Source organism: Coffea arabica, chromosome 4e (genome assembly GCF_036785885.1).
Source record: "Coffea arabica cultivar ET-39 chromosome 4e, Coffea Arabica ET-39 HiFi, whole genome shotgun sequence".
Classification (NCBI taxonomy): Eukaryota; Viridiplantae; Streptophyta; class Magnoliopsida; order Gentianales; family Rubiaceae; genus Coffea; species Coffea arabica.
In genome coordinates this window covers 18,033,724-18,105,651 of record NC_092317.1, presented here as the reverse complement: position 1 = coordinate 18,105,651, position 71,928 = coordinate 18,033,724, and the positions used below count along the sequence as shown (strand labels likewise).

Genomic DNA, 71,928 nt, shown 5'->3' with positions numbered 1-71,928 from the left:
CTTCGTCAAGGAACTTTAAGTGTAGCTGAGTATGAAACACGCTTTGCGAAATTATCTACATATGCCCCAGAGTTGGTGACTATTGAACGGAAGAGAATAAGACGGTTTATCCAAAGATTAGATTTGGAAATCCAAAATGCCCTTGCCGCAGTACAGGTTGAAACATTTAGTGACGCTCTCGAAAAAGCGCAAAGGGTAGAAAGCACAAAATCTCAACTAAGAGCTTTTCAAGCAAGGAAAAGAGATGCATCTGACAGTACACTAGGAGAAAATGGACCACCACCCAAAGTTAGAAAAGAAGTGGATGGAGTAGGACTGTTACTTCCTGCACCACTCATGATAAAGGAACCAAAAGGAACTATGTCGCGAGGGACTTCATAGGGCAGACACGATCAAAGAAAACATCGCAAGCAAGTCAGGTCACAACACCTCGTCCGACTTGTGGATATTGTGGAAGGACGAATCACACTGAAGAAAACTGTTGGCTAAAGGGACGAAAGTGTATGGGGTGTGGGAGTACCAACCATAAAGTTCATGACTGTCCAAGGAGGTATCCACGAAAAACTACTGCTCAACAAGGAAATGGAACTGTCCCTCGACAAATCAATGGAAGGAGAAACCGATCAGTGGCATCTGAAAGAACGCATAACATGAACACACCACACGGTTCAGAGTTGTCTGAGATTACAGAAGGTATGAATTTCGAAAACGAAATTCTTTTAAGGAGGGGAGGTTGTGAGGACTCGCAAAATTTACTTATTTAATCTCCTATTTCTAACTTATTTAATTATTTATTTGGCCTTTTACTCCGAATATTATTTTCTAAACTCGTGAGATCAAATTATATGAAAATATAGTTTCATTATATTTTTAAAATGACTTGTTTCAAAAAATTAATTTTCTGAAACTCGTTTAGTGAAAATAGTGAATACGTCTGTGACGACCCCACCTCTCCCTAAGGCATACCAAAGGGTTCGACGGACCGCCTGTCCAACTCTCGCCAGGACTCACTCACTCGTATCACGTGTATACGTCCATGGACCATAAATAACATCTACAATTCAAGCTTATAATTTACATTGATGTACAATCAAGATACAAAGCCTCAATATACCCAAAACTGGTTCAAAGAGTATATAATCCAGATACAAAACATTCTATTCAAGTAATAGCGCGAGTACAAGTCAAAAGTCAAAACAACTAGACTACGCTAGTCTTTTCACGTCTCACGCCTCGTTCGTACCCCTGTAAGGAAAACAAGACTAACGGAGTGAGCCAAAACTCAGTGAAGTTTCAAATATCAAATTGGCCATCAAACAAAGTAAAAACAGTGTAATAGTGAAATAACGAGCAAACAAGCCCAATCAAAGAGATAATATTTCAGGTAGTCAAGAATACATGGATCATATTTACATGAAAGGATACAGTAGCTCATGTCTCGGCTCCATCCCAACTTGATCGATTGGTAGTTGACACTCCGTCAACTTTCAAGTAATAACTAGTCCAAAAGAAAACCCCATTTCACGCCAGTCTCCGTCCACCGACCAACCCCCTTTTCCGGGCCCGCACGCCACATGAAATACGAGTGGTAATACTCGAGTATACCGATCAGCCGAGGAGATAACACTCCGCTCGACATTACTAGTTACCCAGGGTTTGTTATCTAATCGACCAGGCCCTTGCCGGCTCGACTCGATTAACTAGCCACAGGGTTTCTGGAATTCCAGACAAGATAAAATTCGTATGCAAGTATAGCATTTCAAGTGAAATCATGGAACAATAGTAAATTTGATTAGGGCAAGTGCAGTAAAGTACACTCTTGCCCTAAAATTTCACGTATATAACATGTAATCACATTGGTCACGTATCGAATACAAGTATTAAGTGCAATTCGATATTTAAAAGCACTCACCAAAACAAGTATAGTGCTTTTAATGATCTCGTCCAGGTGGTACTCCTGGCTTGGAGTCCAAATCTGCGATAAAACGTTGCTTAAGAATTTGGAAAAATCAAATAAGGTTCGAAAAACCTTAGACGTTTCGTTCAATAAGAATCAAGAAATTGAAATTCACTTGGAGAATAGTCGTGAAACGGTTGCTCGCTTTTCAAACTGAAAAGTTTTGTAAGATGTATACTTGGAAATAGCTTTTGAGTCGTAAGTGCAAGGAAAATGGATTTATAGTGATTATTACCGATTTTCCTAAGGGTACAAGTTCGGTTAGGTTCTAACATATAACCCTCGATAACCAAAGTAGAAAAAGTCCTAGATGGTTCAAGTGATATTCACTTATCAACTTTACCCAAGTCGCAAGGGTATTTCTCTAGTCCTCGAGCGTAAATTTGGACAGCATGCCCTTTGTGTTTACCTAATTTTCCAGCCATTTTGGCTTCATTATTTTGCTCATTCAAACCCAAAGGTACACACAAGGTTCATTCAAACCCAATAGGCTCAAGACAATACAAGGACAAAAATTCAAGTTAATAACAAGTGCGGAAATGAGCCTTAGTAAAAGACAGATTTGATAGGGTTTTGTGGAAAGGACACATCCGAGGCTACACTTATCGGATTGGTGTGCAACTTATATTTCGAAGGTAAGACGAAATCCTACAACTTTCATGAAGATCACTTGGTCAAATTTCCAGTGTAACCCAGTCAAATTCCTAGTTCACCGAACCAGGTTCCAACAAATCGGCTAATTAACCGTACTACATTTAAATGGTCATATCTCTGGCTACCAAAGTTCGTTTAGGACGTTCTTTGGGGCGTTTAAAAGCTAAGACAGAGTACTAAAACTTTCATGTTTTGGAAAATGGCTAAATCAGCACGGATCATAGTGAACAGATGCAGTCAACTAGATGAACTGTCTAAAACAGATCACTGGAAATATCCTAGGGCAGCGAGGGTATTTTGATCTTTTCACAAGCTACGTTGCTCCGATTGAGCTGAAATTTTGTAGGCACTATAAAATATCATTCTCTACAACTTTCATGTTTTATACTAAACCTAATTAGGCCTCTAACATGATGCAATAAAATCGGACAGAACAAGGCTGGAATTTTCCAGAAATCTGGAAATTTTGGGATTCAATGAAACTTTCATCATTTCTTACCTCAATCCACCACCACAACCTCCTATATAAGCTTAGATACAACATATATCATCCATATAGCAAGTATAGGCAGAAATCATCAAACCCTAACTTACATATATCACCTTAAAAATCATCACAACAACTTGTATCACAACTAATCTAACCAAAACATGAATTATATAACATCTTAATCAAAAATAAAAGAACCAAAACTATGGGTTAGACCTTATACCTCAACAAAAGAAGCTTGCAAGAGTAATACTTCACCTCCTCTTGAAATTTTTGGTTCTCCTAGCTTCCCAAAGTCACAACTCACACTTTAATCAGTTTAGAATTTTGGTTCCTCACTTGGATGGTGCAAATCATGATGAAATGATGAAACTCTTGCTCTCTCTTTCCCTCTCTCTTGTCTCGGCCAACCAGCAGAAAAATGGAGTGAAATGAAGCCAACAAGATGATAAGAAGGTTGGACTTGGCTTGGTCAAGGAGCCATAAGGGTGTGACACTTGTCACCACCAAAGCCAACCAAAATTTCTTTTTCTTTCCTTGCATTTTTAGCCCTAAAATTCAGTCAAAGCCAGCTGGAAATTAGGAGATATTTTGCTCAAATATTAATGAGCTTGTATGGTAAGAAAGTGGTGGTCAAGTGGTGGGTTCAATCGGTAGTACACGGTACACGTCGGTTCGCACCGTTTTTCCATAAATCACCCGTACTAGGATTTTTACTTCCTATTCACTAACTTTATATCATTGCTTCTAATCACATATTATTTCTCACCTAAAAGTCACTCTTAAGCACCAAATTTTGATCCTCGCTCCGTACCAGATAATTACACTACGGATAAACGAAAAACCCTATTTTACTTCGAATTGAAATCGGAAAGGAAAACCCTAATTTCCTATGACCATTGGCACTTTTCTAGGGTGATTGAGCCGTAGGATAGTATGGAATAATAATTGCCAAATAGTTTTCAAATGAAAGGGAATTTTTGAGAAAAATATAAGGAATTTGCGAGTCCTCACACTCTCTCCCCCTTAAAAGAATTTCGACCTCGAAATTCATACCTTTCGTCATGAACAGGTCGGGATATTTCTCTTGCATGTCTTTTTCTAGCTTCCAGGTTGCTTCTTCCACTTCGTGATGCTTCCATAGAACCTTTACTAATGGAATCTGCTTGTTTCTCAGGTCTTTCACCTTCCGATCCAATATTTGAATGGGTCGTTCTTCATAGTTTAAGGACTCGTCGAGTTCAACACTTTCGAGTGGTAAAATGTGAGTCGGATCCGGATGATATTTCTTAAGCAAAAAAAACATGAAAAACGTCATGGATCCGAGACAAGCTAGCTGGTAACTCAAGTCGACAAGCCACATTTCCTATTCGCTGGAGTATATTGAAAGGTCCTATGTACCGTGGTTGCAACTTTTTCCCTTTTCCTGCTCGAATCTTTCCTTTTAACGGGGTAACTCGAAGAAACACCTTATCTCCAATCTCAAACTTCAAATCCTTTCTCCGATGATTGGCATAATTTTTCTGTCGGCTTTGGGCTGTTTGAAGCCTTTGGCGGATCACCTTTACCCTCTCGTAAGCTTCTTCAACCCAAGGTATTGTAACCGGATCAATAATCCTCCTCTCTCCTACTTCATTCCAATGGATTGGAGATCGACACCTTCGTCCATACAATGCCTCATATGGGGCCATTTGAATAGAAGAATGGTAGCTATTGTTGTACGCAAATTCAACTAGGGTTAGATACTGCTTCCAACTTCCTCCAAAGTCCACAATACAGGCTCTCAGCATATCCTCAAGAATTTGAATGGTTCTCTCAGATTGTCCATCAGTTTGCGGGTGATATGCTGTACTATAATTTAACTTAGTTCCTAGAGTCTCTTGCAATTTCTGCCAGAATCGGGATACAAATCTAGGGTCTCTATCGGATACAATGCTCACTGGTACCCCATGTAGTCTCACTACTTCATCCATATAAAGTTTGGCAAGTTTCTCCAAAGAATATTTCATGTTTACTGGCAGGAAATGTGCGGTCTTAGTTAGTCGGTCCACTATTACCCAAATCGCATCATGTCCCTTTTGTGTTCGTGGCAACCCTGATACAAAATCCATCGTTATGTGCTCCCATTTCCATTCAGGGATCTCTAAAGGCTATAACAGACCTGACGGTTTTTGATGCTCAGCTTTCACTTGTTGGCACGTGAGACATTTTTGTACAAATTGGGCAATTTCCGCCTTCATATTCTCTCACCAATAGAGACTTTTGAGATCTTGGTACATCTTATTATTTTCTGGGTACACCATATACCTAGAGCAGTGAGATTCTTCCAAAATGTCCCTCTTTAACTCCTCATCCCTAGGTACAACGACACGATTTCGGAACTTCAAGATTCCATCAGGACCTAGGTTAAAGTTAGGCAACTCCCCTTTCTTCACTTTTTCTACCCACTTTTGCACCATTGGGTCCTTCACTTGGCCCTCTTTGATCTGATCCAACAGTGTCGACTTCACCTCAATATTGCCAAAAATCACCTTCTTCGGTTCCAGATGAGGTTTCCACTCACATACATCTTTTAACAAACTCCACTCGCTCACCATGGAACTTGCTAGTTGAGCCTTTCGACTTAAAGCATCTGCTACAACGTTGGCCTTTACGGGATGATAGTTAATCGTGCAATCGTAATCTTCTAAGAACTCCACCCACCGACGTTGTCTTAGATTTAGCTCCTTCTGAGAAAACAGATACTTAAGACTCTTGTGATCCGTATATACCTCGAAAGTCACACTGTATAGATAATGTCGTCATTTTTTCAAGGCAAATACAACAGCTGCAAGCTCCAAGTCATGGGTTGGATAGTTCTGCTCATGAGGTTTTAACTTTCGAGACGCATAGGCAATCACATTCCTATTTTGCATCAACACGCACCCTAGCCCCTCTTTTGAAGCATCGGTATAAACCGTGTAACTATCGTTCCCATTGGGCAAAGCTAAAACTGGAGCCATAGTCTATTGCTTCTTAAGCTCTTGAAAACTACTCTCACACTTGACATTCCAAATGTACTTTCCTTGTTTCTTGGTCAAGTTAGTTAAGGGCCCCGTAATTCTAGAGAAATTCTTTATAAATCGGTGGTAGTACCCTGCTAAACCTAGAAAACTTCGCACCTCTGTGGGATTCTCTGGTCGCTTCCATTTGGCTACAACTTCCACTTTTGCCGGGTCTACAGCAAGCCTATCTTTTGAAATTATGTGACCTAGGAATGCCACTTTTTCCAGCCAAAATTCACACTTGCTGAACTTAGCAAACAATTGGTGCTCTCTTAGGGTTTGCAGCACTATTCGCAAGTGTTGTTCATACTCCTCCCTTGATTTCGAATATACTAGGATATCATCAATAAACACCACTACAAACCTATCGAAGTAAGGTTTAAACACTCGATGCATTAAATCCATGAATGCCGCTGGAGCATTGGTTAAACCAAAAGGCATTACCGCAAACTCAAAATGCCCATATCGAGTGTTAAATGCCGTTTTTGGCACATCCTCCTTTCTGATTCTTAACTGATAGTACCCTTGTCGCAGATCCAATTTAGAAAACACCACCGCCCCTTGTAACTGATCAAACAATTCATCGATGTGGGGTAAATGATACTTATTCTTAACAGTTACTGCATTCAACCCTCGATAATCAATGCATAATCTTAAACTCTCGTCCTTCTTTTTAACAAATAGCACTGGAGCTCCCCACGGTGACTCGCTCTCATGTATAAATTCCCGTTCTAGCAAGTCCTGCAATTGCACCTTTAACTCCTCAAACTCAGCAGGTGCCATTCGATAAGGGGTTTTAGAGATGGGAGTAGTTTCGGGCAATAAATCAATCTTAAATTCAATCTCCCTTTCGGGTGGCAGTGACCCCAACTCCTCCGAAAATACGTCCGGGTATTCACTGATTACCGGCATGTCCTCCAACTTAACCTTTTCTCCCGGATTGTTAATTAGAAAAGATAGATAACCGTGCGCCCCACGACTAAGCAATTTCCTAGCCCTTATTCCCGAAATGAGCGCAGATGAGGCTAACATACCCCTTACGTCTAATTTCAAAGTTGCCTCACCAGGTATGCAAAATTCTACCACTTTCATCCTACAATCTACTCGAGCATGGTAATGAGCTAGCCAATCCATACCTAGAATGACATTGTACCCTTAATGGCTAGACTAATGAGGTCGACTACTAATTTCCGTTCGTCAACCCAAATATCACAATTTCTGTACACCTCATTTGCAAGTAAAATTTGATTACCCGTAGGTGTTCTTACTTCTAAGTCATAAGGTAGACTTTCAACTTTCATGTCTACTCCAAGCATAAATATAGGGTTAACAAAAGAATGAGTGGTACCGGGGTCTATCAAAATTTTGGCTAACCGGTGAAAAACAGGAATCGTACCTTCCACTGCCTCCGTTGGTTCAGGCACAAATTGTTGGTCCAGCGAGTACACTCTAGCCGGTACTCTCGACCTGGTCCCTCCGACATTGGTCGGCTTTCGATTTGACCTGGCAGTCGACTGAGTATCACTGATCAACGGGCAGTTGACTATTTGGTGCTCCGTACTTCCACACCTTAGGCACTTCCGAGCCTTTCTCCAGCACTCATCCTCAGTATGGTTCGATTTTTTACAATACCCGCACGTTGCTCGGGGAGTGGAGGTTTGGCCTCCCTGCGGAATGCCTCTACCTTGTCCCCTACCACTTTGGCCTCCCCTCTGGGCACATCCTCTCGAAGCACCTCCCTTAGATGTACTCGAAAATCGTCCACCTCCAGCCCCACAACCGGATTTAGCAGGTGGCGTGGTCCGATCACTTCGCACTGACCCTTGGGCTCCACTAGGTACCCCTTTCCGTTTTGCGTGAAAATTTCTCACTTGCGTCCTGGCAGTCTCTATCCGTTGGGCCTTTTCCAACACCTCCGTAAACGTATTAATTTGGGCTGCCGCCAAGGCCTCCTGTATTTCCACATTGAGTCCTTGCACAAATCTCCGTACTCTTCTTTGCTCTGTAGCGATCAGCTCAGGAGCAAATTTTGACAATTTCTTAAACTGAGTCTCATACTCAGCTACACTAGAAGTTCCCTGTCGGAGCTTAATAAAATCGTCCTCTCTCTTCTCCTGGACGATAGGAGGAAGATATTTCTCATTGAACTCCCGTACAAAGTTTAACCAGATCCACGTAGTTCCCTCTCTCTCCCATTTGGCCCTGATTACATTCCACCAAGCCCTACCTGGACCTTCGAACTGGAAAACAGCGAATTGTACTTGCCTCTCCTCCGTATAGTTTAAAGCGGCAAAGACGTTAATCATAGCCTCTAGCCATTTCTCGGCTCCTTCCGAGTCTGGTCCTCCCAAGAACTTAGGTGGAGAGAACTTCTGGAATCTCTCTAAGGCCCTATCTTGTCCCATATCGGGGTCCCTAGGTTGATTTACAGGGGCTTGACCCTGTTGTTCCACTAGACGGGCCAGAATATTGGTCATTTCTTGGATTGCAGTTGCCACATGATCTCCCCCTGCAGCCTAGGTTTCAGGTTGTGGCTCTATCGTTGCCTCTCTTTCCTCTCTCAGTTCTTGCACCGGCTCTTGTGCTTGTCTACCCCCACGGCCCCGACTAGGACCGCGTCCTCGGTTAGTTCCCCTGGTTTGACTTCTTCTACCCTCCATGTTTTGGATTTAACCAACTATGGACATATAAACAAAGTAAGGTATGACTCGTATAACACGTCACAAAAAGGATAAATAGAGGCAATAAAACACATAGTAAACAAGTACTTTATATACATAGCAAACAAGTCACATATACATGCCAACCTAGGCAAATCAAAGGCTATACTAGCCAAAGAACATAGAACAAAAGAAACCCTATCTACATCCACCGTGACACGTCAAAGTCAAAAACAAAAGAAAACGTGTCGTCCTACTATATTCCTAACTATCCCACAAAAATCTCCTCAAACCTCAATCCTAAAAAGTCGTCCGGCTAGACGCCGACCCAACCGACTCCGAGGATGCACTCAGCTCCTCCTCCGAGTCCTCCTCAGGATCCTCCTCCGGATCCTCTTCAGGAGCACCAGGAACGTCAGGGGCTACAGGCGCTTGACCCTCCTCAGCCAAGTCCTGTATCACATCCTCTATCAGTGCCTCGCACTCGGTCAGGATATGGCCGGTCCGGTCTCGGATGTCCTCTACTACTCGCATGAGGCGTCCAATAGTCGCCTGAGCCTACTCGCGGAAGGCATCAATCCGCTGCTGTTCCTCCAAAATCGAGGCCTCCAACTCTCGGATCCTAGCTCCCTGGTCTCGGAGAGTAGCCTGGAAACGCTTTATCTCCGAATGGTACCTACGATTGGCGCAACCCAATCGTCTCCGCTCGTCATCCACTGCAAGCACTACCCGATCAGGGTAGGAGTAGGTCATCCAGCAGTCGCAGCGTCGGATCTTGCGTACTGGGAACCACCACTGCACTGGCCCACCGGGGCTCTCCTGATATGTGATCACGCGACAGACGGGCCCCTCCAGATGTGGCTCGTCAGTAGGAGCGTCAGTAGGTACATCAGTAGGCACGGGCTGAGACGGCCCCGCACCCCCAGAAGCGTCAGTACCCGCCATCACCTATGTTTGCAAGTAACATTGCAAAAATAAGTATAGGAGACGTAGAAAACAAGGCTAAAGGCTAAACTCAAGGATAAAACCCTAGCCTATCATCAAGCACTCAATCTATCCAGATCAATTCACAACCTAGGCTCTGATATCACCTGTGACGACCCCACCTCCCCCCTAAGGCGTACCAAAAGGTTCGGCGGACCGCCTGCCCAACTCTCGCCAGGACTCACTCACTCGTATCACGTGTATACGTCCATGGACCATAAATAACATCTACAATTCAAGCTTATAATTTACATTGATGTACAATCAAGATACAAAGCCTCAATATACCCAAAACTGGTTCAAAGAGTATATAATCCAGATACAAAACATTCTATTCAAGCAATAGCGCGAGTACAAGTCAAAAGTCAAAAGTCAAAACAACTAGACTACGCTAGTCTTTTCACGTCTCACGCCTCGCTCGTACCCCTGTAAAGAAAACAAGACTAACGGAGTGAGCCAAAACTCAGTGAAGTTCCAAATATCAAATTGGCCATCAAACAAAGTAACAACAGTGTAATAGTGAAATAGCGAGCAAACAAGCCCAATCAAAGAGATAATATTTCAGGTAGTCAAGAATACATGGATCATATTCACATGAAAGGATACAGTAGCTCATGTCTCGGCTCCATCCCAGCTTGATCGATTGGTAGTTGACACTCCGTCAACTTTCAAGTAATAACTAGTCCAAAAGAAAACCTCACTTCACGCCAGTCTCCGTCCACCGACCAACCCCCTTTTTCGGGCCCGCACGCTACATGAAACACGGGTGATAATACTCGAGTATACCGATCAGCCGAGGAGATAACATTCCGCTCGACATTACTAGTTACCCAGGGTTTGTTATCTAATCGACCAGGCCCTTGTCAGCTCGACTCGATTAACTAGCCACAGGGTTTCTGGAATTTCAGACAAGATAAAATTCGTATGCAAGTATAGCATTTCAAGTGAAATCATGGAACAATAGCAAATTTGATTAGGGCAAGTGCGATAAAGTACACTCTTGCCCTAAAATTTCACATATATAACATGTAATCACATTGGTCACGTATCGAATACAAGTATTAAGTGCAATTCGATATTTGAAAGCACTCACCAAAACAAGTATAGTGCTTTTAATGATCTCGTCCAGGTGGTACTCCTGGCTTGGAGTCCAAATCTGCGATAACACGTTGCTTAAGAATTTGGAAAAATCAAATAAGGTTCGAAACTTAGACGTTTCGTTCAATAAGAATCAAGAAATTGAAATTCACTTGGAGAATAGTCGTGAAACGGTTGCTCGCTTTTCAAACTGAAAAGTTTTGTAAGATGTATACATGGAAATAGCTTTTGAGTCGTAAGTGCAAGGAAAATGGATTTATAGTGATTATTACCACTTTTCCTGAGGGTACAAGTTCGGCTAGATTCTAACGTATAACCCTCGATAACCAAAGTAGCAAAAGTCCTAGATGGTTCAAGTGATATTCACTTATCAACTTTACCCAAGTCGCAAGGGTATTTCTCTAGTTCTCAAGCGTAAATTTGGGCAGCATGCCCTTTGTGTTTACCTAATTTTCCAGCCATTTTGGCTTCATTATTTTTCTCATTCAAACCCAAAGGTACACACACAACAATCTAACTTCAATAGCCGTCCAATAGGCTCAAGACAATACAAGGACAAAAATTCAAGTTAATAACAAGTGCGGAAATGAGCCTTAGTAAAAGACAGATTTGATAGGATTTTGTGGAAAGGACACATCCGAGGCTACACTTATCGGATTGGTGTGTAACTTATATTTCGAAGCTAAGACGAAGTCCTACAACTTTCACGAAGATCACTTGGTCAAATTTTCTGTGTAACCCAGTCAAATTCCTAGTTCACCGAACCAGGTTCCAACAAATCGGCTAATTAACCGTTCTACATTTAAATGATCATATCTCAGGCTACCAAAGTTTGTTTAGGGCGTTCTTTGAGGCGTTTAAAAGCTAAGACAGAGTACTAAAACTTTCATGTTTTGGAAAATGGCTAAATCAGCACGGATCATAGTGAACAGATGCAGTCAACTAGATGAACTGTCTAAAACAGATCACTGGAAATATCCTAGGGCAGCGAGGGTATTTTGATCTTTTCACAAGCTACATTGCTCCGATTGAGCTGAAATTTTGTAGGCACTATAAAATATCATTCTCTACAACTTTCATGTTTATGCTAAACCTAATTCGGCCTCTAACATGATGCAATAAAATCGGACAGAACAAGGCTGAAATTTTCCAGAAATCTGGAAATTTTGGGATTCAATGAAACTTTCTTCATTTCTTACCTCAATCCACCACCACAACCTCCTATATAAGCTTAGATACAACATATATCATCCATATAGCAAGTATAGGCAGAAATCATCAAACCCTAACTTACATATATCACCTTAAAAATCATCACAACAACTTGTATCACAACTAATCTAACCAAAACATGAATTATATAACATCTTAATCAAAAATAAAAGAACCAAAGCTATGGGTTAGACCTTATACCTCAACAAAAGAAGCTTGCAAGAGTAATACTTCACCTCCTCTTGAAATCTTTGGTTCTCCTAGCTTCCCAAAGTCACAACTCACACTTTAATCGGTTTAGAATTTTGGTTCCTCACTTGGATGGTGCAAATCAAGATGAAATGATGAAACTCTTGCTCTCTCTTTCCCTCTCTCTTGTCTCGGCCAACCAGCAGAAAAATGGAGTGAAATGAAGCCAACAAAATGATAAGAAGGTTGGACTTGGCTTGGTCAATGAGCCATAAGGGTGTGACACTTGTCACCACCAAAGCCAACCAAAATTTCTTTTTCTTTCCTTGTATTTTTATCCCTAAAATTTGGTCAAAGCCAGCTGGAAATTAGGAGCTATTTTGCTCAAATATTAATGAGCTTGTATGGTAAGAAAGTGGTGGTCAAGTGGTGGGTTCAATCGGTAGTACACGGTACACGTCGGTTCGCACCGTTTTTCCATAAATCACCCGTACTAGGGTTTTTACTTCCTATTCACTAATTTTATATCATTGCTTCTAATCACATATTATTTCTCACCTAAAATTCACTCTTAAGCACCAAATTTTGATCCTCGCTCCGTACCGGATAATTACACTACGGATACACGAAAAATCCTATTTCACTTCGAATTGAAATCGGAAAGAAAATTCCTAATTTTCTATGACCATTGGCACTTTTCTAGGGTGATTGAGCCGTAGGATAGTATGGAATAATAATTGTCAAATAGTTTTCAAATAAAAGGGAATTTTTGAGAAAAATATAAGGAATTTGCGAGTCCTCACAACGTCTTCAGGAATCTTGACCGATTGAGAGTACAATAAGTTTGGAATATTGGAGACATGTACAATGGACCTAAATTAGGTATTGTAATATTTAAATACTCAAGTGATAGTTATTAGTATTGTCGTTATAAGAATTTCTCGGAAGTTTCGCGTTGTCGCGCTTAAATTGGAGATACGCGTTTTCACATGCGCGACTTAAATTTAGGAATTTTAGACCCTTATTTTGGGACAATTAAGAGTGAATAATATTTATATGAATATAAGTGTATTAGAGGTTTAGTGCACTAGTGAAACAAACTCGAGTAGAATCGAGCATGAAACGCGCGCGAGTGCGCGCGGTAGTAGAGTTGACTTTTGCACAAATGGGCCACACACTTGAAGCTTCTCTTGGAAGCTAAAATCTGATCACTCTCTTCTCTCTCCTCTCACCATTACAGCCGGCCATCAAGATAGAAAACGACCAAGTTTACTTCATCAAATTCCTTTATCAAATCTGCATCAAACCTCTTCCAATTCACTCCAAATTCGAACTACACTTAACTAAACATTTAGAGATCCCATTGAGCTAAGAAAAGGAGCTGCTATTCACGGTTTTTCTTGTGCTAAGGAAGGCCAAAAATTCTGACTTTGTTCACCACACAAGTAGGTAACGATCAACTACCGAAATCTTGTTTTATGGAGGTTCAATTGCGCGTATAAACTCTTGCATGCATGTGGGTAGTCTTGTTTATGGTGTAAAATGAAATGGGTAGGCTCTATGAACTCCCACCTTTGTCTTGGGGACTGATCTCATGCTTTATGATGGATTTAATGTTGGTTTAGTGCTCAAAATGGTATATTAATGGTGTATAACTAGTAGAAACTTCAAGAAGTGCATGAAGTAAAAAGTTCCGATTTTGCCCCTGCTTTGATCGTACCCTTTTCTGCAGAATTTTGAGGGTTTAATGGCTGTTATATAATTTTTATATGTTTTATAGATGGTGTATAAAATTTCATTGAAAAATATTGAGGTTTGGTTGGTCAAATGAATTAATTTCATGAAGCTAGTAAATCTGGAAAACTGTTCCCGTAATGCTCAGACAGCTTGCTTGTTTCGTTCATAACTCTGTACTCCGGTGTCGAAATTGAGTGCCGTTAGTGGCATTTGAAACTAGACATTCCCAGATTTCCATTGGTACCAAATGCACGTTCTGGTTCCACTTGAGTGAGCCACACCATTCGTTTGAAAATCACTGCCCTGTTTCGTTGCTCTCCAGGAGACAGGACAGAAATTACTTCTTGATGCTCAAAAACGAGCTGTTTGTGGATAGAATTTGAAAATGGTTTCTTCTGAGAAAATTCAGATTTCTGAGAGGAATTTCTAACGCCATCAACCACGCCCAATTCCAAGTTGAATTGAGTGAGTTGTGGCCAAAGTTTGAAACTGCTACAATGATAGAATTTTCCACTTGGACATATTTGTAACTAACAATGATTTGGGACTTGTTTTTCAAAGCTTCTTGGTATAAATCACCTATCAAATGCACCTTGGACATATTTTAGACATTTCTTACTAGAATGGACCATGTTTGAAATGTGCCCTAGCCAAACGTTTGAAAAACGGCAAAACGGAAGTTCAAAGGCAACTTAGCTTTAGAATTTCTTGTGGTTTCATTAACCGACTTCCCGTGCATATTTTTCTATGAAATTTGGTAGAGGAATAACCCTTATATTGTCATATGTACATACCAAATTTGGTGCTATTTCGAGGTCGTTTTGATGCTCAATCAAACTTCCAAGGTTCATGATTTAAGTTTGAAAACCCTTGTTTAACAAGGAAATTTTGGTAATTTTGGGTCACCATATCTTGGTGCTCGAAACTCCGTTTCTTGTTCCGTTTGTTTTGTTATACTTTTAGATTCCAACACTAATTGATTTCCAGATTTCAAAGGTTAGTTCAAAACAAGTGAATTTGACAGGATTTCCAAAGTTGCCCAAAATCCAACCTTGAAACTGTCTTAGTATTCTACAGCAGTAACTTTGAGTCAATTTTTGAATATCATCCACTTACATTCGTGGAAAAGTATTTTCTAAGAACTTTTAGTACTTTCAAAGAGGTTTCCAATGATACCAAGTTTTTCAATTTTGGACATTCAGGGAGTGAGTTATGATTTTTCAAAGAATACCCCAAACTTGACAAATTTTGGCCTTTTTAAAAGAATCTGCGGGGGAAAATCATTCCACAGAATCCGGCCGTGTATCCGGCCAGTTCTTGGCCGGATTGTTGGTGAGTTTTGAAAAAAAATTGGGTTTCTTCTCTGCCTTGAATCCGGCCAGAAATCCGGCCGGATATCCTGCCAGTTCTTGGCCGGATTGTGACGTGGCACTTCCACGTCCGACTTCGATCGTTCGTCTGAAAATTTATTTATATGATTTTATACCTACTAGCTTCCATCCAATGATTTTAAGGGTGAAACTCAACCTTTTTCTTCCATTTTTTGAACACCACTCCTGAGCCTCGATTATGAATAATTAAGACTCAATTCATGAATTCTCCTTAGAGTGAACACTAGTACAATCTTCCTCAATAATTAGAGATTTGTAGTGCTATTGAGTGGTAGTTGATTATTGTTTGTTCAGGCACTCGAGTGGACCTTCAAGAGGATCTCGGAGCGGACACGTAAAACGCTTGTTTGAGAACTACTCGCTTGTTTTGACTAGGTGAGTGTTCCATATAGGAATACGTAATGGAATAAGTCTAGGACATGCTTATTTCATGATTATTAAGTGTTAAGTATTATGTGTTAAGTATTTACCATACTCATGCCTATATAAATAATGCATACTTGTATTGCATATCTACATGAATTGGTTAAATGGTTAACCATATCAAATGACCATATGAACTCGATACATGCTTAACTTGCTAGATTGCTCGCTTAGTCTACTCGATTTTGAAAAAAAATGGAGTCGAATGTGTACTTTATCGCACTCGTTCTCTTTTGAGATGAATAACTCATGCTTGGAAATGCTCGAATAACATGACTTGGTATGCTATGGTTACCTATGTCGTTGGAGTGAATCTCCTCGACTCTCACATGGTAAAATGGGTTAATGGCCAATAGTGGCCTATTCATATAACAAATACTTGTCAATTAACCGAGACTACTCAACCGTTAACCGTTAACCATTAACCGTGAACCGTTTATCAAATCACATGACTATCTGATTACTTGATTATCTGTTTACCCGATTTCCAATTTACATGAATATGTGATATCCGTGAATTACATACTCCCATGAAATCAACTTGTATTACTTACGTGCTACGTGCTAAGTATCTATTTGATTACTTGATGATCATGAATCACATGTTATATGAAATTGTCGATCATTTTAAGGCGAGTGTGTACTTTATCTCACTCGACCTACTAATATGATAAATTTTACCGTTCATCAAGTTACTTGATTACTTGTGCATGTTGTAAGCTCTAAGCTGAACAGGGCCCTGCTCATGGTTACTAACCTACTCGAGCCAAGACTGGGCTCGGTCGGGTAGGTCGGAACCTTGGGACACCGTTTCAGTATACTCGAGTATTACCACTGGAGGGATAAGGTAATGGCCAGTCAAATCGAGGGGATCCGGAAGTCATAAGGTGCAGATGACTGACAGAGTTCCACTGGAACATCGTATCCTTCAATGTGTGTTTATTTTACATAATGATAACCATTTCATGCAAATGTACCATACCTGTGATATGCTCCATACCTGTTACCTGTCCAATGTACTCATATCATGATACCTGTTTCATGTTAATGCTCCATACCTGTAACATGCTTAATTACTCGCACCTGTAATAAGCTCCAATCACTCGTGAACTATACATGCCAATGTCTTGAACCATGATAACTGTCTCATAGATGAATGTCTCAAATTAACCGTATAATGATTATCCCCTCATGATAACATGCCATTGTGTAACCTTGAACCATGCATATGATATGCCCAACTTACTTGATTTATTTGAACTGTTAGAGTGTCTTGGAACCTCACTGGGCTGTGTAGCTCATCCCACGTTGTGATTTTCTTTTACAGGGTTCGAGACCAAGGGTGCTCGTGAGTAGTACTAGATTGTTTTCTTTTGAAGACTTTAAGTTATATTATAACGGATGGCTATTGTACCCTTTTCTGTTGGGTTGTATTTAAGCTTGAAAGCTACATAATTGTAAGTGTGAGATATTTGAAGTACTTTAATTATGTATTGAAGTTACTTAAAGTATTTCGAGCTTTTGAATGATGGATTGTAGTGAGTCCTGGCGAGAGTTGGGCAGGCGTCCCGCGGATACCCTTTGATTCACCTTAGGGAGAAATGGGGGTGTCACAAAAATTGCAGAAATTAGAAATTTCTGTAGCAACTCTGGCCATAAATCCGGCCAATATTCGGCCGGATTCACGACCGGATATACAGGGGAGGATAAAAAAAATGCTCTCTAGCCAGAATTCGGCTGACAATCCGATCAAAAATTCGACCAGAATCCGGCCGGCGTGTTTTAGCTTCAAGAAGAATCCGTTCAAATTCCTCGCAATTTCCCTTCCTTTTTTCTTCAACTTACACACACTCACATCTAAAACACACACTACTCACCAAAATCTCTCTTTTTACTATCCAATCTTCAAACTAACTTCACCAAAACACTCCCCTTTACCTTTAGAGATGATTTCATAGCTTAAATTTCTTCAAAAAATAAGCTTTAATTCGGATTTGAGCTTGGCGAGAACAAAGGTTTCAAATTTTTAAACTCTCCATTTGAGGCCGAATTAAGAGTTTAGGGGGTTTCTTCACCATTTGCATCCATAATCATCCACCAACAAGTTTGAGGTAACACATTTTTACCAAATTTTACCTTTTGAATTTTGCCATTTTTCACTTTTTTCTAATTTTTGTGCAATTTTGACTTTCTTCATTTTGGGAAGTTTGGTGCTTTCCATTGTACTTATTGAGGTTATTGACAATTATTGGTGATGGTTAACTCATGAGCTTGTGATTATTTAGTGAATTTAACAATTTTGAGCTAATTTTGAGGATTAATAGGACTAGATAATTATTAGCTAATTTCTTGATCTAATTGGATTGGAGAAAATTTTGTGAGATAAGTGATTTGCTCTAGGATATTTACATGCTAAATTTATGCTTAATTAGCTTACCTCTTGATTTTTGACATGTTTATTCTAGAATTTTTGGTAAATAGCAAATTAATGAATTTTTTAAGTCTAAAACTCATGGTGATGGTGCTATTTAACATTTAATTATACTTATTTATGTCATTAAGATGTGAGTGAGTTGTATGTTTGCTTAGTTGTTTCCTTTAATTATTTGGACATTATTGCTTAATACACTCATATGTTTTATTTGAGAAATTATAAGAGCACTTGTTGTTGATAATAAATCTTAGTACTTACTTATGGTGTTGATTGATACTTATTATGTAAGTAAGTTAATGAGTTTGTCTCTTTAAAGATAAGGGTAAATGCAAACAGGTGTTCGTTAACCTTTATTTAACAATGTACCTATTAAATGAAATTCATATTTAATAATTTTATTTAGATACAATGGCTTGCACTAAGAAAGCTGGAGTGAAATCTCCACCTCCCAAGAGAAAAGGAGAAACTTCTACGTCTACTTATAGACCACAATGTACAAAAAGAAAAGCAAGTAGACGACTTGTACTTGAAGATGAACCATCCGAAGAGGAGACTCAACAACAAGTAGAAGAAGAAGAAGAAGAAAAAAAGGAACAAGAGGAGCAAATCCCATATGATAGGTTGCGTTTCACCTCCGTCGAAAATGAAGTTTGGTATAATTCTCGAAGGGGAGCTAAGGTGTTAGTAGAGAAGGATGTCACTACTGATGTTGAGAAGGTGTATCATCTCAAGGCCTACTTTGCTAAATTGGGATGGGAGAATTTCTTCAATCTCCCAAACATTTTATTATGAAGAGTTTGTCCGTGAATTTTATGCAAATGTAGAGGGAAAGCAATCTTTTCACTTTGACACGGAACAAATTACAAGTATAGTACGAGGAACCAGCGTCTGAATCCATAGAGCTCATTTGCAAAGTCTTTTTCAAATTCTTGACGTTGGATATAAGGTTGATTTGAAGAAAGCATTTAAACCTAGCAATTTGCATTCATGGAACATGCTAGTGGCACTTGTACCCTTGAGAGTTAAGTACAAGGCCACTCGTAAAACTGGGCGATATTCCATGTTAACTTCCTCATTTCCAGAGTCTCATCGTCTTCTCATCTACTTGTTTGCCTCCAATATAATTCCAAAAGCAAGTAGTATCAATAAAGCGAGCACAAGTGACATCTATTTCTTGAACAAAATGGAGCATGGTCTAGGCAACATCCAAGGTATTCCATTGGGAAGCATTCTCACCAACCACATGTGGTTTGTGCTTCATAGTAATGATGTCAAGCATGCCTTCCCTTATGCATGCTTTTTAACCTTGGTGTTTCAAAGGGTTGGAGTCGATTTCTCTAATGCTATCTCTACATGCCTCAATAAAAAAGACATTTTTACATTAGATTTTTGCAAGTTTCTTTTGAAGAACAAAGACACGGGTGGTCTTTCAACTCAAGGAGATGCTCAAGGAGACATTCGGCAAGAGGAAGAAGTTGAAATTGCATGTATTGAAGAAGTTCAAGGTCTTGAGACAACTACCCAACCGGTTTCAACCGATCCCTCCGCTTCACATCCTTCACCATCACCTCAAAACACTCACTCTTTTCTCAAAAAGATGATGGATAAGCTGCTTTGTGTCGAGGCCGAAGCGAAGAAGAGTTGAAAGAGCACAAACGGAATTCCAAACACCTTCGCCGCATTGAGGCTAAACTTGGCATTGATGCTCCACCGACTCAACTTTCTTCACTTGACCAAGTGACTACTTGAGGCAATGCTCATCACCATTAACCCCGTCCATTTTCCCAACTTTGCATGTTTTCTTTATCATTGCCTTTAGTTTTCACTTTTGGTAGTTTTTAGTGTTTTATTAATCCTTTTTGTATGAACTCATTCAAGTGGTTTTTACTTTTGTTGTGGTTTTAGTGTTTCAAGACTTCTTAAGGTTGAAAATTCATCACTTGGCCATGGTTTTGGATAACGCAAGTTCATTAGGGAAGTACTACTTTCTCTTACTTTCATTATTTTTCCTTTCTCACATTGAGGACAATGTGAAGTTTAAGTGTGGGGAGGGGGGAAATATTTGAACCTACATTCTAGTGCCATGTGATGATATTTTGTGGATTTAAATGTATTAGAAATGTTGGAATTGTGTTTGAATACTTGCCATGTGGATAATTTTCTTGAAATTGGGTTTGTTGGTAGGGAGTTTCGTCCATTTATAAGGGGAAATTCTGTCAAAATTTTTCTAAAATCTTTTCCAATATTTCACTATGGCCCAAAATTTTTTGCAATTTTTGTCTTTGTTTTAAAAAAGAGCCAATTTGTTCCAACTTTAACTGCTTTAATTCCTCCACTTGTTGAAACTTTATATGTATTTTGGAAGATTTATTTCTCATTTGACTTGGAAATGGTTATTATGTAGGATTTTTACATTTTAGAAAGTATATCTAGTAAAGTAAGGAGAATTATCCCTATAATTTTACATGTTTAATGAGATTTCTCCTCTTTATTTAATTTTGTAAGCAAGTGATTGATATAGTCAATAAAAGCTACACTCTTCTTTTGATTATTATTATATTTTTTCTATGAGGAAATGTCTATTTATTGTTTTATACTTTAAAAGAAAAAAAAGAGGAAAAAAAGAAAGAAGAAAAAGAAAAGAGAAAAAGAAAAAAATAAAAAAGAAAGAGAATAAGAGGTGTTCTACTTCAATGATTCTTGTACTGAATAGCTAGAGGTTGGCATCTACAAATGTCGACACTCATGTAAAAAGGTGCTTAAACTAAGAATATGCATAGCAACTTGAATAAATGGAATGTTGAGTAATCGGAACTCTTCACCTAAAAGTGTCGATCTTCGTATCAAAAGGCATTTTCATTATTTGAGTAAAAATTAGTATGAATAAATCCCTCTTAGTTGTGAAATTTGAGAAAAAAATGATTGAAGGAAAGAGGATAGCTATAAATTAACTATGTGATTTGCTTGCTTGTGAAATTAAGTTAGGGTAAGAGATTAAATTTAACTTGTTAAAATTAGGGTATAATTATCTTTCCTTTACTTGATATTATGAGTATTTAATATAAATTGAACAATTGTATAATAAGTGTTTGCCAAGTCATGAGGAATTAAATTTGAAAAAAAGTGCATATAGTATTTCACCTCTTGAATCATTGTAGTTGATCATGTGTGAATTGCTTGAGGACAAGCAATGATTCAAGTGTGGGGAAATTGATAAGTGACTAATTTGAGTTATATTTGAATGACATTTTATGTTATTTTTAGTCACTTTGGAAATATCATAGGAAGAAAATGGATTATTTTGGTTATAATTAGTTTAAAATACTCTTAAGTGTTTAAATGAGGTTGTTGTCACTTTTCACTTGCATTTTGTCCATAATTTGTATAGGAATTAGAAATAGACTTCATTTGGATGAAAAAGGAAAGTTGACAGTTTTAACACATCTTCGTATTTCGGCTATAAATTGAGCTACAATGATCGGATTGAGATAATTCTTGTGAGGACTCGCAAAAATTTACTTATTTAAATTCCAATTTCTAGCTTATTTAAATATTTAATTGCCCGTTTGCTCCAAATATTTTATTTCAATCTTTTTACATCCAATTGCATGGAACTATGACTTGCTTATACTTTTAAAATGACTTGTTTAAAAATTTAATTTTGAAAGACTCGTTAAGTGAGAATAGTGAATACGCGTTTGGAGTCAATAATCGATTCGAGAATACAATAAGCTTGAAAAATTGGAGACTTGTACATTAGTCTTCAAATAGGTATTTTTATGTTTAAGTGTTCAATTATTAGTTAGTAATATTATCGTTATAAGGTTTTCTTGGAAATTTCACTTTATCACGCACAAATCGGAAATACGTGTTTTTACGTGCGCGATTTAATTGAGGGACTTTCGACATTTATTTTTAGACTATTAAGAGTGAATAATAATAATAATATGATTGGAAGTGCATTAGAGGTTTAGTGCACAAGTAAAACAAACTCGAGAGAAATCGAGCACGAAACGCACGCGCACATGCATTATTTTAGTGGACAACATTAAGCAATTTTGGGCCACAAGTTTTAAGCTTACTTTAGAAGCTAACAACATCAGAATTCCCTCCCTCACATACACTCAAACAGCCGAGCAACACAAAGGAAGAACAAGACCAGAATTTTCTCCACACTCTCTCCTCAATTCCTTGTTCAAATTACCTCCAAATTTTACACACAACACTCGAATCACTTGGTGATCAAGATAAGCTAGGAAAGGAGCTGCCTCTCACGGTTTTTCTTCAGCTCAAAGTGACCGAAATTTCTGTCTTAACCATCTAAGAAAGTAAGTGATGATCAACTACTTAATTCTTGATTTATGGAAGATAGATTACACTCATAAGCTCTTGGATTCTCATGGGTAGCTTTAAATTGTTAGAAATTTGGTGAGTGGGCTCTATAAAATTCCACAATGACTTTGATGATCTGATTTGATGAGATTGGATGTTAATTGTGTTGATTAAGTGTTAATTTAGTAGAGTTAAGTGATAAAAGTGAAAAGGAAAACAAATGAGGGGTTGCATGTGAAGGTGCCGATTCTGCCCTGCCATTTTTGTGCATTTTGGTGTCCTTTCTTGAGGTCCAATTGACTTGTTTCTGATGCAAATGTGTAACATAGGTTGTGTATAAAGTTTCTTCAAAAATTTACGTGATTTGAATGAGTGCATGTTGAGATTTAGAAAATTTGCCAAAACTGAAATTGTGTCCCGTATTACTCTGGCAGTGATTTGGTTTCGACTATAACTCTTTGTTCCGATATCGAAATCAAGTGTCATTTGCGACACTGGAAACTAGATATTCCCAGCTTTCCAACTGTATAAAAATTCACATCTTGATTCCACCTGAGTAATCCATACCAATCATTTGAACGTGACTGTCCTGTTTCGCTAATTCACTGGAAGCTCTGTTTTGAGCAGCGAATTGATGCTCAAATGTGAGCTAGTTGTGGACAGATTTTGAAAATGATTTCTTCTAAGAAATTGTAGCTTTATGAATCTAGTTTCCAATGCCACTAACCACGCTCAATTGAAAGTTGAATTGAGTGATTTGTAGCCAAAATTCAAAACTGACTCAGTGATGAAAAACCCTCTTTTGGCTAGTTGGATGCCTAAATTTTGATTGGGACTTGATGTTTCGAAATTCTTGGTGATTAACCACCTACCAAATGTATCTTGGATGTTTCTTAGACAATGTCTATACAAATTAACCATATTTAAGATGTCTTCGTTGGCCAAACGTTTGCAAAAAGGAAAACTCAAGTGCAAGGCAGATTTGCCTTAGAAATTTGAAAATTTTAGTGATTTGGTTAACCAACTTTCCGTACGTATTTTTCCATGAAATTTGATAGAGGAATAACCCTTATATGGTAGTATAATACTGCTAACTTCGGTGCCATTCTGAGTCCATTTCGATGTTCAATCAAAGTCCCAATGTTCGTGAATTAGATCTGGAATTTGGCCTAACGGTCTCATTTTTCAGCAATTTTGAGCCGCCATATCTTGGTGCTCAAGATTCCAATTTTTGTTCCGCTTGTTTTTTTTTAACTTTGATTGTAAGTCTAATTAAGTTTCAAATTTGGGAGACTAATTCAAATTCTGTGAATTTTGCCAAATTTTCAAAATTGGCCAAAAATCAACCCCGAAACTTCCTTGATAGCCTAAAACAGTAACTTTGAGCCAAATTTTGAATGTCTTCTATTTGGAATCATGGAAAAGTGTCCTCTAGAAACTTTTAGTACTTTGGAAGAAGTTTCCAACGGTAACAAATTTTCCAATTTTGGACTTATAAAGAGCTAGATACGATTTTTCAAAGATCTTATATCAAAATTGAAATTTTTGAAACTTAAGGAAATGGAGTTTTTCGAATTCTCTTTTTTCCTTCAATATCACATGATCATTTTACACTTGAATTTAGAAATGAAAATCAGATTTCTCTTGTGCTTTAAAACCCCGCCTTTGAGCCTCGATTTACGAGTAAATAGAGCTCATTTTCATGAGATTTTCTTAGAGAGCGTAATCTTCTTCGATAATTAGTGTTATGAGTGATAGATTATTATTAATTACTCAGGCACTCAAGAGGACCTTCAAGAGGATCTCGCAGGAGACGCCTAATTTATCGCTTGTACTTGCTACTTGAATCACTCGGTGAGTGTCAAGTGTGTGAAAACGTGTTAATTGCTTTGATAATAGAATATTTTGAAAATGTTGAGTCGAGTGTGTACTTTATCACACTCATTCTCATTTAAGTGAAGTGTACTTGAATTTCGTGACATGAAATACTTGAATTGCTTGAAGTGACTTATTAAGTGAATTTTAAGTGAAGTGTTTAAGTGATTAATTATGTTATGGATGCATAAGTCGATGGGAGTGAATCTCCTCGACTCTTAAGTGTCAAGTGGGGGACGCCCAAATCTCACTGGCTAACCCTGGACTTGAGCCGGCATGGGCTTGGTCGGGCTCCTTGGTGAACCATAAGAAAATAAAAGCTTGACCTATTAAGAAGTCTTGCTTAACATACTCGAGCAGTATCGCCTCAAACAAAAGACAGACTGACTCGATACAGGGGTATGTAAGGTGAAAGGGGATATGATAAGTGAAGTTCTATGAACTAAACCTACTCAATTAACGGAGTGTCAACTCGTGGAGGTTCGTGATCGTGCAAGTGAAAAATAGCTCTTGAGAGCTTCTATATCCTTAAATTGTTTATGTTTACTTTTCTCGCTCGAATTGTTATTTATTGAAATATTATTACTCTACTTGTTAAATTGGGATTGTTACTTAAACAACGTGTCTGCATGTGTGTTCTTGGCCTCACGAGCGTTTTGCTCACCCTGTAAATTTGTTTTCCTTAACAGGAAAGGATCTGAAGTGAATCTCGAAGAAACCCCTTTTGAATGTACTTCTGTATTAGGGTTTCCAATATACTTGGCTAGACTCTTGATTATTGTATATTTTGGGATTTGATGTAACCTTTGAGAACTTGATGTAAGGATTTGATACTTGATGTATTTTGGAACTCGTGATGTAAATTTGAATGTTATTTAAGGGAGTGACCTCCCTTTCTTACTTATATCGTTGTGATGGCTAATATTTTATTAAGTGTGAACGGAAATTGTCGTGAGTCCTGGCGAGAGTTGGGTAGGCGTTCCGCGGATACCCTTTGGTTCGCCTTAGGGAGATGTGGGGGCGTCACAATTCTTGAACCATTTTGAAGATAAGAGATGGATTTACAATTCTTGTGAAAACATTGAAATCCATTTTAAAGGTTTTCTAGGTCAAAAAGCCGAATTATAGTAACCAATTTCTATTGGTCGAAACTGAAACAAGGCATTGAGCTCAAGGGTTTAGTCATTTCTCAGCCTATACAAATCCAAATGAGTTGATTCTTGATGAATTGGAAAGCTAACTCAAAGGACTACAAGTTTTATGTTTTAGTCAAGAGTTAATTCAGCTTCTATCATCGAGAAAAGTTCAGTTGAAGTTGAGGTAAAATTGGAGAAACATTAAAGACTGAACAGAAATTGCAAAGAAAGGTAGGGGAGCAATCCGGCCGTATTATGGCTAGATTTTTGGCCGAATTTTGCTCAGAAATGGATGCTCTCCACTTGCACAATTTGTTACCTCCAATAATTCACAGCTATTAATGGACGTGTGACAACTACTTTGCAGGTGTAAAAAGAATGTTTTAAGCCCCATTTCTTGACTACATTCATCTATAAATAGCCATGAACTTACAACGACAAAGAGAGTTCGGAGAGTGCAAGAAATACCACAAAAATGTAGTTCGTACATTTTCTTAGTATTAGGTTAATATAGTATAGGATAGTTTAACTAGTAGTTTATCCTTCTTGTTTATTAACTAGGCAAAGATGAAGAAGGAGATGAACTCATGTGACAAGGGTTACATTTCTTTCCAAACTCTTTATCTTTCGTACTTGATTCTAAGTTTAGTTAATATACAAGTTTTGGATTCTATGTTTATAATGTGTTTCTAAAGTTTATGCCTTGGATTTGGTTGAACTTTGTATGATTGTTAGTGTTTATTATTTGCCTATTTGGTGCTATTATTTTGAGCAAGTTATTTAGCACTTTAGCTCTTTAATCATGATTAACTAGGTACCATTAATTGTGATTATCCAAAGGTGTTGTTTCTTCAATAAAAATTGAGATTTAACACTAGTTCAAGAAGTGCTAAACCTAGGAAATACACTCACGAGAGTAGAGGTGCACCTTTGTGGCTTTAGTGATTCATTTCATGTAATTTCATAAAAGAAATGAACTTGTAGCTAATTCATAACCACGAGAGTAGGTATGGATTAGTTATTAGTATAGTTGATTCACTACGAGAGTAGATTTCACAGGCATAAAGAAATTACGCCATAGCTAGCCAAGATAGTAGTATTCAATGATCCAAAAATAGCACTTGCATGAGTAGTTTGGAATACCATAACCTAAAGAGCTTTCATTTGTTATTATCTTGCATAAGTTTAGCATAGTTTTATTTCTTTTAATTCATTGATCGTCTAAATAATAGAGAAGTTTTAGTAGTGCCGGTAATTGTCCAATCTTTTTCTTGGGATCAACCCGATATTTGCCCTAAACTACTAATTTAACCTGTATACTTGCAGTCAAAAGGGGCATATTTCGAAATTAAACTTGTATTTATATAAAAAAAAAACCTATCATAGTACATCAGAAAGTTTCAAATGGGAAAATAACCAAGTCCTTGTTAAAGAAATCATCAAATTAAATCACTTTTCTTATTTCTTAAACGCACTTTTTTCCTGGAGGGAAGAAGGGGGCTTAACTTTAAGATACATGTAAAGCAATAAATGACATCGAAACTGCAAGATGATAACTAGAGAGATATTTAGACAACTCACCACTGTGTATCTCAAGATTATAACATGCGGTGGCCAATCTTCATGAATCCAGAGAAGAAAATGAGAAAACCTCTGGTGCATCATAGAGGCTAATAAAGGAATTTAAATTGATCAGATTATCTTTTTTCGATAAGTATATAAATTTTACTCTACTAAACATTAAGAAGGAAAACTATAACTCAATAGTAGGCTAAGGTTGCAGAACAAAACCAACTTGTGAACAAACAACCTATGTCCCATTTTCTCCGCCATATAACCAAAAGGATATTTAAAGAAGCATGGAAGAATTTCAACAATTAAAACATTTAGAAAAAAAGTTCTAGACGGTAAACTGGCACATTAACACATAATGAAGACACAACTCAAGAATATACAATCATCAAACAGTGGGAATTACTCAACTAAAATAAGCCTAAGCCGATCTTTAACCATGCTTATAAAAATAGCTAATAGGGAGAAAGGGGGATGAGAGGGCATACTATTTCTAGTTGGGAGGAAATATGTTGCTTTCTTGATCATATGATACAAAGGAATTTCTGGTGCAAGTTCTGCCAGCCCAAAAAAATTCTGATATTATAATAAGAACTTCAATAATAAGAGTAGAAATGCAACAATAACAATGATGTTGATTTTTTTTCATATTTATTATGACATATATTGTGACCCTTGAGGATACCTAAGACCTTGCTATGAGTGACAATTTTAAATTGCGCCACATCTAATAACATATATTCTAAGATGCTGTTATTGCCTTCTTTGCCAAGCAAATGCAATCTTCAACCTATCCAATATACATTTAATAAAACAATCAGAAGAATAGAACAATATGAAATGTATACATGTACATCTAGAAAAGTTGCAAAATAAGGAAACTCAACTACCATCTTCGAAGGAGATCTTGAGCCAGCTCAAGGGAGTTCTCTTGTAAGGGAGATTTGATGTAGAAATGCTCTTACAAGATGGTACATATAATTAAATCAGTCTTTGCATTATAAATGAATTAAAATGAGCATGAATGATTGCAATTGTTTGTTTGCCTGCGAAAGATGGAGAGAAAACAAACCTACAACTATGCATGTGAAAGGCTACAAACCTTGTCAGGTCTTAATCCTTAATCGTAGCCAAGGAACAAAAATAGAAACAAAAATATAAGGTGAACAAATTGAAGAATCAAGATTTTAAATTCTACTAACACAACATACAGAAAGTAAATAATCCTTGTTATCCTTCCTCTATTATTGTGAATTTAGAGAATTAGAAAAACCCATCTTATTCCATTCCACCTGGCAATAAATTTAGAAATTACACAAAATAAGCCAAGGAGTAAAAAATCAAGCAAGGGAAAATAAAGGTACCAGAAACAATGAATTAAAAAAATAAAAGGTAAAGGAAGAAGAATCGTGGGATTTCGGATTGTAGAACGTGATGGTATATACGGCAAACTATTGATGGTGCCAGTAAGCTTTCACCATAGGGGTTTTTGTATTGAGACTATATTTGAGGGAAAAAATAATATATATCCATCAAAACGTAAGAGTAAAGAAAAAAAAAGGGGGTGGGGGGGAAGTCATAGAGTCACCTATTTTGCACATGGCCATCTATGGTAGTGGACGAGGAGCTTTGCTTCATTTATAGATTTTGAAGCTTCAAATGACTTTTGGAAAACAAATAGTTCAGCTCTCTTAGTAATCAAGCGATTAATTAGGCAAAAAAGGAAAGTAAAGAGGAAAATAAGAAGAAGGGAGAAAGGAATATCAAAGAATGAGAAGGAAAGGAGGAGAAGAGATGACAGCGATTTGAAGAGGAAGAGGAAAAAGGAATGAGAGATTAGAAATCTATTGAAAAGAAGAAGGCATGAGAGATTAGAAATATGAAGATGAAAGGGAAGACAAAAAAAGAAACAAAGAAGAAGGCATGAAGTGGCAGGTGAATTATGAGAGAGAGAAATGTCCTAACTCTGAAAAAGGAACCAAGAAAAGGACTCATATGCCCATATCATTCCAGGAGCATTCGACACGTGCTAGACAAGTGAGAAGAGAATGACGAAAGTTGCGGCGTTGCATCAATTATTTATCTTGGCACATGATTGGCACGAGGGCCGACGAAAAAAGCACTTTGAAACTAAATAACTCCTTGGCTCTTATACTATTTATGTTGATAAAGCAAAGTAAGTATAAATTAATGTATATAAACACATAAGAGCACATAAAACACATAACACATAAACATGACATCTAGATTCAAAAGCCCTAAAAAAGTAAATAAAAGCACATAAGTACATAAGCCATGCAAGACACACAAAAATCATATATTACATTGGAGGCACCTAATTGCAACCTAGAGGGAAAAAGATAAGAAAATAGACTATCTAACTTATCTACTACATTTGAGGAGAATTCTCAACCACCATGGCTAGATCCTTCACAAGCTACCAAAATCTAGAAAATTTTCGGCCATCATGGCTAGAACTTCACTGAAAGATTATTTTGGTGACATTTTAACTCAAATTTTTATATGAATCTATTTCTTACAACCTTGCAAGCATGCTCAAATCATCAAACATCTTTTCCTTTCCTCAAACACCTAACAAAATACAAAGAATCATGCCAAAATTTTTCACAGATCCAAAAAGCAAGAAACATGCAAAATTCTATGCCAAAATAAAAAAAAATAAGGAACTTTCCATTTTCAACTAGAAAAGAAGAAAAATACCAAAAATAATAAAATGTATTACAAAAAATTATAATCTTCAAGTTTGCCCCCTTATTTGTAGATAATTGCCCCCACAACCTTTAATATTTTCTATTTGCTGGGTTTGCCCCACAACCTAAGTCAAAAAACTTTAAAAAAATAAATAAATAAAATAAGAGAAACCAACCCAACCTCACACAAATTGAAACCAACGAAAGTCTCATTTTATCTATATTATTCTTCTTTCTATCTCTTTTTTAATTTAATTTTAAACCTCAAATAGAAAATTTCTTTTAAAAAAAAACTCCTTTAGTCCTTCTCTATACATTGAAACTTATAAAAATTACTTTTTCTTCATTCTACCTTTAAAAAAAGATTACAAAAAGGTTTATTAGAGGTTCATGAGAAGTATAAAAGCCCTTTATTTGGTATTTGAGATTTCAAATTAGTAGCAAAAATGTTTTTTTTTAAGGAGTTTGAGAGGTGGAATTCATTATTCAGATTGTTACTTTTCAAATAGCACTCCAAATAAGTATTTTTAAAATATCTTACTTGGTTATTTCTTGACTATAATTGTAAACATTTTGACAAGACTTATTCAAAATTTATTTCCTCAATATAATTGATTATGTAAAATTAAATAGTAGATTTTTCAAAATAGCATAACTGGTCTTGGTGGAAGCAAAAATCAAACTTGTGTATATTCTTACATGTATACATTTTTTAAACTAGATTTTATTATTTATGTTGCTATTGCTACCGTGAAAAGAGCGTTTTCATGATGAACACAGTGAATAGTGAATTAGGCAATCAAATTGGGGAGTCTTTGATGAATGATTATTGTTACATATATCAAAAAGTAGTTATTTCAAAAAAGCTAAAATTGGGAATAAGAAAGACATCATGAAAAAATGTAAAGTGATTATGCACATAAATTTTAGAATATATTGGTTATATTGTTATTGAATATATTTGCTTTGATACTTTTCGATTAGGGAAAATGATCGGTTTCATCCTTCACATTTCACAAAAATATTCTTTTCGTCCCTCACTTTTAAAATGAAGCAATTTCGTCCTTGACATTTAAAAACTAAAATTATTACATCCCTGAACCCAAATTTCAATCTGAATCAAACCACCAATCAACCTGATTACAAATTTTTGGGGTGTAATTGGTAGATCACTTGATTAAATCAACTTGATATTCATGTAAAAATTAATGAACCTAAAAAGAAAAAAGAAAAAATTATAATATAAAAAAGAAAAATTAATCTTTTCTACATTATCATTGTATATACTGACGGTTTTATGTACCGTCATATCATTTTAATTTAAATTTAAACACCAAATTTTATATTTATGATACACATCTAGATTCGCAAGCGGATATACTAACGGTGCATGAAAAGATTTATAAAAAAAAAAACTCTACTATTCCAAGACAAAGAATGGCCTTTTATGTTATAATTTTTATTTTTTTGGTTTAATAAATGTCATGTGAATACAATGAAGTTGACCGAATGATCTATCAATTCTATTTTCGAAATTTATTACTAGGTTATTGGATGGTTTGATTCAAATTGAAAATTAGATTCAGGGATGTAATAGTTTTAATTTTTAAATGTCAGGGACGAATTTGCTTCATTTTAAAAGTGAGGGACGAAAAGAATATTTTTGCGAAATGTGAGGGATGAAACATGTCATTTTCCCTTTCGATTAATAGATTTTTACATATTGAGTTTGCCTCTACTGAATAGCATTTCTAGTTCCACCACTGTTTTTAGGTGCTTAAAGTCATGTTAGCTCATGGTAGATTACCAGACTCGGAGATTTGTGAAGTCTCTCTCCTTTAGGATGAAGAGTTTTGGACTTATAACGGTTGAGAAATGGACAACTTTGAGGCTGAATGCTAAGAAATAAGAATACAACTGAAAACACGTAAAGGAAAACTAATTAATGATAAAAAGGCTTCCTAAGGATAGAATTCATATCTTTACTATTGAAAATTTTCGGTTAAACAAGTTTTATATCTTTGGCTCAAATATGGCATAATTTCTTAAAGTATATAATACCCACTTTTGCCGGTGTATCCACTATACTTATAATTATTCCATAACTACTTTCGTGGCAAAAAGTTAGCTGTGCTCATTAGATTTTGTAAACTTATTTGAGTTAAGTCACAAAGGTGTGCCTCAATTTTTATGAGTGTACTCTCAAGATTTAGTACTTTCATGAACTAAAATTGAACTTCCATTTTTGCAAGATCATTTAATACCTTTAGATAATCGAAATTAATAGTCAATTAATCATGATTGTGAAACCAAGAGCACTAAATAGTTTGCACTAGTTCGATTAACTATGAAAATATCATAAAACAAATATAGAAAATTCATCCATACCCTAAAAATAAAATCCAGTAAAACATAAGGAAAATGAAAGAATATAACAAATTAGCATTGTAACTAAGCACTTGAATTTGAATAAAAAACAAGTTGATGAATGAGAAACCGCTATCATGGATGAGCCTTCAACTCCTATTCTTCAATCCTTAGTCTTCATCCAAGCTCAGTTACATGAAAAATACAAACAAAACCGACTAACTAGAAGAAAACTAAATTTTGTCTTGAAGCTGCATGGTTGCTAACCCCCCTTCAAAGTTTCTAACAAGTAGTATTTATAGGGAAGCACAAGAAGCTGCACAAAGGAGGGAAAAAGTGTTGGTCCTTAGGATCCAATCAAGATCTAGCACTGGATCAATTACTTTAAGGTTTAGATCTAGTAAATTCTATTTTCAATGCTCCTTTTCTAAATTAGATCGGCTGGATTTGCTTGGCTCTAAGATGGATTTGATGCCGAATCCACTCATTACTTAACCTTGAAGTATTCCACACAAATCGATGGCTAAGTAAAGAGAGAACTACCAATCTATGGAACGATAGACTAGCCTAATTACAGATTAGATCTGTTTGTGGATCTGTGCTGGTCTCCAAGTGGATCAGCAACCAGATATAACTTTTACTACAAGTTTGGATTTACAAAAGTGGATCTAGTCCCAAATCTACTACTCTTACATATGGATCCATTGCTGAATTTTCCTTGCTCCTTTAGAACCCTTTATTTCTTCATTTTCTTCTTCAAAACGGTGTTGGTTCCTTTGAATCCAAATGTGCATTTTAGTCCTCTAACTTGTATTAACCTCAAATGCCTACTTTTCTTTACTTAAACCATTAAATCATAAAAATAACTAAAAGTAGCTTCGTTAAAAAAAAAACTACTTTAAAACCATATCAAAACATAAATGATTGATGACTCTAAAACATGAAATATAAATGCTTAACACCTTACATGACAAAATCATATTTCATTTAGTGTTTTCTGATTGATTACATTACACTTGAAAAATGTAGGATGCACATCTCTAATTGGACAATAAAGGGAGCAATGTGGAAAACTTTTATTTTTTGAAAGGATATTTTGTAATTAACCCATTTATTTGTTGAAATAAAATTTTAGAGAAAAAACCTATTATGCTATTAAACTATTTTAATCTAAAATCACCTATCCAACTTATAAATGTTGCATATTGGTGATTATTAGTTCATATTTTCCTGTTAGATCTATTGTTTTCAGTTAGTTTTAGATTTGTGTGAATTCATGAAACATTCAATACATGATTTACATATATATGAAGGAGAAAGAGGGGGAGAAGATTGGGAAACTGATTACTCTAAAAGAGAAAGAAAAACAAAAAAAAATCACGTAAATAATATAATTTTATTAATTGAATTAACATAAATTGCCATAAAACTAACTAAAAAGCATATACCAAAACTAAAATACCAATTTTGTAAGAAAAGCCATTTGAAACCAAAACTAGCCAATTAGTATTTTTTAATGATATTATCACACCTTAAATGTAGTAATATAGAAAATATTTTCTTATTCTAGTCAATAATCTAATGGCTGATTTGAAGGGTCGTATTGATAATTAGTGCCAAAATAGGTGAGTAGCTAAACATATTTTTGAAGAATATGGCCATTTAAGGTTTTTTAGCCTAAGATTTTAATGGGATAAAGAGAATAAGAATTTATAAAGAGTTAAATGCAGAAAACCCCCTTGAACTTTTGCAACAATTACACAATACATCTTAACATTTGTTAATAGGCACTTTGCACCTTAACTCTAAAGTAATAGAAAGCTAAACGCCATCTACATCATCGATAAAATCATGATTCTATCCTAATAGCTAAAGGGATAAAAATACACTTTTTTGGTGCGGGGATTCTAGCTATGTGTAGCTCAAGCAGGAAGAATAAAAAGAGGATTTTAGGGGTATCGAAGGCTAGAATTAGAAGAAAAAGAAATTGAATCTTGTCTCCTATTTTCGCAGCCTCTATTTACCGAATAAAAAAATTTTTGACTTTTTTTTTAACTGAGGAAAAAGCTAAATATAATCACTAGAGAATCACATGTCCATAAATTGAAGGGTCGTATTGATAATCAGTGCCAAAATAGGTGAGTAGCTAAACATATTTTTGAAGAATATGGCCATTTAAGGTTTTTTAGCCTAAGATTTTAATGGGATAAAGAAAATAAGAATTTATAAAGAGTTAAATGCAGAAAACCCCCTTGAACTTTTGCAACAATTACTCAATACATCTTAACAATTGTTAATAGGCACTTTGCACCTTAACTCTACTAAAAAGTAATAGAAAGCTAAACGCCATCTACATCATCGATAAAATCATGATTCTATCCTCAACTAATAGCTGAAGGGATAAAAATACACTTTTTTGGTGCGGGGATTCTAGCTATGTGTAGCTCAAGCAGGAAGAATAAAAAGAGGATTTTAGGGGTATCGAAAGCTAGAATTAGAAGAAAAAGAAATTGAATCTTGTCTCCTATTTTCGCAGCCTCTATTTACCGAATAAAAAAAATTTTGACTTTTTTTTTAACTGAGGAAAAAGCTAAATATAATCAATAGAGAATCACAGGTCCATAAATTGAAGATGTGATCAGAAGTGAGGTAACCTTTTTTTTTTACGATACGATAGATTTATAATTATTCTATGCTACGGGGAAGAGAGGACTTACCGGCTCAGACAAGTTCGTGAAATGGCTTGCCACATTTGTGGCCAATGGTGGAAGGCAGGATTTGATCCCTGACCTCACACCCTACCAACTTTAGTCATGCCCAGTGAGCTAGAGCTCAATGGTTGAAAAGTGAAGCAGTCAAATAGGTACAAATTTCAAAAGATTATACATGCCACTGGCCACAAATGCCACTGGCCATTTGGTCCAGTGGTCATCACCATTAAAGGTGATGCTGGAGGTCAGGGGTTCAATCCCTGCCTCCCACAAATTTGCCATAATTTGTGGCGGTCTTAATTGACCTTCATCGATGGAGTCTGTACTCACATCGAACCCCCTCCCCTTCCCCTTAGACTAGGCTAGATTAGGTTATAGGACATCTATCGTTTCGAAAAAAAAAAAAAAAAAAAAGGTACAAATGGATGAAATATGTACAAACACAGCCGTTTGTAGTGAGGGGCAAAAATTTTTTTTTTTTTTTTTTTCCCAACGACTGGAATGTGCCATACACGCGCTCCATGTTAAGTTAGTGGCCTATTAACAAGTTTTGGGGTGTATTCTGCAATTACAATAAAAGTTCTTGGGGCATTTTGCATATAGCCCTCGCAATCAAAGGACCTTAGATGAGATAGTGGGAGGACCAAGAGGAGCAGAAGAAGAAACGGTGAGGTTTTGGGAGAGTGAAGGAATACAACTGAAGAAGTAAACCAATTTAGGAAAAAACAAAAATAAAAAAGAGTAGTATTTATCAGAAAGAAGGGATTATCAGGAAGTCATGGCCGGAAGAGAGGTTCGAGAATACACAAATCTCACCGATCCAAAAGGTATAATCCTTGTTTCTCTTTCTCTTCTTCTATCTTTCCTCCTTTGCTTGGTTCAATGTATAACTCGTAGACAAATGGGGTGAATTGAAAATTTTGCAGACAAAAAATGGGCAGGAAAGGGGAAGGAGCGGATTGACGATGAAGAAATCACCTTCCAGCGCATGGTTGCCAAGGTTAATATATTCGCCTTTCTTTTGTCTTTTTTCTTTCTGTTATGAGTGTTATCCAATCGATCTAGAAATCATGTTTGTGGATATTAGGTTTCTTTGATGTTATTAATGTTATTTTTTGCGTTTTTTCTTAGAAATTATGTGAAGAATGCTTTTTTCAGACCCTTACTTGTTTCTGCAGAGGCTTTTATTAAATCATGAGCTAAATAAATTGCTCAACAGTCATTACTGGTTGGTTTGCCTAATTATTCTGAAATTTATTTTAAGAATCATAGTTGGACTCTTTGCCTTATCTTGGAAATGCAAATTTTCCTTCAGACCTTCACTCAAAGGATAGGGATTTAATTAGGATTAATAATGACTTAGCTGTGCTTCTTATTTATTAAAAACTATCTTTGTGTTGAATGGTTCTCTTCCTACTGGGAGTCAATAACTATTTGTATTACTGTGCAAGATTTGTCTATGGCATGGAACAAGTTTGACGTAGTTTAAGGAATGCCATTCTCATATGAGAGAGGGAGAGAGGTAGAACTTGGTTGGTAATTTGTGCTTAAACTTGAGTTTGAGAAATGAGAGGATGAAGACATACATGCTTTCATCTAAAGCAATAATGAGGCTGTTATATCTTGAATAAGATGACTAGAGGTCAGTGTCTTGAATTGGATAACAATATTGAAAGTGGCAACTTGATTCTAGGACCATGGTAAATATTGGTTTAGAAGAACTTTTGGTGCCAATAATACCATGACAACAGGTAAAGAGATTGCAGCATTCTGCCACCCCTTCCACCAAAGTAACCTGTATTTTGACGGTAAAAGGTTACTTCTTCCCACCTGCTTGATAAAAGTATTAAAAAATTAAATAAAACAAAATAGACTCAAGTATTGCTGGATGAACAAAGTCAATAGTAATTCATTCTTGATGGCTTAGAAAGAATAATCTGAGGATTTATATTGCTGTAGTTGATTTAGATAATTTTTAGACTATCTCAGTGCAATATTCAATCTCTTGAGCTTTGACAGTTATACATGCATGAAGGGACAATCTAGTTCATGTATATTTAGGAAACTCATCTATCAATGAGATGAATGAGTCAGACAGCAGACTTGAGTGTGAGAGAAATTTTGCAAGGACTGAGATATGCATCCTTACTTGAGAGAGATGAAACAGAGTGGAGAGGAGAGTAGGATTGTGATATTTTCATGGTATCACTTATCAAGTTTCACTCTTTATTGCAGACTATTTTACAAAAATGTTGTATTTGTTGTTGATCTTTCATCTTGGGTAGAGCTGTAAACGAGCTGAATCAAACCGAGTATCTCATGTTTGAGCTGTTCGTTAAGCGATTCGAACAACGTTCGTGTTCGTTCGTTAATTTTCAAACTCCAAACCTGCGTTCATGTTCGGCTCGTTAAGCAAAGTTCATGTTCGAGTTCGAGTTCGAGTTCGTGTTCGGGTCGTTTAACATAAACGAACTATTCGCAAACATGCTCGAAATGCTCGAATCCAAATTATTTTAAGCCTTAAATATGCCATACAAATCATTAATCATTCTAAAAAATAATTAAAGTATTAAGTGACTAAATTCTATTATTCATTAACTATATAACTAACATTAACATAAAAATAACAAATAAAACCCTCCAAATATAAAAGTCTAGCCATAAAATTAACGCTAAAATTTGTCAAATGATAATTATGTTCATGTTCACAAACGTTCATTAAAACTCGTGAACATGCTCGTGTTCACTCGATTATTAATCAAACAAAAAAATTCGTTTGAACTCGGTTCATTTTAAGGTTTTGAACGAGTCTTTCACGAACATGAACGTGTCGAAACGAACCGAGCTACCGAACAGTTCGGTTCGTTTTAACAGGTCTAATCTTGGGGCATATCAAGAACCATCTATTTTATCATGTTGAAATCCTCTACTTAGTTTGAATGGAGGACAGAAAGATAGTCTTCTGTCGCATGCTGTAGATATGCTTATAAGGATCCTGTAATAACCAGCTTCATTTAATTGACCATTGTGGTATTTAACTTAAAAAATTGTGATAGCACATCTGACAGATCAATAATTTCTGGTTTTTGTCAATTTATCCCTAAACGTTAGGGATTAAAAGGCTTGGACTTTGAAAGATCTTAGTCAGAATTGATAATTGATTATTTTCACTTTCAACTGGCAAGTATCCTGCTTTATTTTCTGTGGCTTACCATAAAATGATTGTGCCAATGAATTATACTCTGGAAGCATGTTATAAAGTGAAAATGAACTTTAGTAGGCAGTTTATCTCTAGCTTACTGTATACTAAGTGCTGCAATGTGAAGGACTTAATGCTCAGATTCAGTTTGCATATTTTCCTTCCAGGGAAAAATGGTGCAGGCACGACAAATCAGAAAAAACTGTAAGGGGTAAAATATTGTATAGATCTAAGAAAATTCTGCTAGTTTTGAAGACTAAGAGGGCTATTGCCTTTTGTCATTAGAACAGTATTAAGTATCCAACTATGGAAAAGAATCTTTGGCTCCTATTCTAATTGGAAATATGCTACATAAGCAGAATGGCTTTAGTTAGTTGCATTTGGGATTTGAGTTGAGTCTTTGTTGAGCATAGTGGCTTATTAGAATATTTTGCTACAACAGTCTTTTCAAATTAAGAATTCCAAAAAAAATGGTGATGCTTCTGATAGTGTATGTGGCCTCATACTGCATGAGAGAACTCTTAGGTAACTTGAATGGGCTCTGAAAAACCTCCATGGTTTCATGTTATTGCATACTTGGCAAAACAAAAAATAAAAACTAAAACAAATGCTTAATTGTTAGTGATGCTTTATACCTTTTAGAAGTTAGTAGAAGATAAAGGTATAGGAAAATGTTAAGTTGAAGCCAACTCCTGAACCTCCTCAGAAATAAAAAAAAAAAAAAAAAAAAGGGAGGAAAAGATGGGCATCTCGTTAGGAAATGTTAGGGAGGCTTGAAGTCGAACTAAATGTAACCTAAATGGGGCTTCTTGTTCTTCTTAGTACTCTCTTTGAAGAAAGTTGAATGAGGAGTATTTTGGATTAAAAAAATGAAGCAAAAGAAAATGAAGTAAATTTTGTTTTATGTTTATTTTACTAGGGAATCTAATCGATAAAAAAACAGCCCTGTGGGTGAGTGGCCACTGGAGGGTCAAGAAATCCCTCCAACTGCTAGGATGAGTTCGACTCCCCTGCCATCATTGCTTCCCAGAAGTGTGTGACTGGTATGAGTAAAGCTTGCCATTAATGAAATTTATGAAGTTAAATATTTTTAAAAGAAAATGGGTGCTTATCGAGTAGTTACTGAAGTTATGGGAAAGTATGATAACTTCAAAACATCCTGTGAAAAAAGATATTTTGTCCTCCAGTCTCCTTTTACTCCAATGCTACCTGGTGCTTATAAGGTCTAGGATCATTGTCCTCTTCTTCCAGTAACCTCCGATAGAAAAGAAGCATAGCTGCCCCCCCGTGCATTGAAACAGAATGTTTTTTCTTGGCCACCCCTGAGAAAATGAAAATTAGAAGGGAAGAATGCAGTGTTAGGGGTTGGAGATTTGTGATAAAGGTGGTAGCATATAAAAATCAGGCCCTTCTTTGCTTCTCCAAGCTAAAACCAGATACATCTTAACAATAAAAAAACAACATGGAAGGCCTAAAAGAGAGTAAAACAAGGGTTTTTTGGAGGTAAAAGATTACTTCACCAATGTATTCTTGACTACACTACCCATAATGTAAATGGTTTGTTGGCTAGAGGTTTCCTACTCTTAGGACTACTCAACCATAGGGAAAAGGTCCAGACTAAACATTGTGCTAGTTCTTATACATTGCAATATCAACTCATAGGCACACAATGGGCTCTATTACTGGCCATCAAGTTTAATTTCTCTGCTTCCAGGCACAATAGGATTAATAGATGCAAGTTTTTCTTTTTTTTTTTTACCTATAATTACTTGTTAAAGTTGTGCAATAATGATGGTAAGGCTGTATGCTAGTTTCTTAATTGTTTGCAAGGTTTTTGTTTGGTTAAATCCTATGCCAGTCTTTTGCTTCTGTTTGGCAACAATAAAAACTCATCGCCATAGTAAAGCATTTCTAGCAGTCCTCCTGTTTAATTTCTCTGCTTTCAAGCACAATAGGATTAATAGATGCAAGTTTTTCTTTTTTTATATCTATAATTACTTGTTAAAGTTGTTCAATAATGGTGGTAAGGCTGTATACTAGTTTCTTAAGTTACATTGTTTGCAAGGTTTTTGTTTGGTTAAATCCTATGCCAGTCTTTTGCTTCTGTTTAGCAACAATAAAAACTCGTTGCCATAGTGAAGCATTTCTAGCAGTCCTTGCAAACTGTTTAGGTGATTCATAATAATAGGCCATAAATCTAGAAGAAAAATTGGTTTTAACCGAGTAAGAGCCCCAAATGACTTCAGAGAATGGAGGCCGTTTGTTGCTTCGCTTTAGAAAAGAAATCCTGTCTTTACATTCTTATACTTTCTTTTGTCTTAGCACAAAAGTTGTCATGGTACTAAGATGCTGAATATGTATAGTACGGCCTAGATTGCCATGGTTCTTCGCAATGTGAAACAGTGAGGATGTTTTCTGATAACATGCCTTGGCAGGGATCATGGCTTTATACTTTATTTCGGCTTTGCACAAAAGCCGTAATGTTGCTTAGATACTAAATGTGTAGTAGGGATTACCACAATTCTTTGTAATGTGAAATGGTGGGGAAGTTTTCTGATAACATGCCCTGGCAGGGATCATGGCTTTATACTTTCTTTTGGCTTAGCGCAAAAGTTGTAATGGTGCTTAGATACAGAATATGTGTAGTAGGGCGTAGATTACCACAGTTCTTTGTAATGTGAAATGGTGGGGGAAGTTTTCTGATAACATGCCCCGGCAGGGATCATGGCATTCTCCTACCGGGTGGTTAACATACACAGATGCAAGAAGTTGCGGGAGAACGTGGTGGTTACCTTCATGGACGAGGGGGTATGGATTCTCTGTGCTACTTTTTGTCTTTTGGTTCTGTGCAATTTTAATTTACATGCCTTAGTATTTATTTAACATTTTTGAATTCATATGCAGCCTTGGATAGCGATGATTTGCTATATCTGAAGGAGCAAATGGAAGCTGAGGAGGATGCTGAACGCCTTCTTCGTCGCACTGAGAAACGTGCATTTGCTGCGTTTAAGATATCCTTTTTTATTTTTCCTTTGTTTGCAGGAAGTCAACAAGAAAGCCAAGTGGAATACCTGAAAGTATTCGGATAAACTGTGCCTGGAAAAAATTACATTTGTGTTGTTTTGGCATGTATCCACTTGTCTCCATGAAATGATAATCACCAATTTCTTTGTCAGTTCATCTACTTTTTGTTTCTCAAAAAGAGTTCTGGCATTGCATATTTGTTGGCTACAGGTTTTAGCTCAAATTATCTTGGATTCATATAGTAGTTTGTCTGACAAACATAGTTTCTAGCGTCCATGAAATACCGCCACTATTGCTTTGTTGACCTCCCTAAATCTGTATTCTAGGGTTGTCTGCATTTTTACTTTTAAATGATGGGGATGGGGATAGGGATAGGTGCAATTACATCTAATATGCTTTTGCCAGTCTAGAGTTAAAATCATAAAAGTGATATGCAACAGATGACTAGGTGCAATTATCTTTTATGTCTGGCCAATATTATCTAAAGAAAGACATGTCTTGCCTCTTAGAATGGTAGGCTACTGATTTTTTTATTTTTTGTTTTGGGGGGGGGGGGGGGTGTGGGTGTGTGTGTGTTCAAATTCCTTCTAGCTTTATGATTTCCTTTCCTTGACTGTTTGGTACAAAGCTGTTTCTGATACTACAACAGCATCTGTTCCGTTGCCTCTTCGTGTTGAACCAAAGCCAAAAAGCGGGATAAGGTATCTCTGTCCCAAGTATGCTCCTGCACACAAATACACACACCCCCCCCCCCCGGGGGCGGGGAAAAAAACCTATAATAAAAAAAGAAAAAAGAAATAGTAAAGAAAAGAAAAATCCAGGAAGCAAGCTTTCAAAGGAACTGCTGCAGCCCAACCTGAAAGAACTATTTACCTTGTCTTTTTTCTTTTTGTCCTTATTTTCAAAGTAACATGAAAAACATTTAACAGAGAGATTTCCTAATATGCAGGCAGCAAGACTTGCTGAAAAGGGTGGTGGAAGTAAAACCCAAGCGCCAAAGGCATGCCGGCTCTGCTGAAGGAAATGTATCCTCCGTAAGCTCGAGTGGTCAGGTTTCAGATGATCGTAAACCTCAAACTGATAGGGTTCAGGAGAAAGAGGTTTCTCCGACTAGATTGGCTAATGCATCTGATGAATCAAAGGATGACAACCCTGTAAAGGGTTTGCTACTACCATATGAGAGTTCTGATGATGATGACTGATAAAGTGGGTAGAGTTTGTTTGTTCACATGAAGTGCGTGCGATGTTTTTCTCTGGAAACTAACTATATATATTGAACTCCTGCATATAACCTCATGTAGGCAGAAGTAAATGGAAGTTGCGGTGTAGTATTCCAACAGCCCTTTCCCTTTCCACTAAAGGAGTAATTGTAGTTTCCACCTCAAGGTTTGAGGGAGTTCACACAACTTTGCCCTCGTTGTTTAATAGGTGAACTTTGTTTTCTTAGTCATGGACCACATGCCCGTCTACCAATTCGTTAAATAAGGTAGTATTCAGATGTAATAGGTATCAACAAGCACGACCATCCACAGATCAACAAACTAGAAAAAACTGGGGAGTTGTAGATAAGAATATGAAGATGCTTTGTTGCTTAAAAGCAAATTCTTTCAGATGGCGCTTCCACGTTCTGAACTGCTTTTGGTTTTACCTTTTTCTCGCTTTTGGTAGTCGATTCAAATATATCAAATTTAATTGATTTTACTTGATACAAAAGGAAAGAGATTATCTATGTCAAAAATGGACGATGTGCGGAGAAGCATGTTTAATAGCAAATAGATTTTGAATAATGGCCGGTCTAAATAATATATTTTCCCTTATTTTTTACTCCCAGCAGTGCATGTGTCTCACAGGTGTAATAGATTCTGGCTAGATGCCTAATTAGCATAGACCCTCTAGCTCTATTACCTGAGAGCATTTCGGATAGCAATGGGCGGGTATGTTACGCTTTCATGCTTCTGATATTTATAGGTCAGAAATTTAAAAAGTGCATTGTGTTATGAGGGGACTTGAGAGTCATAAATTCATGGGAGATCGATAGCGTACCATCTTGAGACATGGTCGAAAGTTGCGTCAGTACCCAGGTTTGCAAGCCTATACTGCCTCCGCTTCAAGCCTTCAACCAGCAAAATAAGGGTAGAAGACAAAAGCGTCATAAAAATCAAATCAAATCAAAGTCATAGTATTTGCTGTTATTCAGGAGCTTTCAACGACTGCAATGCACATTCAATGGAAATCAATTTGCGTAAATAAAATTCCGACATCGATCCGTTCCTTCAGATATCAAGCGGGAGAGACCTATTCACCAGATGCACTTTTTTTTCAGTCCACTACTATGATTTTGGAGATTTTTTTTTCTAGAAAACTTGCCATGAACAAGGCGGTTTGAAAGTTGACATAAAAAGGAGGCAGAAAATTCAAATATTGCCTTTGCCACCACTACAAATGTTTTTGACCGTCAAAAATTAGCTGCAAACCATCTCATTCTTTTCCAACAAGCAGCTTACATTCAGTGGTAACATTATGTCAGAAGTCGAAACCTAAGTACAGGGAGGCGTAAAAAAAGGAAAGAAAGATGTCTTTCTGTACATGATGTACGAAACATCAGAGTCAATCCAAAACATGCAACTCCGCTCAATCACTTTTCACACACAAAATTACAATTTTCTCCACATATTTAGAAAGCCATCAGCCAGAGACTTGAGGCTTTTCCATGTAAAAGATTCGATCGGTGAATCTGCATCATCTGTCTGCTCTTTGGACAGGTCCCTGGATAACAAATGATCACATTAATAAGACGCTAAAAATAAGAGGAAATAATGAGTCGCTGTAGCAGCCAAACCGCATGAAATAAATATCCATCAGTAGGTTGAAGCAGCTGAGTTTTGATGCGTGCTAGTTTCCAACATAAAGTTACGTATCACAATAGACAAGTTGACTTACACTAAGAAATCTGTTCAGTAGAATTCATGTTCATCTTCTCTTACTAAAGCAAACTACAAAACAATCAATCTACAATCATCAATCATCCAAGTTTGCTTCCAATACATGGTAACTTCAAGCCTCTATAGCAATTCATTGGCAAAATTGTATCACAATGTTTTGTAGAAGCCATAAAAAGTATCTGCTTATTAACTTCCATGGTATCATCTGAACTTATAAAAGCAATTAGCATAAAAATTCCAGAATGAGGTGGATTTTGGAGTTACGTGGTAAAAGAAAGTATGAAACAAGCCTCCTTGTCTAGGCACTAAATGATGGAGACATGCACACACAAACATGCACGAGGGTAAGAGAGAGTCATGATCACAAGTTGCTAAAAACTGAAACTATCATCTCATATAATCCAACTAATCAGCACATAAGGCATCAGAACATAGCAGGGGCCTGTAGTAATTTATCTGTGTTACTTTATCATCAAGACTAAGTTAAACTGAGAAAGACAGACATGCTGGGACAACTGCAGCAGACAGTCTACTGGAATATCTAGTGTGTGTTCAAGACAAGTCAACACAAATTAAGAGTTTTATGTATTTGTGTTATCAGTGATTAAAATACAAGTCAATGCAGATACTGTTGTTCTTTGGCAACAACCACTTGGTTAAAGGAACCGCAAAATTAAGGCCATGGAAAAGGCCCTTTTCAGAATCTCACTCTTACTATTCTGTAAGTCTTATAAACCAAATTTGCACATTCTCTTCTACCAGGTAACTATGAGGATACCCATTGCCAGGCAGAAGCAACTACAGGCAACCTGGCTCTAACTGTATCAACTACTGTTGAAAGCCTCAAAAATAAAATCCATGAATTATATTAGATGCAAAGAAAAGCAAATGAAATCATTAAGAGGAAAAATGAAAGAAATAAAACATTAGCCATGACAATAATCACTATACGTCAACCATGTCTAGCTCAGAAGGTTGAACATTGGCTTATTTTAGGTTGGGAAAAAATAGACTTACAGGCTACCCGAATGTGAAAGTCTGCAAAATCTAAAGATCGGGGCAAAGAAACAATCCCACAGGAGATTTGTTCTGTGAACCCTAGCCATATTCATGATGGAAAGTTTACAGGAAGCAAGGATTGTGCAGGCAGCAATATAAGATGATGTATGCTACCAATAAGGCAAATGTTATCATGATTTTCCTTTTATGTTTTCTAAGGGATGAAATCATTATGCATAAAAAGCTTCAGAATGCAAAGTCCAACAACATAGTGCCCAGCAATTTGTATCAAGAAGGACGCAGAACAAGAATATTATAAACATCTTACCTTGTAAGCTTCTCTGGTTCAGGTGATTGCTCCAGCTGATTATCTTTAAATTTGATGACATCACATTCTGGTTCTTCATTACGCGAATCACTTCCGTCGGAAAGTGCTTCAGATTTATCACTCTGACATAGACATATTCTCACACCATAAATGCAGATGTAATTAAAATCCCAGTCTGCATGAGTAATATCTCTAATAGCACCATAAAAATTATATGTCCTCTCAACAAATAGTGCACAAAAGTTCAGCAAGTTCCCTTGACTGACAGCAACTGGTAAGTAATTGAGATGCACAAATTTGATTGTCGATTGACTCATTCCAATCTTCACTTTTGGCAATAGAGAAATGGGAAATTAAAATTTCGCAGACATGCACAAGCTGAGATGATATACGCCAAGAAATGTGCTTTTCTTCATTAATGACCTCTTTAATTATCAAATGAAAGGGACGTTAATTTTCTTTATTTCATCTCAAATTCCTTTGTGAACTGTAAGGTTGAAAATTGATTCAATACTTACCCTTGCCGAAGATGTTCCAGTTTTACTGAAAGAAATCTCCTCTTCTGAAACTGAAGGTGATGAATCTTGTTTTGGATGCTCATCACTCTCAGGTAACGAGTCATTTTTGTGAACTGCTTGTTTTTCCCAAGAAGTTCTTAGTGGTGGAGATTCATTCTTAAGAGCTTCAATGTCTGATGATGTCTGCGCAACTGATGGTACTGTAGTTTCTGTCAATTCACTTTCCCCAGCTGTTTTTTTTCTTATTGGGGCTTCACTCACCTTGATAAGATAATCTGAAATCTCTAATTCACCTTTTGTGGATTCACTATCTCGCAATGGTGTTTTAACAATTTCCTGAGTGTAAGCAATAGTATCTTCTTCAGTTGCAATTTGGTTGCGCAAAACATCTCCAATAATGATTGATAGTTCAACCTTTCTCTTGGTTTCTGCTTCGATTTCAGATTCCTTCGTGTTTATAGCAGGCATTTGAGATTTATATTGCAACTCTTGTACCAGCATTCTCACAGTGTAGTATGATCCACCAACTTCTCTTTGAGCTTCTGAAACAGTTGGAAACTTCCCCAAGTTCAGGACTCTATACCTGCAATAATGATACACACTTCTGCTTCAATTTCAATGGGTAAAAAAAGTTTGTAAATATAAACACTGAAAGGGACTTCTATGTAACAATTCAGAATTCCTCAGCCCAAACTTCAGAAAATTTGTCTAAAAAAAATGAAACATCATTAGAGATCAAATTGTCATAGCAGCCCATAAATCTAGCGTACAATGTAAGCATATCTTTTTGGTAAAGATTAATTTCAGGGCACAAAGAGGATGCTCTAGATTAACAAAATAAGGTATGGCATGTAAAAATTGTACCAACCCTCTATAAGCTACAAAAACATTTCCCCACAACCACCGCTGCATTGCCACTCGTGTGAAATTGACATAGACATTGGTCTCCCCCCCCCCCCCCCCCCAAACACAAAACACAAAAAAAGGAATGCGTGCCTTACAGCCACCGTGGTGGCACTGACACTGTTGTGAGAACAAGTTGGGTACATCTAAAATGTTCTATTGGCAAAAACAAGAGGAATATTCTACGGACGTGAGAGAGTTCTTGTTCTCATTCAAGGGGAACATGCAATGTAAGGGCAACCCAAAAAGGGGGGAGTCACGGAAAAGTTGGCCCCCTTCTTTTTCAATTAAATAGAAAAGGAAATGATCACCCCACAAGCCACTATGTAATAGTGGAGGAGGCCATGGTAAATTGGACGTAACAAAACCATCCAAAAGGACTAGAAAAGGCATCTTCTTCCACATTTTTATTATTCAACAGCAGATTGCACAGCAGACAGATTCCGACCATAAACACAGCATCCTTTAGATCGGTACTAGTGACCCCCAAGAACCATCAACAAATCTCCTGATTGATTCCAATGATTCACAGAGTGGCTGCGTCCCAAAGGACGAATATTCTCTCCCCTTTTCTGAACAAACTCCAACTCAGGAAAAAAAGAAAAGGAAAAATGCTTTGGAACATTTTGGCATACATCATGACCCACTTGGAAATCACGCCTCAGCCAGAAAGCATAAGAGGGATATGGTAATCACCAATTATAGCAGTAAATGACAAGATAGGCCCTCCAACATCCAAAAACCATCTCAAAAACTGTATTTCATACTGATGCCTTCAATTCATCATGTCATCCACATAATTGAATCTCCACAACCACCAGTAGAGGCCCAGTGAAGGCTCACAGGTGCGCCTTCTAAAATCTCCACATGAGAGGGCAAAGACCAGCTCCAAACTCACAAAGTATTACTTATGCTTCATCTGTTTTTCGCTATTTTACGTTTGTCTTCATTTCAGCAACTTTATGAGCTACTGTAGTTTCTCCAAACATAGATAATACCTTTTGGTCTGGAAGCTGGATCAAAAAGCAAAAATCAAATCTATTCCATTTTTTTTCAGATATACTAATCCTTCATTTGCAGGTGCCTTGTGCACAATTAGGTTACACAGTCTGGTTCTCCTTTGGTATTTGCATCAGTTTCAAAAAGAAGATCCCACCCTACAGAAGTTAATAATTGCTAGCTAGGTTATAACTAAGTACTGCCGGTTCCATATCTATTCAACTGCTTCCATTTCACTCTTTACAAATATTTATTCACAGTAGGGATGTTCATTAAATGGTTTAGGCTACATTTGGTTCAAGATCTAATTTAATTTTTTCATAAAACTTAACTGGCCTAAGTCAAAAACACATTAAAATAATAACAATAGCAATAATAATATAATATAATCACCAGGAAACAAAATAATGAAATCTAACTTCAAAATGGTCTAATTTCACAGCACTGGCTTTGGGTCAAAACTGGGCTAATTCTAATTTTCTCTTGGAAATCAATTCCTAGTTGGACTCACAAATTTAACTTTGGGGCCATAAGTATAATGCATTGCAAAGCATTTCATTTAATTAACTCTTAAAACTTGTATCTGCAATAGGCCAAAACCTAGGCCACTATAATTTGTACCATATTTGGTCTTCAATAAAAGACAAAAGGCATGGCATCCACAAGTGAAGAATCTATTCTTAAACTAACCCCAAGATATTCAACTTTATGTTTGTATATGATCATCGAACATAACAGACTCAGCATTCATATACAAGCTATTTTCATCGGCTCTAGCTTTCATGTTATGCACAAGAATACTGCATAGCATATCCAACTATGGATGAACATGTATTCAAAAGTGGTAACCAAAGTTTCAACCAGAAATAATGCCAACACATTTAAGCTGAAAGTCAATCAAATAGATACATAGTTGTGAATGATTATTACCTGTGTACAAACGATTCCACCATAGATCTCCTTTCATCCTTTGAGACCCTTTTCCGACCCTTCCTAGCTTCTGATGAAGAGTCTGAAGCAGCAGAGACCGCAAAGGAGCTTCTGCGCCATTGGAGTTTCGATCCACCCACAAGATTTGATGTCTCAGCAAAAGCTATGTTGCACCGAAGTACAATATGATTGTCAGAATTCCAAACAGATCTTAAATAGCCTACAATGGAGAGTGCATTTCAAAATTGATCATAAGAAAAAACATTCCTAACCAATAAATCAAAAAAAAATTATGGAAAAATTTTACCAAAAAAGAGAAATAATTTTGACGAAGACCTAATTTCATACACAGCAATTCCCAGCCAAATTTAGGGAAAAAATATTCATAACACAGGAAAAACAAAATTAAATAGCCAGAGAAGCTTCTATAAATGAAATTGAAAAACGAAATAAAAAAAGCCGATTGGCAATGAGAAACAATTACCAATAAAATGGAGAAAAGAAATAGGAAAGAGGAGAGAAGAAAAAGAAAACCTCTAGCGGAATAAGAGAGCTCCGCCGGAGAAACAGACAGCCGCCTCGCAAAGTGCCGCTGCATTATCTGCGACTCCGGTTGTCTTGATACTACTATTTCTCGTAGAAATAAGATCAATGCTCCAATTACCGCTAGCGTTTTTCCACTTCACAACTAACTACACCTTCACCGGACTCAGGAGTCTCGTTGTCGTCGGAGACAGTCCTCCTTGGTCCGCCACCGATATTTGCCACCGGCCACCGGTCTTGCTCCTATTTTGGTGAGTTTAGCCTTGTCCTCTCCGCCCTGTATATAGTATATACCATTACTACTAATTAAATAATGGTATTAATACTACATCTGAGAATCAACAACAAAATCAAAATCCGAGCATGCGTTATGTTCTCTTTCGTCACCTTCATAGGCACTTTAGGGAGGACTGGAGAAAAGGGGTTTAACGTTGTAATATTCAGGGGAGGGGGAGGGAGGGTTTTGCGTTGCTCCTGGCAAATACTTGGCTGTATCTGGTCTATGACCCAACAGATAGACTCTGCGATAAATGTTTAGCCACGTCATCCCCTAGCAAGAGTTTTGCGTTTGCCTCTCATTTAACGCTCTGCCTCTCTTTCTTAGGCACTAAATGTTTGCAACAAACGGGGAGAGAGAGAGAGAGAGGTCAACTCAGACAGCTGGTTCGGAAAGCGAAAATGATCAAAAAAGAAAGGGTTGGGCGGGAAACTAAATCCTTTCTTACGTTAAAGAAGCCCATTACTACTTAAAAAACATGTACATGTTTTCTTCACTATATCAGAATGAGTTCAGGGCAAAAATGATTCTTGAATTTCAACAGTAAGTGTGGGGTTATGTTAGGAATGTACCAGTGTTTGTAACGTAATTGGAGCATTGAGTACAAGTCATTATAATTAATTTAGTTTTGTTGTAATTTGTTCTTTCAAACATTTAAAGTTAGGGGCAAGTTTGACATGCGACAATGTTTGATGTTCGATTCAGCATTGGGTACAATTGAATTCAACTTGTGTTTTAGTGAAATTAAATAAAAACCCTTCTAATCATTTAATTATATTAACATTCAAGTCTCTTAATTTCCTGAAACCTTTCTCATTGGTTCTTTGCAAACTTGTTATATATAAATGTTAAGATACACCATTGATGCCAATTAGTGGAGAATTTTGGCTTTTTTGGCCGTAACCATAATAACCCCCATTTATTCAAATTCCTTTCATTTACCTGTAATTTTGATTCACCGCAATTATGCAACCTATTAATTCGGATATTACTACATTAGCTACTCATCTTCCCCATTTTGTAGCAACTTTCTTAATAGGTATGTTTTTTCTTTAACCAATCTACTTTTTGGTTGTAAGAAATCTATAATCTTATAGGTTGAATGTGCAATAATTTTTTAGTGTTTTAATTTAATTGTCCATGTTAGGTAGGTTTGATAGGGAGGAGATCACATTTGTTAATTGTTATTTGTGGTTTAAGGTAAGTTTATCACCATAACTTTTCCCACTTACAAACTGCATCTACTTCTTTTTGCTATTTTAACTATTAGTTATGGTAGTTTTTAAATCGTTTGTTACTTTACTAGTGATTTTATTTGGGCAATTTTTTCACTTCATTTTATTTGCCAAAAGGTTTAACTATCTACTTTAAACTATTTGGTTGTAAATCTAAAGTATATATTTCATTACTTTTAATTGTTTTCTTGAATTGAGTAGATTAAGATGCCTTAGTACCTTTTTGAGATAATTATTCCTCTAAATTAGAAGGTTAGTTATTGTATATCTTTGCAATTAGCTCAAAAACTAATATTTCGTGATTATAATCCCCTATCAAGAAGTAGATGCTTTGCTATATCTCCTAAATCATACAATAAATTATAATTGATTGATTGGTCTATGTGAAGGTCTCGTAATGATATGTCTTTAGAATCAATATAAATGCAAGAACTTGGCCTGCAAGAACCAAAATTCCATTAGCAATGATTTCTTCAAGCATGCTAATTATTCAAATCTCACTTATATGACAAGATAATGCGATGGATTGCCCTCGTATCAAGATAAAATTCAAACTCAATAGCAGATTTTAATATCCCTAAAGTGCATGAGCAGATATAAATAAGTATTTTATTTTACTAGGTTGGATGCAAAGTAGTTGATCGTATCTTATAATTATGTTTCATTACATATTATATTTTTTTTGACTTAGTATGTAACTTAAGAATTTTCTATTTAACATCACATAATAAATTTATCATACTTCAATTCTTATACTATAAAACACTAAATAATAACTATTAACCATCTTTAATCATAGGCACTAAACTCCTATGCGCACGGGCATTTCCTCCTAGCATGAATAAATACAACTTACTAATATTCTGATATTGCTCTAATGCATTCCAAAGTATACTGAATAAAAGGAAGAAATATAATTTTGGTGCTTAGTGTTTGGTCTATATACTAAATTGGTCCCTAACGTTGCAACTAAAGGAAATTTGGTGGCCAAAGTCTTTGATTTCATACAAATTTTGGAACACTAACAGAAAATCATAATAACTAATGATCACAATTGAATTGACGTTAGTCAAAAGTTCTAATTTTGCATTTTTGGTCTCTAATATGTGGAATTTTGATCAATATAATCCTTTTGATTTCAAATAATCATAATAACAGTTAAAAAAGAATAAAATGTAAATTAAATTAAATATATAACAAACGTGGTCTTTGCATAAAAAGAAACCTAAGAGTACTTCATATCAGCACAACCTTGTCCTTGAGCTTAAAGTGCAACTCTTTGTTAAATTATTTGCAATTTAGTAAGTATACACAGATAATACATAAAAATAAAAATTTGTGGAAAAAGATGAGAATTCTAATTCTCACACACAACTTTATTCTAATTACTATTACAAGGCTCCGTTTGGATTTGGAATTATTTCAAAAAACTGTTTTTGTCTTTCAATGACACAAATGTTGTGACCCAATAACAATTAAGTGTACAGTTAAACAAACACAAACCTACCTCATTTTTGTGAAAAAAGCCCCAATTGTGTTGTATTCGGCTATTCTTTGACCACTCAACCCTAAACCACTTTCTCAAATGCAATTCAGTGTGAACGCCGCTGCAAACCAAAGTCGAACTAAATCTTTGCTTCTGGAAATGCTCCTCTAAAGCATCCACACTAACTGAGTTTGCTTTTCCGCCGCTTCTCTCACGTTTTCAGACAATCCAAGCAGAGACTCGTTGCGAGACTTCGTCTGGCATCAAGGAACTCCGACTCCCTCTTCGCTCTGCAGGTTGAAAAAGGTATGTTTTCTTTTCCCTGCTTTGAAATGCTTCTTAGCTTATCCAAGTCTAGAATAATGAGTGGGTTTTTTGTGTTTTGGTTAAAAATGTCTAATTGATGTGGCCAAATCACAAATATATGTGATACACTTGCGATCTGGTTTCTAGACGAGGTTCGATTTCATTCAAGAATGGACTTCATTTGCGGAGATTTTTGCTATTTTCGAAGAATTTTGGAATGCTTTGGTAGAAAATTGCTTGCTTTATATTTTGAAAACCTTTTTATGGTTGCATGTCAGAAGTATTTTTGTCTGAGGATTTAATGAATGCGAACATATTTTCCTGGATTTATTTGGTTGGATAAAAGGGAAAAAAAATAATTGTAACCATTTAAGTGTTTGCTTATACTGCGGAAATAAGAGGGGCACATTATTTTTGTTATGTAAGTAAAAATGAACCAATTATTTTGAGTGCTGAAATAATTTTTTATACTTAAGTTTTTTTTGGTAAGAAGATCTAGGAAAATATTACAACAAAGTGTGGGATAGTTTGATATGTTAATTATTGGATAGAGTTTAGTAGAAAGCATTAATCTGTTGCCGTGCATTGAAGGCATATATTCACAACCTTGGCTCTTGAAAAGACATTGAAGTTGCTTCCCAAAAGCTATTGTGAATTTGAGGTTTTGGTTATTCCAGTGATTTCAAATGCCACCAGAAACCTTATTGCTGCTTGCTTCATTGTTTTATTTTAGTTATGAGCGTTTGGACAGTTTTGAAAACCTGTTGAAAAGATGTGTAAAATGGGTTTTGGATGAGTAGTTCTTACTTTAGTATGCTAATTTTTTATTTTTGGAGTATGATTTGTAGTCTAACTTGAAGTAGCTAAATGCTTGTCTACCATTTTTCTCTTGGGGGATACTGTTGGTGAAATTATATGTTCACATCTAAACCATGCTAGCTGCTTTAGGAAAGCTTAAATTCTATAAGCCAAAATAAACAAGTGTAGCCTATGCTGCTGCCATGACTTAGAGTGAAGCTTTTGAGAATATTAAAGTGGAAGTTTTTATGTAGTTGGGAAGGTCAGAGGAAGTAATTTGCTGCATATCCTCCCCTCCTTAGCACACTAACTTCCTAGACACCGTCCACTTTCAAGTGTGCTTACTGTGAAGCTTTTCATGTGAAAGCTGATATGAGAAAAAGCAGTCTGTGGTGGAATAAGTTTTTATCTGTCATATTGCTGATCTCAATGGAAATTAGTGTAGAGCAGCTTTTGCTTAGTGCTTTTCCATATTGTGCACTGTCCTCTCTGTGTCTTGCCTTGTTTAATTGCGGATTGAACTCATGTTGTCATATTATTCTTGCCTAATTCTGTGTTTTTTCTGCAATGAATTGCCTGATGCTATTTAAGACTTGTAAATTTTTTTCTTTGGCCTCGAAAATACTTGATGTCTACTGTCTAACTTCATATTGCTGTTCGGTGCTAAAAAACAAGGTAGTCTGACTTGTATAGTTGCTGCTTTCTAAGGCTACATACCCCCGCCTATTACCCGCCGTGCTGCCAAAGGTATATTTGCTTGGTTCCCCTTTGTTCACTGCCTTGTTTATTGGTCAGTAATTTTATTCCTATGTCAACACAGCATTGAAGCATAAAAGCATCTTGTATACTCATTCATCCAACTCAGCTTGGGGGGAAAACGATTTAAGGCAGTGCATTTCTAACTACTACAAGGTAATTCTTGCTCCTCTTCCAGTTTGGTTATTGTTATGTCATCTCTGTATCTTGAATAATCATTCCTATCACTTTATTTCTTTGTTTGTTTCTGGATTTGTTTATGGGTTAATTAAGATGAGAAAACAAAGGCGAGGAGGTGGGGAGCGTTTGCATTTCTCTAAGCAGCATGAAATTGATTTTGCCCACCACCTTGTGAACATGCATAGAGCTACTGAAATTAGGGACAATAACATTTCTAGCTATGTGGTTCCCGAAATCCAATGGCGGTTGAACGGCCAATACGGCACCTCCTTCACCTTTGGTAGTATAAGAGCCAAATACTATGCTTTGCGAGAACTAACCAAACTGTACATTGCCTTCAAAAGGTTGGGAACGGAATTGGGTTGGGATAGCCAGAAGTTTACCTGGCTTATGGACGATAACAAGTGGGCCGAGATAGAGCAGGTATAACTATTCAATAATTGAGTTTTTATATCTACCATGACTGTGTTTTTACTCCTTATATGTGCTGGTTTTGTTAACTCCCTTTTGGCTGTGTTTTTTTTACTAGGTGAACCCAAAATTTGTAAAATTTCAAAATGACTGCTCAGTCTATCATTTACTTGAGGAGGTATTTGTCAATCAAGGCGCAACGGGAGACTTCAGCTCTGGCTTGGAGAACAACCCGCGTACTTCAGCCGAGAAGCAAGACATGGAGACTGCTGCACGATGTGCACGGGGAAAGGGAAGGTTAGACTATGCGGCCGAGGATGCTGATATTGAGGTAGTTGGGGTGAATGAAGAGAAAGGGAAGAAGGGTAAAGGAAAGCGGAAGTCGGGTGATTGCTCAAGCGGTAGTCCAATGTCCATCACCTCTGGTTCAGTAACTGGTAGATACCTCAGGGCTCTTGACACTATTGAGTCGCTGGTTAGTCGAAAGAAGAGCAGCGGCATGAGTGTGTTAGCCAGCTCTCTGACCAAGCGTCGTTCTGGCCGCTATCTCTCGAAGAAATCGGACTATGAAATTGCCATGGAATAATTTCGGGGATTAGCGAACGTGGCCTATGTAGCCAAAATGGCCGCTGTTGAAATATTGAAGGACTCTCAAGAGTTGGCTATTTGGAATTTAGCTAGATCAGACGCTGACCGCATTACCTTTATGAAGTTAAAAGGCTGTTTCCTGCCTGACCATGGCACTCAGGAGCCCCCTCCCCCACCCCCGTTAAAGTCGTTTGTGCATTGGGAGCACTTCTTTGAAGCTTGACTTGTTGCCTTTGTTTGTTTATACTTGAGACAGTTAGTTATAGCATTTGCTATCGGAACATTTGAGTTTTTTTTTCTTCGATTGTCATTTGTTTATTTAAATTCTGGATGCTTTGTGGCCATGACTTTGTTGAGTATTTTACAATTCTTAATGTTGAGTATTTAAATTCAGGATGACTTTGTAGCCATGACTTTGTTGGCTAGTATTTAAATTTAGGATGCTTTGTGGCCACGATAAGTTAACAATGAGTTTTTTATTTTATTCACAATGTTTGTGGCCAATTGGGTGATTGCTCTAGTATTTTAGGATATTGCTAAACTGTACATTAAAGCATCATTCTAACTCCATGTGCATTGAAGGATACTATTTGCTACTAACACTGGCTTGTTCGTTGGTGTCTTGAAAAGGAAATTAATGACTTGCCTTTGTAAATCGCATATAATTTCGAGTATTCACTATTGCAGGTGTATAGCTATTTTTAAGTCATTTATGATTAATTAGGAGCCTATTGATCTTGATTTTGATCATTACTACTGCCATAAACCTTGCAGATTCACCTTTGACGAAGCTGCACCAATAATACTTGAAATGGAGTATGATCATTATGCACATGGTGGGGAAACTTCTGACGAATCGGACGAGGAGGAGCTCATTTTGACCTTCACCATGTTTGTACTTGTTGGATTGGCCTTATTCGACTCATACCTAAACCCTTTGCAGCGGTGACGAATCCGAGATGGTTCACAGTCGGGTGCTCAATGGGTTCTAGAGCTAATAAATGGCCATCGAGATAGAATATTCGATAACCTTCGAATGGAAGCTCCCTTTTCCAGTAGTTATGTGACTTGTTGCTTGAGCGGGGCTATTGGGAGCCGCACCCTACACAACGGGTAGGAATTCATGAGTCTATCACCATTTGCCTTCTGTGCTTGAGTTATAATGAGCGACATAGGGTGCTAGCCGAGAGATTCCAACATTCTTCCGAGACAGTGAACCGCCATCCACAACGCTGCCTTCGATCTCTCGTTCGATTGGGACGCAACTTGGTCAGGCCGATAGATTATCACGTAATTCATCCAAGAATACAGAACAGTGCGCTGTTCTGGCCATGGTTTAAGGTTAGGGATTTAATGTGAAGTTAGTATTTTATGAAAACCTATTCAATATGTAACGCTGGCCTTTGTGATTAGGATTGCGTTGGAGCTATTGATGGAACACACGTTTCACCTTGGTGTAGAGCCGAAGACAGGGATCGTTACCGGAATAGATATGGCGGCTTATTATAAAATATTCTAGCCGTGTGTGACCATAATATGAGATTCACTTATGTCAAAGTAGGGTGGAAGGGTAATGCCCATGATTCTAGGATCTTACGAGATGTTTTACTTGATCCTAATTGTGCCTTTCCAATGCCACCAGCAGGTGCGTGAAAATTAAATCAAATAATGCCTTGCCTAACTGAGTTTTCTTATTGTTTAAATTTGAGTTGCCATAATGGACTTAACTATAACTACATGATATGCAGGTAAGTATTATGTGGTAGACGCGGCATACACAAATATGCCAGGATTTATGACTCCCTTTAGGGGTGCACGGGGAACCCCACAAGAGCGGGCAGCAAAAGCACTTTTCAACAGACGCCATGCATCGTTAAGAAACATTATAGAACGCACGTTTGGTATCTTGAAAAAGCGATTTTCGATACTTAAGGGGCCCATGCAGAACTATTTGATGGCAACACAAAATAACATTATCCTTGATTGTTGTGCCTTGCACAACTTCATGCGCAATTATGTTCCCAATGACGTATATTTTGTTGAAGAAGAAGCTGATGCAGCATTAGTAGATAATTTAGACCAGGGCAACCAAATGGCCGGAGCACAACCACTGGATATATCGGCACAAGGAATTGCTGGCTAGAATGAAGATAGGAGAGCAATAGCCAATCACATGTACTATCACCAATATCAGTAGAACATGGTGATCTCTCCCTCGTGGGGCTTTTCTAACTATAAGAAGGATTGTCAATGCCTTTGTAATAATTAATGTTTCCACGGACATATTATATCTGGCACGTAGTCTTATGAAACCTATGTATCTTGTTTACGTTTAATTGTACCACTACAAACGGCATTAAGTATTGTAGAAAGGATAATTATTGTTGAAAAATTTAACTGCTGTTTTTTCAAAAACAGTGAATCCAAACATGTTTGTTTTTTAAAAACAATCTATTTTTGAACGATAGCTTCCAAACAACATTTACTGTTCTTCAAAAAATAAACCGTAAATTTTTTGAAAAACACCCTCAAAAACAGCTAATCCAAACGGAGCCTAAATTCTTGAAATACTTGTGGACATAAATTTCAAATAGTTGTAGTTAAAAATTGTCATTATAATAGCTAGTTACCTGCCCAAAAGTATAATAACTAGTTAAGACAAGTACTAATACAAAGTGCTTTTAGAGTTTTTTTAATAAAATTTTTCTTTTTTTCCTTGTTATAAAAACCTAATGTTGCAATGATATAGTTTTAAATCAATTATTTGTAATGTTCACATAAATTGATAGTATTGAAGAATTAAAATAATTTTATAAAATACCTAATTTAATTGATAGCCTATTTAAACGCAAAAAGGAAAAAGAAAGAAAAAATTCCTATTTAAAAACAAAAAGGAAAAAGAAAGAAAAATTTATTAGATTATCAACATAATTTAAATATATAGTAGTGTATTTGCTCATATTTTAAATAGATATTTTGAATGCTTAGTAACCAATGTAAGTGAAAAATGATAGAATTCATTATTAGTTAATTACTCATAATGCAAAATAATAAAAACACTTATAGTGTACCCACTCTTAGACTAATTATATATGCAAAAAAGAAGAAAGATATGAGACACTAGTGACATAAATAAATGAAATAAAGAAAATGAAAGCTTAATTAGAATTCCTAATATGAAACATAAGAAACTATAACGATTTGAAAGCCAAACAATGGAGACAAAAAAACCCATACTCAAAATTGTTGACTAACGATAAATTGATTTTGACAATCATGATTGTTAAATTTTTGTCAATTATCCTTAATTTGCATAAAATCAGAAACACGGAGAATCAAATTTATTTTAGTCAAAATATTAGGAACTAATTTGGTATATGGACTAGAGATTGAGACCAAAACTATATTTTTCTCTAACTAAATTCTTCAATTATCTACTTTTTATCCCTACCTCTAACAAACTTTTAGTTGTATGAGAAAAACTAACATAAATGTCATCCTGAATGGAAAAAATTCTTGAGATTTTTCCTATATTGTCATCGATACAAAATGTATCATAGGCTAATTACACGTTGCCCCGCGAAAGATGGGCTTGAGTAAAACCTTACCCCCTTAAACATACTTTATCTCCTATCATTAATTTCTTAATGTGCCAAAATCACATTAAGTTTCCCATGACAAAATTGTCTCTTGCTTATTTGTTTTAACATATTTAACAATTTAGAACTTAGCAAACAACTAATTTTTTTTTTCAACCATTGCAAAAGTCCATTTCGACATAATTCCATATTATGAGAATATAGTTTACGTTAAAAAATTAATTTTAGAAACCAATAAATTGGGAAAGCAACACAAAATTCGAAATAAAATTATTTAGCAAGGTGCAAATTTGGCATAAAGATATGAGAATCTTGATTACTATTTAAAAGGTGATCTGATTAAAAGATAAGGGGAAAAATCAGGGATCTTAAAGTTACTTGAATAATATTCCTAGTAGCTAAAGTAGATATTACTCCTATGAGAGTTGTCTCTGTGGGCGTATCTGCTGCTTATGTAAGTCACCATCTTTCCTAGGGTTTTGCTAGACTCCTTTTAGTCAAAATCCAGTGAAGGTTTCATTGTTTCTAATATAATCCACCCAAAACCTTCTACTCCCACACAACTTTCCTCCTCTTTACTTTATAGTATCATTTTTTTCATTGCCTCATTCTCTATTAACTGCTCTTTTCTTTTGCAGTGTTTGTCTTGGATGCTGTTCACCCTCTCAGCAGTGACTTTGACCTCTTTTGGCACTTGTTCAGTTGGAAACTCCTTGGTGATGGCTGAAGATCTAGAAAAGCTCTATGCCAACTTGATAGTTCGTGAGAATGAATCCAACAGGCTAGTAATCCCCCTAACAACCAACGCTGCTGTCCAACATAGTGGCTCCTTTTGCCCTCTAGGGAAAGTCCTCTCCACGAAGCCTATCAATGTGGAAGCCGTGATAAACACTTTGAAAGGGATATGGAACCCTCCGCATGGGATTTCTTACACCCTCATTGATGATAACATCCCTCTATTCCGTTTTTTCCACCCAATAGATAAAGCTCATGTATTACAAGGATGTCCATTGTCCTTTGATCAAAAGCTTTTGGTTCTCACAGAATATGAAGGTGATGTCTCTCCTAGGAAGATTCCTTTTTCCCACTGTGATTTTTGGATCCAGGTTTTCAATGTTCCTTTAGATATGATGACCATTGATACAACAAAAATCATTGTCTAGGGATGTAATCAAGCTACTCATGAGTAGCCCGGTCAAAAGCTTGAGTCGAACTCGGTCAACCCGAGTTCGAGTCGAGCTCGAGCGGCTCGATAAGCTAAACGAGTCGAGTTCGAAAATCCAAAAGCGATGCTCGAAGGCTCGTCGAGCCTTATCGAGCCTTTTAATTTTAATTATTCAATATATTATTATTATAAAATTACTCTTATACCCAAAAGAGTTGTTGAATTTACGAAATGTTTCAAATCGTATAAAATTTTTAAAAGGGCAATAATGTTTTTTCGCACAAAAATTATCAAGAAAATGAAATTTAGTAACTCGAGCTCGGTCGAGCTCAATAAGGCTCGATTGACTCGAGCCCATGCGAGTCGAGCTCGAGTATTGCGAGCAAGCTTCGAGCTCGAGCTCGAGCTCCAATAATACTACTCACTCGAGCACCTTTCTTGTATGTCGAGTCGAGCTCGAGTATGGTGATACTCGAGTTTGACTCGACTCGATTACAGCTATACCTAGCAATTGGGCGGGTTGAACGAGTTTTGGACGGGTTAATATTGGGTTTTCACTTAAATGGGTTATACCCAACCAGCCCAACTTTAGATTGGGTTGATTTTGGGTTGAGTCATATTAGGTTATCTCAAACCATGACCCAAATATGACCCAACAAATTAATTAATACATTTTAATACATAAACTTTTTCACATACATTTTAACACACAAATTTTTTTTTCACATATATAAACACATTTTCACATACATAAATGTATTTTCACACACACAAACACACACTCACTTCTTAAGTTCCTTGAAAACACATCATAAATAGAATAATATTTTATATTGCTTGTATTGTGAATTTTAGATAATAAATTATACATTTAAATAGATTAGTTAAAAAAATTGTTTACTTTGTATTTTTTTAATATTACTAATTGATTGAAACTTATTTTTGTCATAACTTATTAACACTTTTACTATTCATATCTGTTTTATTGTAAATTGTAATATTCTATGTATATAAATCATTGAATGCTAGATTATATTATACTCGAAAATGTAAGTAAGAGACATATAATTTGTTGTATAATAATTTTGAAATTATAGAAAATAAGTTAGTACTTTAGTCCTTATATTCTCAAAAATTTTGATTCGACGTTGATTCTGCAAGTTGAGTCCCAACTTTACCTATTGATTCAATTAATTTTGTTGAAATTGCCTCTTCCATTAAGTTTAGTTACTTGTGCACACACTTGTTAGAAAACAGAATTTTGTGTCGGAATTTGTTTACCTAGTGTAGTTATCTAGGTTCGAAGTGGATTCTCCCTCTTCTTGTTCCCTTGTATCTCCATTAGATCCTTCCCTTTCCCATAGCCACTTTTCCTTTACCACAAAATTTTTTTAAAAAAATACTTAAACAAATGATAGCCAACTATATTGATTCGAAGTTAATATCATGATCTATATACATATAATATATATTAGAAGGTATTTTTTTTATTGATTTGATACAATTAGATAATTCATCACCTAATTAATTAGAATCATCTAGGATCATACATGATGCTATGGTCATATTAATATTTTAGAATTACCACAGTTCTAAAAAGTACTAGTATTGGTTTCCAAAAAATTATTAAGGAAAATCCCAAACTTTTTAAGAAATAAATGAGAGGAGAATTCATGAACTATTGACATTTTTACCACCAAAAAAAAAAGAAAAAAAAGAGGAGGAAAACAACATACTTTTAAAAGGCATTATAAATTATTATAGAAGTTGAACAAGTTTAACTACTGTTATAAAAGTAAAATAAGCATGAGTTTTTATTTCAATTTTTTTATTTTAAATAAAAATTAAAAAATGATTGAAAATATATATATGAGAATTTTGAATACAAATTAATTAATGAATTATTAACATATGTCCAAATGTAAATAGTTGGGCATATATGTATTAAATCTTGTATTTATTATTTTGAATTACTTTTAAACAATTTGGATATTAGGTACCCAAATAAAAAATCCAACCCGTCCAATGAATAAGTTGGGTTGTTTTTACCCAACCCAATAAAACCCATAACCCAATTGACCTAACCCATCCTCTAAAATTAATGGGCGGGTGGGTGGGTTGTTGGGTTTTGGGCTTTTTTGCCACCTCTAATTACAGCCCTATCATTGTCAATCACTTAGGATTTTATGTTGGTGTTTACTTGAATGTGGATGGGATTACATGGGGGGGGAAATATTTGTGGATTTGAGTATCGATTGATATTACCCAACCTTAGAAACGCATGTTGCTGATCTCTCAAGGGGATAAAAAGTTTACTTTATATCTTCAATATGAAAGGCTTCCTAACATTGCTTTTACTGTGGCCCTTTTGGTCACAGTGATCGTGACTGTGAAGATCGTCTCTTGGATCCAACAAGTGACATGACAAGAAAGACCTTCCCTTCAAGTCCTGGATGAAGATTAACAATTCCATAAATTTGGCACCAAGACCTAGGGTGGCAGAAAGGAAAGCCATTAATGGTTCTGATCATGTTCGGAAGGAAAAGACTTTGACTAAGTTTCAAGAAAAGTTAGATCCTATGACTACAGCAAATTGCCAGAACGAAGTAATTGAGAAGCAAATTGAGTCTTTCACGACTACCACTCAAAATGCAGTTGCTCACTTAAGAAAAGTTAATCAATCTTCCCCTAATCATAGGGAGAGAGAAATTTTAGGAGATGTTATAGCCCTTAAGGAAATTGACTCAACTTCAAATCATGCTAGTAGTAAGAGGAAAGGAAAGGAAATTGCTCTCGAGGCTCCCACAAATCAGCTACAAGATATGCTTGTTGACATAAACTCTTCGGCAACATTAATGACATATCAAGTGTTCCTGATTGAAGGCTCTCGAGCTCAAAATGGCAATCAATTTCTAGTCCGAGTCCTATTAAAGATTGAAGGCCCAAATAATGAAACATGGACAAGAAGGCAAAGGAAGCAGCACTCCTCTACGTTTGTCTCAAGGTCTCAGAAAGTTTCAGGAAAAAGGAAATAGTACAGTAACATTACTAATGTGCTTAATGTGGAGAGAACAATCTCAGTAGGGAAAAAGCATAACCTACTGAATGAAGATGAAAGTGCAGATGGATTGCCTCCTGCTACTTCAGGGAAAATGGACTTAGAACTCAATAATGAAACAACTGAGACTAGTTCCCAAAACCAATCTAGCCGAGCCCAATGAATATTTTAAGTTGGAACTGCTGAGGGCTTGGGAACCCTCGGACAGTTCGTGAAGTTTGTAACATGATCAGACCAAAGTTCCCGATATTGTATTCCTAATTGAAACAAAATGCTGCAAGCAAAAGGTTGAAAAAAATAAAGACATTACTCAAATATTTTGGTGTTTTAGTAGATTCATGGCCCCAGTGGCGGTTTAGGTCTCCTTTGGAGCAAGATCACAAACATTTCTATCATAAGTTTTTTGCACCGTCATATTGATTCAAAAGTATAGAGGGAGGATGGAAACATCTCATGGCAGTTTACAGGGGTGTATGGGGAACCAAATACATTGTTGAGATGTGAAGAATGGTACCAATTCAAAACCCTCAAAGCTCAGTCAAGTCTCCCATGACTTTGCTTCGGTGATTTCGATAAAATTCTTTACCAGGATGAATTCTACAAAGCAGCCAAAGTCCTCAATGGTAGATTGAATCTTTTCGAGATGCTCTTAATTACTGTGAACTGTTTGGCCTAGGATTTGAAGGCTACCTGTTTACTTGGCTTTGGAACATGGCTTCCCTAGGAACGGTGAAAGGTCGCTTGGACAAAGCTATTGCAAACCAATCTTGGAGCACTCTCTTCCTTTGGTCTTTTGTTAGTCATCTTTTCTCCCATGTTTAGGATCACCACCCTATATTGATTTCGGTTAGGAAACGAAATCCATATATCTTTACAAGAAGGAAAAAGAACCGTTTTCGATTTGAAGCTATGTGGCAAAAAATTGAGGATTGTGCTCAGGTTATCAAGGATGATTAGTTAATAGGTGGAGACGTACTCCAAAATTTGGACAACTACAGAATAAGGTTGATAAATTGGAGTAGAACTTCATTTGGTAATGTCAAAAAAGAAATAAATCAGATTTGGAAAAAGATAGATCAACTGCAACAAGGATATATCTCTGATTCCATTAAGTCCGAAATTGGAGAGTTGATAAGTACCCTTGATATATCATGGACAAGGAAGACTTAATGCGGAAACAATGCTCAAAAATCCATTGGTATTAATAGAGAGATTGTAACACGGCTTTTTCCATGCACATGCCACGAAAGAGAAGGGAAACGAATACTATTAAGGGACTCAAACACCCAGATAGGAGTTGGTGTGACAAAATTCAGGATATTGAGAACATCATCACTGATCAATTTGATAAGTTATTTGCACACTCCAGCCAAACTGAGAGGGATCTCCAAGTTGTTCTTGAGTGGATAAAGGCCAAGGTCACTACTTAGATGAACGAACATCTTCTCGAGACTTTCACAGCAAAGGAGGTAACTAAAGACCTATCCGAAATGCACCCTTAAAAATCCCTAGATCTAGACGGTTTTAGTCCTTTTTTTTTCAAAAAATTCTGGCATATCATTAGTCATGATGTTACCAAGTTTGTTTTGTCTTTTTTAAAATAGTAGTGTCTTTTGAAATCATGTTACTTTTAGGCATATTGTTCTTATTCCAAAATGCAAAACTCCCAAAACTATCTCCTAGTTTAGACTCATTAGCCTCTGCAATGTGATTTATAAGCTAGCCTCAAAAGTCATTGTCAATAGGATTCAATCTATTCTATCTTGAACTCCCAATCTGCTTTTATACCTGGTAGATTAATCACACATAATGTGCTTGTATCCTATGAGTTTCATTATTTCATCAAAACAAAACATTGGGGCAGAGGGACTTATGTCTCTTAAATTAGATATGAGCGAGGCTTTTTGATAGAGTTGAGTGGAACTTTTTAATTAAAGTTATGAGTGCTCTTGGGTTTGCTAATAAATTCATATCTCTAATTTTCAAATGCATTTCTCCAGTCTCTTTTTCCTTCATCTTGAACGAATCCCAATTTGGCTCACTCATTCTACAAAGAGGGTTGAGGCAAGATGATCGCTTGTCTCCGTACTTATTTTGTAATCTATAGGAAAGCTCTCTCTTGCTTGTTACAGGAAGCTGCAAGATGCAACAAGTTCAAAGGGATTTTCATCAACAGGAATACACCTCCAATATCTTCTTTGCTATTTGCAGACGACACTCTTCTCTTTGGGAAAGCTACTATTGAGGAAGCCATCAACTTTCAACGCCTCCTACACATCTATGAAAGAGCTTCGAGACAGTCTGTGAATTTTGATAAGGCGGCTATAGCTTGCAGCCCCAGTATGTCTCCAAGCATAAGAAGAGATATCTTATTAATCTTAAATATGCCAATTGTTGATTCCTATGACAAGTATTTGGACCTTCCAGCTATGATTGGTAGAACGAAATCTCAAGTCTTTGCCTCAATTAAGGATTGAGTTTGGTAGCGTCTGTAAGGATGGAAAAAGAAAACCTTATCTAGAGCAGGAAAGGAAGTTCTCTTGAAAGCCGTTGTCCAAGCTATCCCAACCTACATCATGTCCCATTTCCTCCTCCCTGATAATGTCATCCACAACATTCAATCATTGGCTTGCAATTATTGGTAGGGTGAAAACTCAGACAACCACAAAATACATCGGGTTAGCTGGGATAAATTGTGCATTCCAAAGGACTCTGGTAGGTTGGGTTTCAGAAATTTGAAGGCCTTTAACTATGCTTTGCTTGCCAAACAAGCATGGAGGATTCTCAACTTTCTAGGCTCCCTTCTACATTGAGTTTTCAAAGCTAGGTACTTTCCAAATACGAACTTCTTCCAAGCCAAGTTGAGAAGCAGATCATCTCTCATATGGAGGGGAATATTTGAAGAAAGAAAGGTCCTTGAAATTGGTAGCAAACTTCGAGTTGGTTTAGAACACTCTATTCTCATTTGGGATGATCGTTTGCTTCCACAGTCGAAGTCATTTTGCATCTATTTTGTGAGAACCCGAAAATTTTCTTATTTTCTAGGCATTTATTTTAGTCTTTTGTGCCTAAATTCCATATTTTCTTTCTTATATGAATATTTTGGGAATTTTATGAGAACATATGATTTTTAAAATATTTTTCCCATATAAATTATTTTCTGTGTTAATGGTGGTGTACAGTGGATGTGGGACCCGCTAGTGCGATAAGTGCGGTAACCATAGTTAATTGGGAGAAGTTGTATACAGGGATTATATTACATGGTATTGTGAGCTAATTAGAGGTTAGCTAGTTAATTAAGTATTGCAAGACAAAGAGTTGAGATAAGCTTAAAAAGGCCACATGTTGCATTTTCATTGGATGGTGGACTTTTGACTAGTCTTTCTTCACCTTTACTAAAATAATTTTGACCAAAAACCATCTTCATTTCTAAGCTTCTTGGCCGAGCAACTAGAGAGAAAAGAAGAGAGAAAGCTTCTTCAATTTTCTTTCCTTTCTTGCTTGAATCTTGCAAACCTACCGTTTAAATTCCAAATTCCTTCACAAAAGTGAGTTGTTAAGCTAGATTAAGGCTTTTAGTGGAGCCATTTGTGAAGAACAAGCTTCAGTTATCTTGCTTCTTGGAGTTGCAAAGGTGAGTAGGCTAGATATCTTCCTTCTCATGATAATAATGATCAATTAAGGGTTTCTAGTGGTGAAACATGTCATTTTGTGGATTATTTCATAAGTTATGGTTGAGTTGTCTAATTTTCCTATTTATTGAGGATTTTTTTGTTTTAATATATAAATTATTGTTTACTCATGGATTGATGGTTTGTTATGGTGTGAAATGGAGTTTATATAGGTTAGTTACGATTGTTTGCAGAAAATTTCGATTTTGTACAGAAATTTCAGCTTTAGGGTTCCAAACAGTCCTGTTCTGTCTGGATTTATTTGAGCATATTAGAGGCTGAATCAGGCTTAGGTTAAAACATGAAAGTTGTAGCAAATGGTGTTAAATAGTTTCCTGTAAAATTTCAGATCGATCTGAGCTGTGTAGTGTGAGAAAAGATAGAAATACCGTAGACTGCCATAGGAAGAATTCGCTGGACAGGGTGGACATTTCACCCAATCTGACCGTGACTTTTCACCCTGATCCTTATCGAATTAGATTTTGGTCAAAACATGAAAGTTGTAGTGCTAGGTCTTAGCTTTCCAACGGCCCTGGAAACACCTCAATTGGACTTCAGTAGCCTGAATTATGGTCATTTAACCATACTGCAGTTAGCTAACCTGTTTGTGCGATACTGATTTGGTACATTGAAATTTTGGCCTAGCTACCCTACGAACTGGACTGAGTGGTTTTTATCAAAGTTGTAGCCCTTTATCTTAGCTTTGAAACAGTATAAATTGCACCCCAATCCGATAAGTGTAGCTCCAGTTGTGACTATTCCACTAAGTAACGTCAAAACTGTCTTTTGCTTTTCAACTTAAACTTCATTTCCGCACATGTCCCTAGCTTGACTATGCACTTATACATTCTATTGGGCCTTATTTTTGGTAGTGCGTGGATTTGATTTGACTCGTGTTCGAGTCTTAATTGTGATATTCTTGTTGTATAGGTCGTGCCGGTAATCCGACGCCTACGCCTGAAGCTAACTTGTGAATTTGCTTACTTACCTTGGTGAGTGTACCATTATATGGTCTAATGCTTAGATGGTTATTTATATTTGTATGTGTACTTGAATGGCTTGAATGAGACGAGAGTGTACTTTATCGCTTCCGATCTCTTATCTGTATTACTGTTATTGTCAAATGTGAAATTGTACACGTGTGATTTGACATGGCTTGGGGCTTTGCCCGACAACTTAACCGTGCTACCTGAGCTCATACCCCATTGGTCTTTAATCGAGTCGAGTCTGCAAGGGATTGGGCGAATCAATAACGGACCTTTAGTTCACTACAGTCGAGTGGAGTATTAACTCCTCGACCTTATGGTATACTCGAATATTACCCTCGCTGTTACTGTGAGGGCCCGGTAAGGGGGTGATCGGTGGAAGGGATACGAAGTAAAGTGGGGATCTACGGGATGTTCTTCTTTTTAAAGGTTGACGGAGTGTCAACGAATTGAAGATCAAGTGTGGCAAGTGGAAAGTGGCTCTTGAGAGCCAATTGTATCTTTTTATTGACTTGTTTGTTTATGAGTTTTGGGATCACTATGTGAGAAAAGGTGTTTACTGGTGTGTCTTGTTGGTACCTCACGAGCGTAAACTCACCCTCGTTACTTTGTTTTTTTTACAGGGATATGAATGACTTTTGGGAGACTATATTGTTTTGAAGCACGAGTTGAGCTAGTTTTTATATAGTTTGAATATATTCTTTTGTAAAGCTCCTCGATGGTTGAAAAAACCCTAAATGTACTTTGATCTAAATATCTTCCTTTTGATTTGTAAATTACAAACGTCTGTGTATAACACTGTTAAACCCTGTTCATGTATCCTATTTGGTTTGGAAATGTTTCTCCGAGGTATATGGTGATATCTACATTCGATTAGATTCTGGTTGGATAGTGATGTGGCAGTCACTATTCATTTGCGATTTCAATTTTCGTTTCTCATTTTGCGGTTTTTAAATCGCTTGAGAGCGCTAATATTTTCCGGAACATTTTAGATTATATATGACCATCTTAGTAGTTCTGGCGAGAGTTGGGCAGACAGTCTTCTAACTCCTTTGGTATGCCCTAGGAAAAGGTGGGGCTGTCACAGGTGGTAGCAGAGTCTAGGTTAGAAATGACCTAGGCAAGTTTGAAATTTTGTTCCTCAGGACCTGTGAGGGAAGTGTTAAGGTACTGTTAGGTGCAATTATGCTTACGTTGTCTAAGATAAGAGCCCTTTTATTATCTTTGTAGGTTATGGCCGGAACCAGTGGAGCGGGCGGAGGTGAGCCATCTTAGAGGCGCCCACGAGTTATCGACTACCAGGAGAGGCCGGGAGGTCCGATCCGGTTTTGGTATACTGCCAGCCGGACCCACCGTTGTAGGCGTTGCCAGTATTACTCTTATGCTGACCATGTGGTCCTGGCGGTGCTAGATGAGAGGAGGAGACTTAGGAGTGCCGCCACCAGGGATCACACTGAGGCGCTTAGATTGAGGGGTGTTCTAAGGATGCAGGCTGACCGGATTGGAGAGCTCCAAGGAGACATAGCTATGGAGCAAAAGCGAACGAATGCTCTGAGGGAGCAGTTGCAGGTGGTGAACACCCGCCTTACTAATGTCGTCCGGGATGTTAGAGACCGTTCTGGAGGCATTATTAACGAGTGCGAGGCGCTAATCCAAGGTGTGATTGGCGCTAATGCACAAGTAGTGGCTCCTAGTGATAGTACACCTGGCGAAGGGAGTACCCCTAGTTCTAGCCAGGGGGGAGAGTCTGTGGCCTCCGTATGGAGCTAGGCTAGAGCTCTATTGAACCACTTTGATCCCGTGAAGGGAATAGTTAGGAAAAGCGCTTAGTTAGTTGTTTTGGCCTAACTTTGTATATTGTTTTGGAGGACCCTTTTTGTTTCATGGGATGACTTTTGTATGTACTTGACTGACTGTTTTTGTATAACTACTTGATCCTGTAATGTGTTGTATGTATATGTCTTGTGTGTGTTATTGGCTTATTGGATCATGTCTATGCTTATGTGCCCCTTTAACATTATATTTGTGCCTCGATTTTAGTTTGATTTAAACCAATGGAGGGCACTCGTAGTGGACGAGGCCGTGGGCGTGGAGTTAGGTAACCCACGTCTGAAAGGGGTACTGGGGAAATCTCGTCTGGACCAAACCCTGAATCTAGGGTTGATCCCAATGTCCAAATAGCTGCCGCTATGCAGCAAATGACCGATTTGCTGGCCCATGTGGTGCAACAACAGGGCCACAACCCTACCCCACCTGTCGGGAATCTCGAAAACCCTGGGAATAATGTGGAAAGTGAGGATCGAGCTCTTGAAAGGTTCCAGAAGTTCTCCCCATCGAAATTTCTTAGAGGGCCCGATCCCGATGTGGCTGAAAGGTGGTTGGAGAAAATGGTAGACATCTTTGCGGCCTTACATTATTCAGAAGAAAGACAGGTTACTTTTACGGTCTTTCAGCTAGAAGGGGCCGCTCGTTCCTGGTGGAATGTTATATGCACCAAGTGGGAGAGAGAGCAGACATCAAGAACGTGGGTAAACTTCGTTAGGGAATTTAACGCTAAGTATTTTCCGCCCTTGGTCCAAGAAAAGAAGGAAGACGAGTTCATTCGACTTCGCCAAGGCACCCAATCAGTGACCGAATACGAGAGCCAGTTTACTCGATTAGCTAAATTTGCCTCTGAACTCATTATGATTGAACAAAGAAGGGTACGACGTTTTATTCAGAGGTTAAATGTGAAAATCCAAAAAGATTTAGCCGCGACCTAGATTAACACTTTCAGTGACGTTGTGGATAAGGCTTTGCGGGCCGAGAACGCAAGGCTTCAAGTTCGAAATTTCCAAGTTAGAAAATGTGAATTTTCAGGGAATAGTTCTACTCAGGGAGATAAAAGTACCCCTCCTAAATTTGGAAGGGGAGCTGGAGGACGATTTTCGGGAACGACGAGAGGGACTCCGCCAAGGGGTGGCCAACAGAGGAGTGCCTCACAGGGAAGCTCAGTCACTGTTTCTCGTGGCCTGTGTGGGTTTTGTGGGAAGCCAAACCACACGGAAGATAACTATTGGAGAAAGGAGAAGAAATGCCTACGCTGTAGGAGCGCGGAGCACCAGATAGCCAGTTGTCCGGTTCAACCCCGAGAGGCAAGAGGGTCTACCCAATCTTCTAAGGCGATCTCAGGGCAGTCAAAAGTGGAAGGGACGAAACCGAAGGTGCCCGTGCGAGTGTACTCTCTTGAGCAACGTCCTGTACCTGATTCGGTGGAGGTGGTGGAAGGTACGATTCCTATCTTCCACCGTCTAGTTAGGATTTTGATAGACTCCGGTGCCACCCATTCCTTTGTTAACCCCGAATTCATGTGTGGGATTGATGTAACTCCTGTAAACCTGCCCTATGAATTGGAAGTGAGTACGCCTACGGGGGACCAATGTTTGGTTACGAGTAAAATGTTTGCAAACTGTGAAATTTGGGTAGGAGAGCGAAAGTTATTAGGAAATTTGATAAGTTTAGCTATTAAGGGGTACGATATGATATTGGGCATGGACTGGTTAGTTAGGTATGATGCCCAACTTGACTGTAAAAGAAAAGTAGTGAAATTTCGTATACCGGGGGAAGCGACCTTAAAGTTAGATATGAGGGGCAGTTTAGCCTCATCTGCAATGATTTCGGGCATTCGCGCTAGGAAATTATTGAGTAGAGGGGCACAAGGGTTCTTAACCTTTCTCATTAACCCTCCCACCGATAAGCTGAAAGTAGAAGATGTTCCGATAGTGGGCGAATATTCGGATGTGTTTCCTGATGAGTTAGTGAATCTATCACCGCAAAGGGAGATAGAATTTGAGATTAACTTGTTACCGGAGATTTCACCTATCTCTAAACCCCATACCGCATGGCACCTGCTGAATTTAAGGAGTTGAAGTTGCAGTTGCAAGACCTTTTGGAGCAGAATTTTATCCGTGAGAGTGGATCTCTTTGGGGGGCACCTGTTCTCTTTGTTAAAAAGAAGGACGGGACATTGAGGTTGTGTATCGATTACCGAGGGTTGAACAACGTAACCGT

General features: G+C 36.9%; 4 protein-coding genes across 11 annotated transcripts; 3 read left to right on the top strand and 1 right to left on the bottom strand.

Moving 5' to 3' along the window:
- Positions 1-35,624: 35,624 nt before the first annotated feature.
- On the top strand, positions 35,625-42,810 carry LOC113742741 (uncharacterized). The gene is made up of 6 exons (XM_072047754.1): positions 35,625-35,804; positions 35,904-35,977; positions 40,936-40,984; positions 41,081-41,188; positions 41,826-41,901; positions 42,150-42,810. The coding sequence occupies exons 1-6, from the start codon at positions 35,756-35,758 to the stop codon at positions 42,400-42,402; spliced, it is 609 nt and encodes a 202-aa protein (XP_071903855.1). The 5' UTR covers positions 35,625-35,755; the 3' UTR covers positions 42,403-42,810.
- An 852-nt stretch (positions 42,811-43,662) lies between these two features.
- On the bottom strand, positions 43,663-50,038 carry LOC113741728 (uncharacterized). Of its 2 annotated transcripts, XM_027269329.2 has the most exons (6): positions 49,750-50,038; positions 49,354-49,639; positions 48,820-49,039; positions 45,988-46,570; positions 45,470-45,591; positions 43,663-43,966 (listed from the first exon to the last, which is right to left on the bottom strand). In XM_027269329.2, exons 2-6 carry the CDS (start codon positions 49,415-49,417, stop codon positions 43,855-43,857), a joined length of 1,101 nt encoding a protein of 366 aa, XP_027125130.1. In that variant the 5' UTR covers positions 49,418-49,639; positions 49,750-50,038; the 3' UTR covers positions 43,663-43,854. The 2 variants fall into 2 exon arrangements, with proteins under 2 accessions (XP_027125130.1, XP_027125131.1); XM_027269330.2 differs by having other exon boundaries at positions 48,820-48,982; positions 49,354-50,036.
- A 2,271-nt stretch (positions 50,039-52,309) lies between these two features.
- On the top strand, positions 52,310-55,795 carry LOC113741339 (uncharacterized). 7 transcript variants are annotated; one of them, XM_072047750.1, is made up of 5 exons: positions 52,310-52,666; positions 54,144-54,211; positions 54,285-54,376; positions 54,494-54,823; positions 54,930-55,795. In XM_072047750.1, exons 4-5 carry the CDS (start codon positions 54,494-54,496, stop codon positions 55,395-55,397), a joined length of 798 nt encoding a protein of 265 aa, XP_071903851.1. In that variant the 5' UTR covers positions 52,310-52,666; positions 54,144-54,211; positions 54,285-54,376; the 3' UTR covers positions 55,398-55,795. The 7 variants fall into 7 exon arrangements, with proteins under 7 accessions (XP_071903851.1, XP_071903850.1, XP_071903849.1 ...); XM_072047749.1 differs by having other exon boundaries at positions 54,140-54,211; XM_072047753.1 differs by having other exon boundaries at positions 52,316-52,666; positions 54,745-54,823.
- A 14,272-nt stretch (positions 55,796-70,067) lies between these two features.
- LOC113740873 (uncharacterized) lies at positions 70,068-71,786 on the top strand. The gene is made up of 2 exons (XM_027268388.2): positions 70,068-70,580; positions 70,671-71,786. The coding sequence occupies exons 1-2, from the start codon at positions 70,068-70,070 to the stop codon at positions 71,784-71,786; spliced, it is 1,629 nt and encodes a 542-aa protein (XP_027124189.2).
- The last annotated feature ends 142 nt before the right edge of the window (positions 71,787-71,928 follow it).

Excerpts from the sequence above, each read along its gene's own strand:
- LOC113742741 (XM_072047754.1), top strand. The coding sequence starts at position 35,756 with ATGGCCGGAAGAGAGGTTCGAGAATACACAAATCTCACCGATCCAAAA. Across the intron at positions 35,805-35,903 it reads AAATCTCACCGATCCAAAAG|ACAAAAAATGGGCAGGAAAG; the intron begins GTATAATCCTTG and ends AAAATTTTGCAG. Across the intron at positions 41,189-41,825 it reads TGCATTTGCTGCGTTTAAGA|AAGCTGTTTCTGATACTACA; the intron begins TATCCTTTTTTA and ends CTGTTTGGTACA.
- LOC113741728 (XM_027269329.2), bottom strand. The coding sequence starts at position 49,417 with ATGCAGCGGCACTTTGCGAGGCGGCTGTCTGTTTCTCCGGCGGAGCTC. Across the intron at positions 49,040-49,353 it reads GCTCTCTTATTCCGCTAGAG|GCTATTTAAGATCTGTTTGG; the intron begins GTTTTCTTTTTC and ends TCTCCATTGTAG. Across the intron at positions 45,592-45,987 it reads CTGGAACATCTTCGGCAAGG|AGTGATAAATCTGAAGCACT; the intron begins GTAAGTATTGAA and ends TGTCTATGTCAG.
- LOC113741339 (XM_072047750.1), top strand. The coding sequence starts at position 54,494 with ATGAGAAAACAAAGGCGAGGAGGTGGGGAGCGTTTGCATTTCTCTAAG. Across the intron at positions 54,824-54,929 it reads AGTGGGCCGAGATAGAGCAG|GTGAACCCAAAATTTGTAAA; the intron begins GTATAACTATTC and ends TTTTTTTACTAG.
- LOC113740873 (XM_027268388.2), top strand. The coding sequence starts at position 70,068 with ATGCAGCAAATGACCGATTTGCTGGCCCATGTGGTGCAACAACAGGGC. Across the intron at positions 70,581-70,670 it reads TTATGATTGAACAAAGAAGG|GCTTTGCGGGCCGAGAACGC; the intron begins GTACGACGTTTT and ends GTTGTGGATAAG.